At 42.8% G+C, this 72,089-nt stretch overlaps 1 long non-coding RNA gene and 2 pseudogenes across 2 annotated transcripts; 2 read left to right on the top strand and 1 right to left on the bottom strand.

Annotated features, from left to right (window-relative positions):
* The first annotated feature begins 23,429 nt into the window (after positions 1-23,429).
* On the top strand, positions 23,430-24,235 carry LOC146396295 (coiled-coil-helix-coiled-coil-helix domain-containing protein 2 pseudogene; annotated as a pseudogene). Its single transcript, XR_014828485.1, has one exon. The product of XR_014828485.1 is annotated as a coiled-coil-helix-coiled-coil-helix domain-containing protein 2 pseudogene (transcript).
* Positions 24,236-30,452: 6,217 nt separating this feature from the next.
* Positions 30,453-44,928, bottom strand: LOC146396294 (F-box/WD repeat-containing protein 12-like; annotated as a pseudogene).
* Positions 44,929-45,416: 488 nt separating this feature from the next.
* On the top strand, positions 45,417-50,691 carry LOC146396293 (uncharacterized). The gene is made up of 3 exons (XR_014826471.1): positions 45,417-45,471; positions 46,315-46,445; positions 47,613-50,691. It is a non-coding gene; the product is annotated as an uncharacterized LOC146396293 (long non-coding RNA).
* The last annotated feature ends 21,398 nt before the right edge of the window (positions 50,692-72,089 follow it).

Genomic DNA, 72,089 nt, shown 5'->3' with positions numbered 1-72,089 from the left:
CTCGGATCCCACGTTGCTGTGGCTCTGGCGTAGGCCAGTGGCTACAGCTCCGATTTAACCCCTAGCCTGCGAACCTCCATATGCCGCGGGAGTGGCCCAAGAAATAGCAACAACAACAACAACAACAAAAGACAAAAAAAAAAAAAATTAACTCAATCCATTAGCTCTCTTTTTTCAGTTTTTTTAAAGTTTAAGGCATAGAGCTTAATGATTTCACTTACATACAATCATAAAATGATCCTCACAATAAATTTAGTGAACATCTATCACTCATATAGATACAAAATTAAAGAAATAGAAAAAAAAATCACTCATAAATTGTTGAGTGCCTCTTCAGGCAATCTATGAATTGGTTTTCAGAGTCAGAGCACCAAGGTTTGACTTGATGTTTCCTTTCACTTCTTTATCCATCAACCCAAGTTTTTGTCCCTCAACACACTATGCTTCCTATCTGGTTCTTAACTTACTTCAACAGAGGCTAGACTTTCTGAACAAAATTCACAATTTATCATCTGATAAACACTTCTGTAGTAATGGTGCCATGGAACAAAGTATTTGAAATTAGGATCGTCTCAGCAGATCCAATATGTTCATAGCTGTAGGTATATAATTCCTAATGAAGAAGTCCTTGTGCTCCAACCAATATCCAGCAGCACCAGCCTAATATTCCTTTGTTCTGGAGAGCTCCAGTGTATCAAAAACGTGGTTGTGCAGCCCACAAGTCCAAGACCAGAAATTATTATTGTTAAATATTTAACTTTTTCCCTGTAAATAATTTAATATTTTAAACTAATAATACCTTCTCATGGATCACAATCCAATTGTGCAAAATGGAATATGCAGTGTTGAGTCATGCGCCTCCCACCTCTTTCCCCTGTCCACCCATTCCTCTTTCCCACAGGGAACTAGTGTTTATTTAAATCCTTCCATAGATGTGTTATGCAAAGAATTTAGAATGCAATATATTTGCATTTTTTAAAATGCAGGGTTTTCTCTGATTAAAACTTAATATATTTTCAATACATTTGCAGATGTTTACAATGACTCTCTTCTTACATTAACGAGATTCCTTTCTAGATGGGAGTAGACTTCCAGAACAAGAATTTCTACACCCCTTAAAATCAAAAGTTTTGGAAAGAATAAGATGGTCCGGTGTATTTAATTAAAATAGTAAGTACCCAAATGAATTAGAACTTCAGGTAAACAATATGTTGTGTTTTAGTATAATCATTTCCCATTCAATATTTTGGACATAGTTTTACTGAACATTTTTTCATTTTTATCTGAAAATTATTATTAAACTTAGATCTCATATTTTATCTGGCAATTCTTCGAAAAAATGTATAGCACAGTAAACTAAATTGTTAATTACTCATTGTAAGAATCCTTAACTGGATTAAAGATTCTTGAATGTGCCACTTGGCTCCAATAGAAGACACCCTAGTTGCATACACACACACACACACACACACACACACACACACATACACACACACCCCTTCAGCCTCTTTTGATGATATGGGATTTGGAAGAGCTATCATTCAGCACTGGGTTTATGTGTCAAAATGAAAGAGTATTTGTGTTTCATAGAAGAAGATTGCTAGGAAATTGGTCAAGGGAGATGAGAGGTGAAGACTTCAGAGGATTGCAAGCAAATCTCTTGAATTTCAAGCTTTACTGTCTGCTAAATGTTTCTTGCTCCTTGCAAAAAAAAAAAAGTTGCATGCAAAATGGTGGCTATTGAAGAAAGGCATTGAATTTTGAAGCCAGGCCCAGGTTCTTTCCTCTTCTTTCTAACAGTTGTGTAGGAAAGGCATTTCTAAACTCCTGACCAATTTACTTGTGATTTCTAAGGGTTTTTTTTTTTCTAACTCTAAATTTGAAAATGGTATATATTTGGTACTTTCAGAGAGTGTTTTCTTGGCCACTTGAAGGGAGTGACTTACACAGTGTTCATCCATTTTAATATTTCCAAGGCATTTAGTGGTCTGCAGTACGGAACTGTCTTCTTACAGGTACTTTCTCTCTCTCTCTCTCCCTATCTATCTCTCTTTCTCTCCCTCTCTCTCTCTCTCTCTCTCTCTTCTTTTAGGGCTGCAACCTCAGCATATGGAAGTTCCCAGGCTAAGGGTTGAATCATTGGCGCTGCAGATGCTGGCCCATGCCACAGGCACAGCAAAACAATGCTGGATCTAAGCCACATCTGCAATCTACACCATAGCTTGGGGCAACACTGGATCCTTAACCCACTGAGAGAGGCCAGGGATTGAACCCAAGTCTTCGTGGATACTAGTCAGGTTCGTAACTTCTGAGCCACAATGAGAACTGCAACACTTCTCTCTTTCATTCTCTTTGGTAACTATTCTGTGTACTCTACCTTGACCTTAGCTGAGAAGATGAGGTGAGAGCAATTCAAGGCAAATCATGGTGAACTTTAAAAAAAAAAAAAACTAAGTGTTGAGAAAATACACAGTTTGGAGACAATTCTCATGACTTGAGCATTTATCATGGAAAACTTTAAATTATTAACCAATAGCTTCATATTAGGGGAATAGTGTGGCAAGATAATGTACCCTGGCACTCCAGAAAGGCAGGTTTCCTTGTTGCTTCCTCCTCTTGTCTAGTCAGTCAGTAGTTAATAAACGATTCTCACTCATGGCTCTGACACAGAATTTCAATGAGTCTTCTCTGGATTACTGACATAAAAACCTGCAAAAACTTGTGAAAAATTATCCAGTTCCAATTTTATAATCACTTTTGTGCTATATCAAAATCCTAGACCACAGATATAATCAAATTAGTCCAAATGTAACTTGGGGAGACAGACAACAGAAGAGCATAGATAAAACTCCTTTGGACAATGATCTCTGACTATACTTGCTAGAAACTGGGGGTGTGGTATTGAATGCTGAGAAAAAAAAATCTCTGTATATGGATCACAGACCTCTGAAAACACATGATATTCTACACAAGCATGGAATATTAGCGGTATGGTGAGATACCATGTTTGTGTCTTGTAGAATGTTCAGTCTCTGAGCTTAGAGGCTTTGGTGGTGTTAGATGTCAGGGATCTTCAGAGGTATTCTGTGGGGCAGAAACGGTACTAATCTTGCACTGACCAGTAAAAGAATCTGATGATTGAAATTTCTTTGGAAAGTATAACAAACTCAAGTCAGTACGTTGATTGCAATACTATTTTTTTTTCCAACTGAAATTGTGTAATATACTGCTGACAAGTAGGAGGAGAGAACAAAATTTGGGAACGCTATGTCAACTGGAATTGACCCAAACTGTCAAAACTTGGTCAAAGTTACAACAAAAACCCTGCAGAGGCAACATCTATGAATCCACATCTATTGAAGAACCCCCACGTATTTAAAAAAACTCACTAAGTAAAAACATTATGGCAGAATCAATTCATTTGGAAAAATTCTAGGAATGGAGGAGCCAAGAGGCAGTAGCTCTTAGAGTGTTTCTCAGGTCTAAAATTCTTCACTAGAATTTTTCTTAATGGAACTATCAGGCTTGCTAGGAAAAAGAATCTACTATTTCTGGGGAGAAAAAAACTAAGGAAACCCAAGAAACTGCAGCCCAAAGGGCGTGAAAGCACTTGCCCCAGTTTGAAGATACTGTGCTTAGGCTGGTGCTCTCCAAAACTCTTTCACAAGGGTCATATCTAAATGAATGGATTTCACGTTTGCAATTTTAAAATCCCAGGGACTCATCTCACAACCCCTAGTTTTAAGAAGAGAGGACCACAAAAGTTCTGAGAAGATCTTGCCATAAAATCTTCCCAGGGGATCCCAATCCTCCGTTGCTTTCCTCTTTCATAGCAACCTCCAAGGACAGCTCTGCAAGGCCCCACCCCTGCACGCATGCGCACACCCACTAGGGGCGGGCCTCCCCGCATGCGCACTACTGTCCTCCAGCTGCTCAGAGCATCTGTTGAGGCCTGACCACTTGGGAAGCCAGTAACACACGTGCCAGCGTGGAGGGTGGGGTTCCAACGGTCATCCCGGCTGGGGGCGGGCCAATCATGGCAGCTTTTAGAATCAATTATTTGAAAGCAGAAGTAAGGAAAACGGACTTTTCACCTCTTGGGTGTCCTGCTGTGCACTCTGTGGGTTATTTGTGGCCTTGTCCAAGTGAGTTCACCACCGCCCTGTGCCCCTCCCCCACCGCCACCAACTGGAGCTCGGTGTCCTTGCAGTGTTTACACCAGGGTTGTTGACACCACTGTGGAGCAGGTTGCATGAAGGCTTCAGTGATTTCCGGGCCTACCATGAGGCAGGTGAATAAAATGTGTGAACAATTAAACGGGTGCCTGTCTAGTGTTTGCATTCTAAAGCGTACGAAGGCTAGAAGGAAGGTTTTCCAGTTTGAGAATGCTCATCCAGTTCACAAGAAATAGCTCAGGACACTGGAAATTGAGTGGAAAATGAATAAAGATCTATTGTACATCCTCATAGTTTCACCAGTGTCTTCCATTTTAACATAAAAATGTCAATCAACACATGTTCAAACTGCATATTATTGTCAGTGATGGGGGCAACTTTGCTGAATCTAACAATAAGCATTGATTTGTAGTCTAATACTCTCAAGAAATGACAGAATTGGAGTTTCCTCCTGGCTCAGCTTGTTAAGGGTCCATGGTTGTCACTACTGTAGCTTTGGTTACAATTGTGACAGGCTGTTCATTCTCTGGCCATAGACATGCTTTGGACTGGCCATGCCACGAAAAAACAAAAACAAAAAGAGATATCCTAGCATAGATTGGCAAGTGATGCAAGAGTTCAATAAAAATCAAGAAATGCATTAGGTAAGAATCAACTGGGTAGGAAACAGAAATAAGATGGCTGGAGTTCCCGTCGCGGTGCAGTGGTTAACGAATCCGACTAGGAACCATGAGGTTGCGGGTTAGGACCCTGCCCTTGCTCAGTGGGATAATGATCCGGCGTTGGGTGAGCTGTGGTGTAGGTTGCAGATACGGCTCGGATCCTGCGTTGCTGTGGCTCTGGCGTAGGCCGGTGGCTACAGCTCCGATTTGACCCCTAGCCTGGGAACCTCCATATGCCGCGGGAGCGGCCCAAGAAATAGCAAAAACACAAAAAAAAAAAAAAAAAAAATGAAATAAGATGGCTGAATAGAAGGACTGGAGATCAATTTCTCTCCTAAAAACAACAAAATTTACAACCAAATGCTGAGCAATTTTCAACCAAATGGACCAGAAACTTTCAAAAAGATATCCTATTCCAGAAGACAAAGAGGAGGACACATCAAGAGGTGGTGGGTTGATTACAGGATATATGCAACCCCATACCTCCCGGTGGCAAGATCCACAGACAGGAAAGTAACTGGTTCACAGAGACTCACCTACAAGAGTGAGAGTTCTGAGCCCCACATTAAACTCCCATGCCTGGGGATCTGGCAATGGGAGAAAGAGCCCCTGGAGCATCTGGCATTGAAGGCCAGGGGGCTTGTGCACAGGAGCTCCACGGGACTGGGGAAAATGGAGACCCCATTCTTAAAAGGCACACCCAGACTTTCTCATGCACTGGGTCCCAGGGCAAAGCAAAGTCTCTATAGTAATCTGGGTCAAACATGACTGCAGTACTTGGAGGACTTCCTGGGAAAACAGGGTTGAAGGTGGTTCATTGTGGGGGAAGGACATTGGAAGCAAAGCTCTCAGGAATGTTCATCAGCAGCTGCGTTTCTCTGCAAGTGGCCATTTTGAGAAAATCTGGCCCCACACATCAGTGCTGAGAAGCCCCAGGCCAAACAACATAGTTTTGGAAGTCCTAGCCACAGCAATCAGGGAAAAAAATAAAAATAAAAGGAATCCAAATTGGAAAGGAAGAAGTAAAATTATCGCTATTTGCAGATGACATGATACTATACCTAGAGAATCCTAAAGACTCTACCAGAAAACTGTTGGAGCTCATCCATGAATTTGGCAAAGTCGCAGCATACAAAATTAATACACAGAAATTGATGGCATTGCTATACACTAACAATGAAAGAGCAGAAAGAGAAATTAGGGAAACAATCCCATTTACCATCACAGCCAAAAGAATAAAATACCTAGGAGTAAACCTACCTAAAGAGAGAAAAGACCTGTCCTCTGAAAACTATAAGACACTGATGAAAGAAATCAAAGATGACACAAATAGATGGAAAGACATATCATGTTCTTGGATTGGAAGAGTCAATATTATCAAAATGAGGGCATTCCCGACATAGCTCAGTGGTTAATGAATCCAACTAGGAACCATGAGGTTGCAAGTTTGATACCTGGCCTTGCTCAGTGGGTTAAAGATCCGGCATTGCTGTAAGCTGTGGCATAGGTCCCAGATGCTTGGATTCCATGTTGCTGTGGCTCTAGCATAGGCCAGCAGCTGTAGCTCTGATTAGACCCCTAGTGTGGAAACCTCCATATGCTCTGGGTGTAGCCCTAGAAAATATTTTTTAAAAATTATCAAAATGACTATACTACCCAAAGCAATCTACAGATTCAATGCAATCCCTATCAAATTACCAAGGACATTTTTCACAGAACTCAAACAAAATATTTTAAAGTTTGTTTGGAAACACAAAAGACCCAGAATAGCCAAAGATATCCTGAAAAAGAAAAATGGAGCTGGAGGAATCAGGCTCCCAGACTTCAGACTCTACTACAAAGCAACAATCATCAAAAACATATGGTACTGGCACAAAGACAGAAATAGATCAGTGGAACAAGGATACAAAGCCCAGAATTCAACCCATGCACCTACAGCCAACTAATCAATGACAAAGGAGGCAAGAATACCCAATGGAAAAAAGACAGCCTGTTCAATAAGTGGTGCTGGGAAAACTGGACAGCCACATGGAAAAGAATGAAATTAGAACACTCCCTAACACCATACACAAAAATAAACTCCCAATGGATTCAAGACCTAGAGAGAAGACCAGACACCATAAAACTAGGCCAAAGACTCTCTGACATAAACAAGAGCAACATCTTCTCAGATCCACCTCTTAGAGCAATGACAGTAAAAGCAAAAAGAAACAAATGGGACTAAATGAAATTTAGAATTTTCTACACAGCGAGGGAAACCCTAAACAAAACTTAAAGACAACCCACACAATGGGAGAAAATCTTGGGAAATGACTCGACTGACAAGGGCTTCATCTCCAAAATGTATAAACACTTTCTGCAGCTCCATACCAAAACAAACAAACAAACAAACAAACAAACAACCCCATCAAAAAATGGGCAGAAGATCTAAACAGACAGTTCTCCAAAGAAGACATACAGATGGCCATGGTATTTAGTTCCTTTTAACGGCTGAGTAATATTCCATTGTGTATATGTACCATTTCTTCTTGATCCACTCCTCTATCGATGGACATTTAGGTTGTTTCCGTGTCTTGGCTATTGAAAAGAGTGCTGCGATGAACATTGGTGTACATGTGTCTTTGCGAGTCATGGTTTTCTCTAGATAGATGCCCAGGAGTGGGATTGCTAGACCAAATGGTAATTCTATTTTTAATTTTCTGAGGAATCTCCAACCTGTTTTCCACAGTGGTTGCACCAATTTACAATCCCACCAACAGTGTACTAGGGTTCCTTTTTCTCCACACCCTCTCCAGCACTTATTGTTTGTAGACTTTTTGATGATGGCCATTCTGGCTGGTGTAAGGTGATACCTCATAGAGGTTTTGATTTCCATTTCTCTAATGATGAGTGATGTTGAACATCTTTTCATCACTGTGCCACAATGGGAACTCTGGGAATTGTGTATTAGTGAATGTGTTTCTTATGGTGGTTTTTCAGGAATTTTGTGGTTTGGGGTGTGTGAGGGTAGGTCTATGACTATTTTATGGGACTGGTGATATGCTGTATATGTGCAGATGAATGGATTGTGTGGGTTGTGTGGTGTGAGGTTATTATGAATTTGTATTTTGGAAGATGACTCGAGTTATTTCATTGTAATTATTTAGGAATGTGGGATTATGTATATATAGGCAACGTGAAGCTTTATGTGCATTTGAGGGTACATGGTGGTATGTTTCCATATATGTAGTGTGCTGGGTAATTGTGGGTATATTTGGGGCTTGTGGTGAGAAACATGTTTGTTGAGTTTCTGTGTGTATTCAAGGAGCATAGCAGATTGGATGAATATTTTCTATGGTATCTATTTGCATTTTTCATTAGGAGGTTATTTTTGTACCTGCAAATTTTTTTTGCATTAATGTAGTAATGGAGTTATGTGTACGCAGAAGAGTGGCAGAATTGTATTTGTACTGGAGGTATGTGGTATGGTTCTATGTGAATATTTAGGGGTGTGGAGGTTTGAGATGTGTCCTTTGGGACTTTCAAGGGGTTTTATGTGTATTCATATATGATACGTTGGAGAATTGTCCTTGTGTCCAGGTGTATGTACTGGTTTATGGGTATGTCCGTCAGTGCATGTATGAATTCATGGGGTTTGGGGCTGTTGGAAACGTTCACAGTGGTTTCCCAGGATGCTGGGATTTTCATGTTTGGAAATATTTGGGGCTTGTAGTGGTAATGTTGTATTCTGGAAATGCAAGGATGATGAATAGTGTTTGGGGGTCTGTATATATTTAAAGATTAGGAATATTCATGTGTGTGTGTATGGCCATGAGAGAGTAGTGGTCATGAAAGTATAGTAGCTACAGTTAAAGGATGTTGCTTTTCCCCCACTTAGTGCAATGATTATTGGACTTTTAGCTTTCATTCTATTAGTGTGGTGTATTGTATCTATTTATTTGCATATAGTGAACCACCTTGCATCCCAGGGGTAAATCCCGTGTGATCATGGTGTATGATCCTTTTTTTTTTGTGCTTTTTATGGCCACACCCATGACATATGGAGATACCCAGGCTAATCAGAGCTAGAGCTGACAGCCACAGCCACAGCAATGCCAGATCCAAGCCATGTCTGTGACCTACACCACAGCTCATGACAATGATGGATCCTTAAACCAATGAGCGAGGCCAGGGATCAAACTTGCAACCTCATGGCTTCTAGTTGGATTTGTTTCCACTGAGCCATGATGGGAACTCCCAGTGTATGTTCCTTTTAATATGCTGTTGAATTTCTTTTTCCTCTTGTTCTGGTCTCTAATTTACCTAATTCTGCTCTGATTTTTGTTAGTACCTTCCCTCTGCTAACTTTGGATGTAGTTTGTTCTTTTTAAAAAAAATATTTTTCAGAGTTCCTATTGTGGCTCAGTGGTAATGAACCTGAGTAGTATCCATGAGGATGCCAGTTCAATCCCTGGCCTTGCTCAGTAGGCTAAGTATCTGGTGTTGCCATGAGCTGTGGTGTAGGTCACAGATGCAGCTCGGATCCTGCATTGCTGTGGCTGTGGTGTATGCTGGCAGCCACAGCTCCAGTTTGACCCCTAGCCTGGGAACTTTCATATGCCACAGATGTGGCCCTAAAAAGACCAAACAAACTCTCCACAAACTGAGTATAGAAGTAATAAAGACGGTATATGAAAAGCCCTCAGCTAACATCCTCAATGGTGAAAGTTTACAGTTCTTCCTCTAAGATTGGAAACAGGACAAGGATGCTCACTCCTATCATTCCTATTTAACATAGTACTAGAAATCCTCGCCAAAGCAATTAAGCATAAAAAAAGAAATAAAAACATCTGCATTAGAAAGGAAGTTAAGATTGTCTCTGTTTGCACATGATATGACCTTGTAGATAGAAAATCCTAAGGTCTCCAACAAGTAAACTTGTTAAAACTAATCAACATGAAGTTGCAGGATACAAAATCAATATACAGAACTTAGCTTTTTTTCTATATGCAAACAAAGCAAATATCTGAAAAAGATACAAAGAATATAGTCCTCTTTGCAACAACATCAAAAACAGTGAAATACTTTGGAATAAATTTAACCAAGGGGGTGAAATTTCTATGTAATGAAAATTATATATCATTGATGAAAGAAATGGAAAATGACACAAAAAATGGAAATATATCCCATATTCATGGTTAGAAAGAATAAAATTGTTAAGTTTTTCTATACCACCCAAAGCCATTTATAGATTCAACACCACTCATCTCAAGATTCCAATGACACTTTTCACATAAATTCAAAATTTATCACAAAAGTTTAGTAACCAAATCAATATGGTACTGGCATAAAAACATACTTATACCAGTGGAACAAAATAGCTAAACGCACCCATATGTAGTCAATTAATTTATGATAAATGAGCTAAAAACATACAGTCTCTTCAATAAATGGTGTTGGGTGACCAGATGGCCTTGTGCAAATAAAGTGAAACTAGACTCCTATCTTACACCATACATAAATTTAACTCAAAATGTATTAAAGACTTGAAGTAAGACCTGAAACAACAATATAGGTGGTAAGCTCCTTGCCATTGGTCTTGGCACACCAAAAGCAAAGGCAACAAAACTAAAAATAAATAAATGGGACTATATCGGACTCAACAGCTTTTGCACAGCCAAAGGAACGACTGACAAGATGAAAAGGCAGCCTACATAATGGGAGAAAATATTTGCAAACCATCTATCTGATGAGTTAATATTCAAAATAAATGGAACTCATACTACTCAATAGCAAAAAATAAGTAATCTGATTTAAAAGATGGAGGGAAGCCCTGAATAGACAGTTTTCCAATGCCAATAATCAATAGATACATGAACAGTTCTCAACACCAGTAATTAATTAGTAGGGGAATAGAAAACGCACACAAGAGGTCAACTTATACCTATTAGAATGGCAAGAATGTGTAAAAAGGGGAACCTCTGTGCACTTGGTGGGAATGTACAGTAAAACAACTATAGAAAACAGTATGGAGTTTCCTTTAAAAACTAAATATAGAACTATCACAATAATCCAGCAAACCCACTTCAGGATATTTATCAAAAGAAAAAAAAAAAACACTAATTCGGAAAGAGATGTGCACCCTTGGGTTCCCTGCAGCATTATTTACCATAGCCAAAATATAGATACAACCAAAGTGTCCATCAACAGATGACCGGATAGAGAAGATGTGATATATATAAACAATGGAATATTAGCCACAAAAAGGAAATCTTGACATTTGTGACAACATAGATGGACCTGGAGAGTATTATGTTAAGTGAAATAAGCCAGACAGAGGAAGACATACTGTGCAGTTACACTACCTGAAAAATAAATGAACAGACATAAACAGAGTTATAGATACAGAGTCCAAATAGGTGGTTACCAGAGGGAAGTGTGGAGGGGATGAGTGCAATAGGTGAATGAAACTAAGATGTACCCACTTTCAGTTACGAAATACATGAGTCATGGTGTTGAAATATACAGCATGGGAAATATTGTTACTATATTGTATTATCTTTGTATGGTGACAGATGGTAGCTAGTTTATCATGGTAATCATTTCTAATGTATAGAAATATTGAATCATGACATTATGCACCTGGAACTAACAGAGTGTTGTAGGACAATTATACTCCAATTAAAAATTTTTAATTAAAGAAATAAGTAACAAATGTTGGTGCTGATGTGGAGATAGGGAACACATGTGCACTGTTGGTAGGAATGTAAATTCATAAAACCACTATAGAAAACAGTATATAGGTTCCTCAAAAAACTAAAAATAGAACTACCATATGATCCAGCAATCCCACTTCAGGATATTTACCTGAAATAAATGAAGTCATTGCTTCAAAGAGACATCTGCACCCCCATGTTCATTGCAGCATTATTCACAATTGCCAGAACATGGAAACAGGTGTCCATCAACAATGGATGAAGAAAATGTGATACATGTGTATATATATATATATATATATACATGTCTAATCTTAAAGGCATTATGCTAAGTGTGAAATACAAATACCAGGTAATGTCACTTATATGTGGAGTCTAAAAACAAGACAAAACAACACATACACACACAAACTGAGTTCATAGATACAGAGAACATACTGGTGGTTGGCAGAGGCAAGGGGCTGGGGTGGAGAAATTTGTAAAATGTATCAAACAGTATAAACTTCAAGTTATTAAATAAGTGATGAGTATGTAATAAGCCTAGTGACTACAGTTACTAATACTGTATTGCATATTTGAAAATTGATAAGAGAGTAGATCTTGCCCTTATTAGAGTTCCTGTCATGGTGCTGTGGAAACGAATCCAACCAGGATCCATGAGGTTGCAGGTTTGATCCCTAGCCTCACTCAGTGGGTTAAGGATCCAGCATTGCCATGAGCTCACAGATGTGGTTCAGATCTGGCTCTCCTGTGTCTGTGGAATAAGCCAGCAGCTGTAGCTCCAATTAGACCCCTAGTCTGGGAACCTCCATATGCTGGGGGTGTGGCCCTAAAAAGAAAAAGAAGTCCTTAAAAATATTGTAGCTATGTATGGGGATGGATATTAACTAGACTTATTGTGGTTATCATTTCACAATATATACAAATGTAGAATCATATTTTAATCTGAAAATAATATAAGGTTATAGGTCAATTATACCTCAATTTAAAAAGGAAAGTTAGGAGTTCCCATTGTGAATCAGTGGTAACAAACCTGACTAGTATCCATGAGTATGTGTGTTGGATCCCTGACCTCGCTGAGTGGATTAAAGGATCTGGCATTGCTGTCAGCTGTGGTATATGTCACAGATGCAGCTCAGATCCCATGTTGCTGTGGCTGTGATACAGATTGGCAGCTGCAGCTCTGAGTCAGCCCCTAGCCTGGGAACCTCCATATGCCATGGGTGCAGCCCTAAAAAATAAATAAACAAACAAACAAATAAATAAATAAAAAGAAAGATAATAAAATTCTCCTGGTAGGGGGGAAAAATGTGCTTTCCTGCTGTTAGGAATATTCTACATCGTTCAGCTATTCTGCTCCTGACTAAAGAGGTCTGGAAAAAATTATATGTGTGTTTGCTCATAATGAAGTTAAAAGGAAAAAAAATTATAGGCGTTCCCATTGTGGCACAGTGGAATTGAACCCGACTTATATTCATGAGGATGCAGCATACTGTGAGATCTGCTTAGATATGTACGTATTGCTGTGGCTAAGGCTATATACACATTTGGTTTGGTGGGCAGCTGTATATTCCCTCTTGGGACATGCTGGAGGCCACCAGTAAATTTCCTCCCAGGTTAACTTTGCTACCTGAATTTTCATTGTTGTTTCTATATTCTTTAAGGTGGGCTATGGAGGTCTTTACAACATTGAGATACAGCTTACATATAATAGTGTATTCATTTTGATATATGCATATATTGCAAAATGATAACCACAGTAAATTTAGTTAACATCCATCACCACACATAGCTATATTTTTTTTCTCTTTTCTTTTTTAGAGCTGCACCTGTGGCATATGGAAGTTCCCAGGCTAGGAGTTGAATCAGAGCTATAGTTGACAGCCTACGCCACAGCCACAGCAATACCAGACCTGAGCTGCATCTGCAACCTATGCCACAGATTGTGGCAATGCCAGATCCTCAACCCACTGAGCAAAGCCAGAGATTGAACCCGCATCCTCTCGGACACTAGGTCGGGTTCCTAACCCACTGAGCCATGACGGAAACTCCCAATTTTTTTCTTATGATGAGAACTTCTAAGATCTACCCTTTTTACCACTTTCAAATATACAATAGAATATTGTTAAGTCAACAGGATGTAAATTGCGTTCCTAGGACTTATGCATTTTTATAACTTTCCAGTTTGTACTTTTTGACGTGTTCACCCACTTCCTCCACCGTCCACCTCAGGCAACCACCAATCTGTCTTCTGTCATCTATGAGGTTTTTTTTGGGGGGGGGGTTGCTTTGGGTTTTTTTCCTGTTTGTTTTTCACTCCACATATAAGTGAGATTATATAGTATTTGTCTTTATCTGATTTGCCTCACTTACCATAATGCCCTTGAGGTCCATCTATGTTGTTGCAAATGGCAGAATTTCCTTCTTTTTTTTGGCCAAATAATATACCATTACACACACACACACACACACACACACACACACACACATATATAATATTCTACATATAGAGATATATACTCATAAATGATATATATATAATGTTCATATATATATATATATATATATATATATATATATATATTAACCAAATATATATCTCCTAGGTTGTAGGTCACAGACATGGTTGGAATCTGGCATTGCTGTGGCTATGGTGTAGGCCAGTGACTACAGCTCTGATTTGACACCTAGCCTGGTAACCTCTAAATGCCTCTGGCGCAGTCCCAAAAACACAAACACACACTTAATGTGTGTACATGTGTGTGTGTGTGTGTAACTTTGGTTGTTTTCATGTCTTGGCTACTGTGAATAATGCTGCAGTGAACACAGGGGTGCAGCTATCTCTTTGAGATAGTGGTTTCATTTCCTTCAGATAAACACCCTGAAATGGGATTGCTGGATCATATGGTGGCTTTTTTTGGTTATTGTAACTGAAAGAATTTTATAATATTTATAGTTGTACAATGATCATCACAACCCAGTTTTAAAGCATTTCCATCCCAAACCCCAGCCCATCCCTCCCCTCCCCCAACCTGTCTCCTTTAGAAGCCATAAGTTTTTCAAAGTCGGTGAGTCAGTATCTGTTCTGCTAAGAAGTTCACTGTAAGCTTTTTATAGATTCCACATAGAAGTAATAGCATATGATATTGGTATCCCACTGTCTGACTAACTTCAGTTAGCATGATAATTTCTAGGTCCATCCATGTTGCTGAAAATGCCATTATTTCATTCCTTTTTATGGCTGAGTAATATGTACCACATCTTTATCCACTCCTCTGTCGATGGACATTTCGGTTACTTCCATGTCTTAGCTTTTGTATATAGTATGCTGCAATGAACATTGGAGTATATATATCTTTTTTGTGTATGTTTTTTAGGACCCAGCTCATGGCAACACTGGATCCTTAAGCCACTGAGCAAGGCCAGGGATTGAACCTGCATCCTCATGGATGCTAGTCAGATTCATTTCTGCTGAGCTGTGAAGGGAACTCCACATGTATCTTTCTGAGTCATGGTTTTCTCTGGATAGATGCCCAGGAGTGGGATTGCTGGATCAAATGGTAATTCTATTTTTAGTTTTTTGAGGAATCTCCATACTGTTTTCCAGAGTGGTTGCACCAATTTACATTCCCACCAACAATCTAATAGGGTTCCTTCTCTCCACACCCTCTCCAGCATGTATTGTTTGTAGACTTTTTGATGATGGCCACTCTGGCTGGTGTGAGGTGGTACCTCTTAGTAGTTTTGATTTGCATTTCTCAAAGAATTAGTGATGTTGAACATCTTTTCATGTGTGTTATTGGCCATCTGTATGTCTTCTTTGGAGAATTGTCTGTTTAGACCTTCTGCCCATTTTTTGGTGTGCTTGTTCATATGGTAGTGCTATTTTTAATTGTTCAAGGAACTCTACTTTTTTTCCCATGGGGTCTGTACCAATTTACAATCCCATCAGCAGTGCAGAAGTTTTCCTTTTACTCCACATCCTCAACAACATTTTTTATTTCTTGTCTTCTTGATAACAGTCATTCTAACAGGTGAGAGGTCCTATCTCTTTGTGGTTTTTATTTGCATTTCCCTGATGATTAATCATGTTGAGCACTTTTTCCTCTGTTGACCAGTTGTATGAATTCTTTGGAAAACTGTCTATTCAGGTCCTTTGGCCATTTTAAAATCAGAGGGTTTTTTGTTTCTTTGGTTTTATTGTTTGTTTGTTTGTTTTTCTTAATTGGCTTTTTAGGGCCACACCCATGGCATATGGAGGTTCCCAGCCTAAGAGATGAATCAGTGCTGTAAATTGCCGGCCTACACCATAGCCACAGCTACGCCAGATCTGAGCCTCATCTGTGACCTACACCACAGGTCATGGCAATGCCAGATCCTTAACCCACTGATCCAGGCCAGGGATTGAACCCACATCCTCATGGGTACTAGTCAGGTTCTTTAACCACTGAGCACAATGGGAACTCCTAGTTTTTTTTTTTTTCTTGTTTCACATTACTTCCTAATGTTGCATGAATTCTTTATGTATTTGGAATATTAATCCCTTTTCTGATGTGGTTTGCAAATATTCTCCCATTCATTAGGTTGCCTTTTCATTTTGTTGATGGTTTCCTTCACTGCGCAAAAGCTTATAAGTTTGTTTTGGTGTTTTGTTTTTTTTTTATTTTCCCACTGTACAGCAAGGGGGTCAGGTTATCCTTATATGTATACATTACAATTACATTTTTCCCCCACACTTTGTTCTGTTGCAACATGAGTATCTAGACATAGTTCTCAATGCTGTTCAGCAGGATATCCTTGTAAATCTATTCTAAGTTGTGACAAACACATGAAAAAATGCTCAGCATCGCTGATTATAAGAGAAATGCAAATCAAAACTACCATGAGATATCACCTCACACCAGTCAGAATGGCCATCATTAATAAATCCACAAATAACAAGTGCTGGAGGGGGTGTGGAGAAAAGGGAACCCTCCTGCACTGCTGGTGGGAATGTAAACTGGTACAGCCACTATGGAGAACAGTCTGGAGATACCTTAGAAATCTATACATAGAACTTCCATATGACCCCACAATCCCACTCTTGGGCATCTATCCAGACAAAACTCTACTTAAAAGAGACACATGCACCCGCATGTTCATTGCAGCACTATTCACAATAGCCAGGACATGGAAACAACCCAGATGTCCATCAACAGATGTTTGGATTCGGAAGATGTGGTATATATACACAATGGAATACTACTCAGCCATAAAAAGAATGACATAATGCCATTTGCAGCAACATGGATGGAACTAGAGAATCTCATACTGAGTGAAATGTTTTGGTGTGTTTTAACTGGCACCAGCCCCATCCTCCACTCTCCAGATCCATGGTAGCTTTGAAAACTAACAACTCCCAATCACAGTGAAAACTAGCAGGCTGCCAGCTCCAGGAGGGGACAGAACGAGGGTTAGAGTTTTTCCTAAGCTCCATTACCAGAGAATTACCATTATTTGATCTGACTGATGATTCCTTGGAACCCCTACTTTAAGGCTATGTATTTGACCTTAGCGAGAGTTCAACCACTGTCAGAAGGCTTCTTTGAGAGCACTTGTCTCGAAAATTACAGGCAATTGTTTAAATTTACAGCTGCCTGAGGCAGGGAATACTAGTGGGGACAGACAATAGACCAGCCAAATAATATAAAAGAAAAAACTGGGGAATGAAATATTCACAGGGGCTTTGAAAAGTTCTTAGGAAGCTAAAAGTCCACCAATGCCTAAAAATGAAAAAAAGGAAAATAAAAATCTCTCCCGGTTTTCTCACATTGATTCTGTGTTTAGGCACTCCTTTATTGCCTAGCCAGGCAAGTTACAACTCTGCCTTCACCTTCACTTCCTGTTTGTGCAGACCTTAGAGATCAGCCAGAAAGGAAGGCTCAGACACTTCTCAGGTCCTTTCTGAGCATGCGTCATGCCTAGGCTATATGCATGTCTATACACATAAACGTACCACCATACACAAGTACATTTGAATGCCCTAATTTCTCAGAGAAACTCTTTCCCTAAGCTTTTGGCAGGTTTATTATTATCTCTCAACCATATCTTTTGCCCTAAGCTACAGTAGTTTGTTCATTTGTTGTACAATTTTTTGAGGAATGCTACCTGTGTAGGCAATTTTCTGGCCTGAGCAAATTCCAAATTATGTTAAACAGACAAGCACCTCCTATCAATCTTTCAGGTGATACCTAAGACAGGTCAAAGCAGACAAATGTAAGTCACCGTAAATAAGGTCTTCTCTACTCCCTTTAGCCAGGGACAAAGGTTGAAGGCTGCTTTCTTCAAGACTGCTACCAAGGCTGGGGAATGGTGCAGGTCAAGGACAAGTAACAATGTTGCAATGCTTTCCTACCAATTTAAAGTTGGCTTTTCTTGATTCATTATTCTCTTTGTTGCTGTAAACCTCCGTTTTCAACAGTTCTGACTATGGTGGTTCTTACATTTTTTGCTTTATTTTTTTCAGTGTTTCTATGGAGGGATAGGCCCCTGGAACTATCTAATCTGACATTTTTTACTGATGTCACCCCTTTAGTAAGGCAAGTCTATAACTAATGAATTATTTGTTTTTGTTTAGCTCAAAATAAGTTCATTTCCCCTTTGTCTTTGAAGGATAGTTTTATTGCAAATAGAACACTTCATTTGACTTTTATTTTTCTCTCAGAATTTGAATATATCCTCCTACCAAAACAGGAGGGGAGGGGAAGGCATGACCATTAAAAGAATGACAGCCATTGAGAAGAACAGTGGTTAGAACATTGACAAAAAGTAGTGAGAGCCTATTAGGCCAAAGATGGTAGAAGATTCAACTTCCAGTAGATCTTGAAACTCATTACATGCTCATTGTAACACATTAGCATGCTGAATGACATACTTACAGGTGCCATGGCAGTTCCAAGGCTGACCATTAGAGGCCAAAAAACTGGGCAGTGGCCCAATTCCTGGAAATGCCTACCCCTTCCCCAAAATAGTTGGAATAATCCTCCCACTTGTTAGCCCATATAATTATCCAGACCATAAAAACTAACAACCCCACATGTCAAGCCAGCTCTCCCTTTCTGAGAAAGTCCTCATTCTGTCTATGGAATATGTATCTTTCTAAATAAGTTCACTTTCTCTTTACTATGGCTTGCTCTTTTCTTTCCTGCACAAAGCCACGAGCCCTCACTTGGAAGCCTCTCCCAGAAATTTACCCAAGACCCAAGACATGACCATCCATTAACATGCCATTTTCTTGCAACACTACTGCCTCCATGGTTTCTGATGAGAAATCAGCTCTTAATATTATTTAGACAAAAAGACGGATCTTCATCAAAATTAAAAACTTTTGTGCAGCAAATGGCATAATCAAGAAAGTAAAAAGATAACCTACAGAATAGAAGAAAATATTTGCAAACCACATCCCTGAGAAGTGTTTGATATAGAGAATGTAGAAATAACTTGTATAATTCAACAACCAAAAGCAACTCTTATTTAAAAAACTGGCGAAAGACTTGAATAGACATTTCCCTAACATGATTACTCTTCAACACCTGTAGTCATTAGGAAGATGAAATGTGGTGAGTTTTTCTATTGGAGGAGAATGCAAACTGGTGATCTGTATCAGAGTCCTATGAACTGTTAACATTACATCACTTGCAATTTTCTGAAACCTTATCTTTTCTGCTGAGTTCCTTAAATTAATGTCAGGGTTTCAGAAATGCAGCATCTACCAATCCTCATGATTATTTCAAGTATGAAAGTAGAATTAAATAAATTATATTATATACTAGAATGTCAAAGCTCTGTGTTTATGGGGAAATCTGATTTCTTAAAGATTGACTTGAAGAAATATATCTATGAGCAATTTTTTAAGCTGTTAATGTGCAAAGATCGTTTGGTAGAATGTCATCATCCCTAAAACAGCCTGACGCCTCACAACAAACACCATCATTTTATTTTTATTTTTTAATTTATTTATTATTACTTTTTTTTCTTTTTAGGACCCAACCTGTGGCATATGGAATTTTCCAGGCTAGGGGTCGAATCAGAGCTGCAGCAGCCAGCCTACATCACAACTACAGCAATGCCACATCAGAGCCACACCTGTGACCTATGCCACAGCTTGAGGTAATGCTGGATCCTTAACCCACTGAGTGAGGCCAGGGACTCATGGACACTATGTTGGGTTCTTAACACACAGAGGCACAAGAGGAGCTCCCACTTTTACTTTAAAATGAAGTAAAATACTAATAATGGCTTGGAGTTCTTTGATATAAAACAAGAGAATCAACACAAACTTAGGTCACTGCTGAAAGTTGAAACCCATGGGTGCACACACTTGTATATCAATATAAAATATTTTTCATAATAGAAATTTTTCATAATAGAAGATAAGTTGGTGAAAATACATCTGCTGGAGGAACATCGATATTGACTATTTCCACAGAATTCTTATCAAAGCAAGGCTTCTTTGACACAGAGTTAACTTTTTGTTCTGGGAGGAAAGAATATCACAAAGATTACAAACATATATGATACTCTATGAATTATTAATAGTTCATGACTAAATAAATATTCATAATAAATTTCAGGAAGATATCATTAATAATAACAGATAATCAGCATCTAGTATGATGTTCATCATATGATACAGTTCCTTGCAAAAACTCTGTTGAAGTTTACTAGCCATTATAGTCAATCAGCCACAATGTGTGAACTTTGGCATTTATGAAAATATCCACAAGGTACCTATGTCTTCAGTCATTAAAATTCAGGTTATGTCCTAAGTGGGGGTGGCTGCCAGCATGTCCTGAGAGCAGAACTTCATCCCATGGAGCTAATGTGAGGCTTATCATCTTGGCTTCCATAAACCCAGTGCGCCTGCATCAGCCCTGAAATGCTGCCACCTTCCCTGGCACTCTCAGGTCAAGAAGAATAAAATCCTTGAGCTCAAATGGACTTCAGAGCTTATCTGACTCACCACCTCATTCAGGACACTAAATTGAAGGAGGCCAATATATTTTAGCAAGTAGAAATTCATCTCTTCCAATTTCCCCATGAGGCTAGCCATTGTAATTTTAAAAGTTGACAAATGTACTAATTTATTTATGGTATCATGTTACCTCAAAAGGAACCTGTCCTGGAGTTCCTGTCATGGCTCAGTAGTTAGTGAACCCCACTAGCATCCATGAGGATGTGGGTTCGATCCCTCACCTCACTCAGTGGGCTAAAGGATCCAGCATTGCCATGAGAGTGGTGTAGGTTGCAGACACATCTCAGATCCTGCATTGCTGTGGCTCTGGCATAGGCCGGTGTCTACAGTTCCAGTTGGACCCCTAGCCTGGGAACCTCCATATGCTGTGGGTGTGCCCCAAAAAGACAAAAGGACCAAAAAAAGGAATCTGTCCTTTTGTTTCTTCTGCAGCAGTAGACTCTCACTCTTCCACCTCTGTCCTGAAGTTCACATCTGTGAAACCATTCAGAGAAGAATTTCTAAAATTGAGAACATGTTAGCAAAATAAAATAAAAACATAAAAAAGAGGATATTGTAGTAATTCACTTCTCACTGTAGTAGTACTTCCAAACTGGAAATCAATTCTAAGAGTATTAATAGGGGAATCGTTAAAGTAATACAAGTCAGTCGTTTACTGGGCATTTCAATGAAGTGACATTTCTAGGAATTGGAGATGCAGTAATAAACTGTGGAGCTACATCACTCATCTCATGACCATTATAAGTAACATCAATTTAAGTGCAGCTTTACTGGTGTGAAATGTAGAAAAGTTGGCATTTAAAAAGCACAATGGGATTGGTGGCATCTCTGCAGGGCCAGGACAAAGGTTTGATCCCTGGCCTGGCATAGTGGGTTAAAGATCCAATGTTGCCATACCAGTAGCACAGGTCACAACTGTGGCTTGGATCTGATCCCTGGCCCAGAAACTCCATAAGCCTTCAGGGCATCCAAAAAAGAAATGAAACATGAAAAAATGAAAAGAAAGTATGTAGGAGTTCCTGCTGTGACAAGGTGGGTTTAGAATCTAACTAATCGAAGCAGAGGCACCAGTTCAATTCCTGGCCTGGTGCAGTGGGTTAAAGGATCTGGCTTGCTGCAAGGCATGGGGTTGCAGCTGTGGCTGGAATTCAGTCCCTGGCCTGGGAACTTCCATATGCCTTCGATGCAGCCATTTAAAAAAAAATTGTGTAACTTTGTGCCAACAGGAGTATCTGTTTCCATGCTCTGTTTCCAAATGCAAGGTTTAAATCTTGCTGCTGGAGTAGAAGGAATGAACGCCTTTATTATGATCTCTTATTCTTGTGGGAGAAGGCAGGTCTCTGCTTGACATTTTTTCCTCCACCCATCGTAGGATCAAAACTTAAGTTTCCTGTAGTTGTTGCTGTCAATGCTGGACAGAGTCATTTCAATAAAGTATAACCTTATTTTATCAAATGTTGATAAAATAACAGTAGTCCTGTGTAGAGATTGCCAGAATCCATTCTACAAGAATTCTGCTTCTTCTGGTCTACTCATGAATTTCTTCCCCTGCTCAAACTAGTAAAGAAATTCCTATGAAATTACCCCCAACACCAACAGAAGGAAAACTGGAAAATTCACAAATATGCACACAGTAACATGCTCTTAAACAACCAGTGGGCTAAAGTAAAGATCACAAGACAAATTAGAAGACACAAATGAAAGAAACATAAACATGCTTTACCGAAATTTTTGTGATGCAGTGAAATATGCTCAGAAGGAAATTTGTAGCTTTAAATGCCTATGTTCCTACATTAAAAAATGTCTCCAATTAGCCACTTAAATTGGCACCTTAATTAAAGCACTTGGAAAAACTCCAAACTAGCAGAAGGAAGGTAATAATGAAGATTAGAGTGGAGATAAAGAACAGAGAAACAAGAGGGAAAATAAATGAACCAAAGATATTTTCAAAGAGCAACAAAATTGACAAATCTTTGAGAAAAGACTCCGATTAAAATAAGAAACGAAAGTGAGGAAATTACTACAGACCTTAATACCAAAGATAGCATTGAACTATACTCTTAAAAATGGTTAAAATAATGAGGAATTCCCATCATGACTCAGTGGAAACGAATCTGACTAGAATCCATGAAGACACAGGTTTGATCCCTGGCCTCACTGAGTGGGTTAAGGATCCAGCATTGCCATGAGCTGTGGTGTTGTAGACAAGGCTCAAATCCTGACTTGCTATGGCTGTGGTGCAGGCTGGTAGCCATAGCTATAATTCGACCCCTAACTTGGGAACCTCCATGTTCCACAGGTGAGGCCCTAAAATGACTTAAAAAAGAAAAAAGAGAGAGTTAAAATGATGAATTTCATGTTATGTAAATGTACCTCAATGAAAAAGCTTACATTTGTGTGGATTCACACCTACAATCTGTCCTGTTCCTTTGATCTATGTGTTTGTGTGTGGTTAACCTCTTACTATTACCATACTGTCTTGATAACTGTGATTTTATAGTAAGTCTTAAAATCAGATTTTCTTCTTTTCAAAATTATTTTGGCTGTTCAAGTTCCTCTCACTTTCTATATAGAATTTAAAATTAAGTTGTCAATATATACAATGAGTGATCCTGGGGTTTTGACTGGAGTTGTGTTAAATCTATAGATCACTTTTTTTAAAATTAGCATCTTAACCATATTTAATTTTTCAATCCATGATCATAATATATCTCTCCATTTATTTAGATTTTTAGACGTCTTTTGATCTTCTTCATTCGCTTTTTTTTATTTTTAAGCATATAGCTCCTGAACACATTTTCAGGTTTATATCAAAGTATTTCCTTTTTCTTAAATAAAAGGTATTTTAAAAACAGATTTATGAGAAGCCGCCAGGGTCTTCTCTGAGTTTCTCTGTCTTCTAGGTTCGCGTTCGTTGCGCAGTTACGATGCCTCATGGAAGCCGAAGCCGCAGTTTCCACATGGCCCCTCCGGCTAGCCGGGCACCTCAGATGAGAGCTGCACCCAGGCCAGCGCTGGCAGCTCAGCCACCAGCAGCAGCTCCACCATCTGCTGTTGGCTCCCCTGCTGCTGCACCTCAGCAGCCAGGTCTCATGGCCCAGATGGCAACCACTGTAGCCGGCGTGGTTGTGGGTTCTGCCGTCGGCCACACGATAGGTCATGCGATCACTGGGGGCTTCGGTGGAGGAAGTAGTGCTGAGCCCTCAAGGCCTGACATCACTTACCAGGAGCCTCAGGGAGCCCAGCCAGCACAGCAGCAGCAGATTGGCCCATGCTTCTATGAGGTGAAACAGTTTTTGGAGTGTGCCCAGAACCAGGGTGACCTTAAGCTTTGTGAGGGTTTCAGCGAGGTGTTGAAACAATGCAGACTGGCAAATGGATTATCTTAATCAAGAAGCTCCATTGAAGACATGAAAAATCACCCCCCATGACCTGGTTGATTTAGCATAAAAATGTGATTGATCATGAAGATATAAAGTGTGAAATCAAGATTAAACCTCTCCTCTATCACTAATAGCTTTCGTGCTTCAGAATTGCAGTGGAGGAGGGTATTCTTCTGATGTGGAAGTTCATTGAGTATTGAGTTTGGGGCTGGGCAGATGTTTATGTGGCCTCTGAAACATGCTTTTCTGATGTTATTATTTGTGAATTAATTAGAATAAAGAGATTTTCTTTCAAAAAAAAAACAAAAAAAAACCAGATTTATACATTAATATTGTATAAATTGCATTTTAATTTCTGTATGTTGACCTTTTATTTTTCTTTTTCATTTCTGGCCACCCTGCAGCATATGAAGTTCCTGGGCCAGGGATCAGATCCAAGCCAGAGTTGTGACCTAAGTCACAGCAGCAGCAATTCCAGATCCTTCACCCACTGTGCTAAACGGGAGATTGAACCTCAACCCAGTTCTCCCAAGATGCTGCCGATCCCTGTTGTGCCACACCAGGAACTCCATATGTTGACCTTTTATTAGGCAACTATGCTAAATTCACTTGTTAAGTCTAGGAGCCTTTAAAAATAGACTCTAGAGACTTCTACTTTAATGATCATGTCATCCGTTCCAATCTATATGGTTTTTTCTCCCCTTGCTTTATCGTACTGGCTAGTCAGCTTATGATGTTAAAAATAATGTATCTTTGCTTTGTTCTTGATCCTGGGGTAAAATATGAAATCTTTCATACTAATCCTGATGTTAATTATAGATTTTTTTGTAGGTACCATTTATTAAGGAAGTTTCTTTCTATTCCTAATATACTAGAGGGGTTTTTTTGGGGGGTAGCACCCTGCAGCTTATGGAATTCCCGGGCCAGGGATCAGATCTGAGCCAAAGTTGCGACCTACACCAGAGCTGTGGTAATGCCAGCTTCTTTAACCCACTGTGCCAGACAAGGATCAAACCTGCATCCTGGCACTGCAGAGATGCTGCCAATCCCATTGTGCCAGAGGGAACGCCTACCAGAGTTTTTATGATGAATGGATTTGGAGTTTTTCAATTGATTTCAATTTTTTTTATATCAATTAATTTTGAATTTTTTTGTCCAGGGATCAGGATACTATAACTCACAGGCCAAATCCTGCTCATCAACTGTTTCTGTAGAGGCCATAAGCTAAAAAAATTTTAAAAAATGTTTTTACAAATTTTTAAAGGATTGTAAAAAGAAGAAGAATATAATACACTACAAAAACTGTATGACACCCAGTGGGCCCTAATTAAACTCAAAAGCTTCTGCACAGCAGAGGAAATCATTTAAAAAAAAAGACAACCTACAGAATGGGAGAAAATTTTTGCAAAGGACTCAACTGACAAAGGTTTAATCTCTAAAATATACAAACAACTCATACAATTCAATAGCAAAAAAACAAACAACCCAATTGAAAAATGGGAAGAAGGCCAAAAAGACATTTCTCCAAAGAAGGCATATAGATGGCCAGCAGGCACAAGAAAAAATGCTCAGCATCACTAATTATTAGAGAAATGCAAATCAAAACTACAATGAGATACCACCTCCCGCCAGTTAGAGTGGCCATCATTAACAATTCAACAAATAACTGCTGGAGAGGATGTGGAGAAAAGGGAACCCTCCTACACTGTTGATGAGAATGTAAATAGGTAAAACCAGTATAAAAAACAATAAGGTAATATCTCAGAAAACTAAATATGGAACTACCATATGACCTACTCCTGAGCATATATCCAGACAAAAAAAAATTCATTGAAAAAGATACATGCACCTGTATGCTCATGGCAGCACTATTCACAATAGCCAAGACATGGAAACAATCTAATTGCCCATCTGAATGGGTGTTTAGGAAGATGTGGTGCATATATACAATGGAATACTACTCAGCCATAAAAAGGACCAAATAATGCCATTTGCAACAACATGTATGTACCTAGAGACTCTTCTACTGAGTGAAGTAAGTCAGAAAGAGAAAGACAGACCCCATATGATATAACTTACATGTGGAGTCTAAAATATGGCACCAATTATCTATCTACAGAACAGAAAAGATCATGGACATGTAGGACAGAATAGTGTATGTAGTGGGGCTTGGGAGGGACTGGGATGAATTGGGAATCTCAGGTTAGTAGATGAAAACTCTTGCATTTGGAATGGATAAGCAAGGAGATCCTGCTGTATAGCACAGAGCACTATATATCTAATCACTTGGGATGGAACATGATGGAGGATAATGTGAGAAAAAGAAGGTATATATATGTGTGTGTGTGTGTGTGTGTGTGTGTGACTGGGTTACTTTGCTGTACAGCAGAAATTGACAGAACATTGTAAATCAATCATATTTTTTAAAAAGGTATAAGTTCTATCTCCAGATTCTTATGTTTTTAAATACGAGGATATATATGGCTATCTAGTTGTTCTAGCACTATTTGTTGAAGAGACCATCTTTTCTCCATTGTATTGCCTTTGTATTTCCTCAAGATCAGTTCACTATACTTATGTGAGTCTCTCTCTGGCTTCTTTATTCTGTTTCAATGATCTGTTTGACCGTTCTTTCACCAGTACCACATGGTCTTGATTACTATAGCTTTATCATAAGTCTTGAAGTCAGGCAGTGTCAGTCCTCCAACTTTACTTTCCTCCTTCAATACTGGCTATTCTGGGTCTTTTTCCATTCTGGATAAACTTTAGAATCACTTAGTTAATATCCACAAAATAAGGCCAGCATTTTCGAAGAGACTGCATTGAATCTATAAATCAAGTTTCAAAGGGCCAACATCTTGCCAATATTGAGTTTCCCATGCATGGACATGAAATATCTCTACATTTACCTAGTTCTTTATTTTTTTCATCAGAGTTTTATAGTTTTTCTTGTATCGATCTTGAATGAATTTTGTTAGATTTATACCTAAGTATTTGATTTCTTGAGGCTAATGTAAATGGCAATGTGTTTTAAATTTCAAATTCTACTTGTTTATTGCTACTACAAAGAAAGTGTTAGTTTTAGCACATTAAACTTGTATCCTGTGATCTTGCTATAAGAACTTATTAGTCCCAGAACTTTTTTTGTTAATTCTTTTGTATTTTCTATATAGACAATCATGTCATCAATGAACAGACAGTTTTACTTCTTCTTGTCCATCCTATATAGCTTTTATTTCCTTTTTGATATTACTGAATTATCTAGAACTTCTGGTATAATTTTGAAAAGGAGTGGAGAGAGAGGACATCTGCCTTATTCCTGCTCTGAGTAGAAAAGCTTCAGGCAACTGACCATTAAGTATGAGTTAGCTGTTGATTTTGTGTAGATGTTCTTTATCAAGTTGTGAAATTCCCTCTATTTCTAGTTTGCTAAGAGGTATTTGGAGAGTTAATCAAAGATATAAGGATGTATGAGAATTTCCATGCGGAGTTATTTATCATAGAAAAAAAAAGAAACAAATGTTCAAAAATATAGTTGATACATTAAGCAGGAAATTGCCCAGTTTTTAAATATTATGTTTCCAAACATTACTGTATGATGTGGCACAAAACCCTGCTTCATAATATTAGGTGCCAAATAGTAGAATATGACCTGCATATACAATATTAAACTAATTTTATTATGTTTATCAACTTTAAAAAAAAAGAGTGTTGGATTTTATCAGATACTTTTCTGTATCCGTTGATATGATCATGCGATTTTTCTTTTTTTTTTCTTTTAAGGCCACACCTGTGGCATATAGAAGTTCCCAGGCTAGGGGTTGAATTAAGCTGCAGCTGAGGGCCTCTGCCACAGCTACAGCCACAGCAATGCTAGATCCTTAACCTATTGAGCAAAACCAGGGGTTGAATTCACATTCTCACAGACACTATGTTGCATTCTTAACCCGAGCCAAATGGGAACTCCTAAATTTTCTTCTTTAGCATGTTAATGTGATGGATTACATTAAATGAATTTCCAAATGTTAAAGTGACCTTGCAGACTTGGCATAAATCACACATGGTTATCATGTATAATTCTCTTCATACATTTTCAGTTTCGATTTGCTAATATTTTGTTGAAGATTTCTGCATTTGTGTTCATGAGAGATATTGGTCCGTAGTTTTCCTTTAAGACTATCTGGTTTTGGTTTTAAGGTAATGTTGGCCTTGGATAATGAGTTAGGAGATGTCCCCTCTGCTTCTGTCTTCTTGAAGAGATTGTATAGAATTGGCATAATTTCTTCCTTAAATGTTTGAATTTACCAGTGAACCTATGTGGGCTTGCTGTTTTCTGTTTTGAAAGGTTATTAATTATTGATTCAATTTCTTTAATAGATAAAGGCCTATTCAGTCTTTTTCTTCTTGGAAGAGTTTTGGCAGATGTATCTTTCAAGGAATTACTCCATTTAATCCAGATTAATAGATGTGTGGACATAGGTTTGTTCATAGCATTCTTTAATTATCCTTTTAAAATCCATGGGATCTATATTAATGTCCCTCTTTCATTTTAGATCTTAGTAATTTGTATTTTCTCTTTTTTTCTTAGTTAGCCTGGCTAGAGGCTTATCAATGCTATTGATCATTTCAAAGAATTCGTTTTTTTTTTAAACTGAAGCATAATCGACCTACAATATTATTTTAGTTCCAGGTACACAACATAGTGATTCAATATTTCTATACATTACAAGATGATTACTATGATAAGTCTAGTTACAATATGACACCATACAAATTACAATATTACTGACTATATTGCACATGCTGTACATTTCATCCTCATCACTCATTTATATTGTAACTAGAAGTTAAACCTCTTAATCCTCCTAACCTGTTTCACTCAATCCACCACCTTATTTAGGAGTGTTTTTATGTTGTTCATATTTTCATTTGCTTTGTTTTTTAGATTCCACATATAAGCAAAATCATACATCATTTTTCTTTCTCTGACTTATTTCATTTAGCATAATATCCTCTAGGTTCATCCATGATGTCACATCCAAATCACAAGAGATTGCATTCTTTCTTTATGGCCGAGTAATTTTCCACTCTATATATGTAGGTGTATATACACACTACTGCTTAACTCCACTGCAGCATATTTATCCATTTTACTACTTAAGAATACTTGAGTTGTTTCCAATTCGGGACTACTATGCATGCTTCTATGAATAATCTTGTTCATATTGTCATGATTCTCACATACAAGAGCTTCTCAAAGATTCCTAGGAGTGGTGATACAAATATATCCAATATTACCATTTTATAACTAATTGTTTTCCAAATGCCAGATTAATATGCATTACCTCCAGTGCTGAATGAGTTCTTGTTGCAATATGCCTCACCAACACTCATAACTCTAAAGGTTTTCAATGTTCACCAAACTGAGTGTATAGAGAGGTAAAATACAATTTCTTGAATATTAATGATTTTAAGTAAATTTTCATTTTGGCCATTTTTATTTCTGGTATTATGAAGCACCACCTATTTTCTATTCTTTGTATGACTTTTTCTTATTGAATTAAAGAGATTTAAAATGATATGTTTAGGGATTTCCCATTCTGGTGCAACAGAAATGAATCTGACTAGGAACCATGAGGTTGCAGGTTCGATCCCTGGCCTCTCTCAGTGGGTTAAGGATCCGGCGTTGCTGTGAGCTGTGGTGTAGGTTGCAGGTGCGGCTCAGATCCCACGTTGCTATGGCTCTGGTGTAGGCCAGCGGCTACAGCTCCAATTAGACCCCTAGCCTGGGAACCTCCATATGCCACAGGTGTGGCCCTAGAAATGGCAAAAAGACCAAAAAATTTACTTTGAGTCATTGTATTTTTTTCATTTAATACTGTGAGATGTTTGTCACAGGAGGTTGAACTTGTCCCATACATACCTTGTGACAACTCATGGCTATGAGGTCAGTGATCTCACCACAGGTCACCCAGGTGGAGTATAAAATCTGGAAGCCCTTTCCTTACTTTGCAGGACTTATTCTGATAAGAAAAAAACATAAGTCATCACAAATTTCTAATTTTAAACCTCAACACAAAACTGCATTCTAACTTTTACAATCTCATCCCCACTGAGTCCCACTGCCACCTGGGTTTGGTAAATGGCTCTGGGATTGGGTGGGTTACAGAGAGAGGTAACAGCTGGGCGGTAGGGCTCATGGAGGCCCACCCCGGGTTTCACTGTGCATCCCTGTGGGACTTTGGGCAAAACAGCCTCTGCTTCATTTGAGAAATGTGGGTGATGCTAACTGCAGGTGGTGTTTTTGTACAGTCAAGGTGATAACACAGAGCATGGGATCTCTCTTTTTAAACAGAGGAAAGAGAATCTGAGCAGTGATTTGCCTCAGGTCCCCAGATAGTGAGGGGCAGGCTGGGCTAAGACCCCAAGTCCCATTTACATCCTTTCCAATGATATCCTTTAAAGTGTCCTGCTGGGAGGCCAGCAGGCCATTTTTTCAGGTAACAGTTTAAAAATCAGAGCATTTACCTGGCCCATCTGTGGGACCCACCAAGTCAATGACAGCAGCTCTTGAGGATGGGAAAGTTCTTTTCCTTGTTCCACACATACGCTCTCAAGGAGAGGTCAAAGGAACAGGTGATGACTTGACTCTGGTCCTTGAAATGAAAAACCAAGTGAGGCAGGGACGTGGGCTCCAAAGCTCAGAACCTTGACACAGGCAGGTGGGCGGGCGCCACGCTCACCACCCCCATGGATGTGATGGACCTCTGGTGGTCCTGAAAGGCTACCAGCTGCAGGCCCTGGATGGTGAAGAGCACCAGCTCTGACCTGGATACCAGTAGGATCACCTGAGAGCCGTGGCCCTTCATGATGTGAGGAGGCATCATGGTCTCTGGCAGGAGGAAACGCGATCTGTTGTCCTTTTTGAAATAAAGACACACAGACTGTCATTTCTTAGTAGCAGCTGCGGGTCTAGAACAGACATGCCTCACCTAAGATGGTGGAAAAAGCAATGGCTTTGTGGTCACAGCTGTGTTCAGTCCTGACCCATGCATTTGTTCCCCTAAGTCCCCCAGGCACCGGCTCTGAGATACTGACTGCGATGCCTCACAGGGGCTGGGAAGGCCCAAGATGACATGACAGTGGAAATGACCCAAGGATGAGGCTTCTGCTCTGCCTTCTCCCCTTCCCCATCTAAGACAGGATGATGTAAGAAATGGCCACATGAGAACTACGACTTTTATGACATCTGCCAAAAACTTGGTGAAGATACTTTTATACTGTATAGTGTTACTTGTTAAAAATTTTTTTTTATTTGATCATTTCCTTATGGAATTTAGCACCAGGAAAATAAAATTACCTCTTCTGAAGAATTCATGTGTTTTCTCACATCAGACAAAGGATTACATTACACATCCTGTATCCCTTTTTTCCTTGGCTGCCAGGAAGCTCAGAGTAAAATTTATGGTCAAATGATGACAGGAAAACAAATGAACATAATACAAAAGAAAAAATGCTAAGGACCACAGGGAAAGCCTATCAGAGGGATGCAGGGTTTGGGAAATAGAGGAGACAAAAAAGGAGATGGATGTGGGTCTTATTTTCCTACTGGATGAGGAGTTCATTAGGGAAGAGAGAGTTGTGGCTTTTATTCACCTTTGTGTGCACTCAGTGCTGAGAACAGTGACTCTGACCTAGTTGTGAAAGAGAGGGATGAATGCAGCAGGGAGACCAGTCAGGAGAGGGGAGAGAGTGGACCGTAGGTGACGTCTGAGGCCCAGGGCCAGGCACAGGGTCCACTACACAGCACACGCCCAACTGCTCAGCTGTTACATAAATCCCAACAAGAAAACCTTTGTTGGAGTTCCCGTCGTGGCGCAGTGGTTAACGAATCCGACTAGGAACCATGAGGTTGCGGGTTCGGTCCCTGCCCTTGCTCAGTGGGTTAACGATCCGGCGTTGCTGTGAGCTGTGGTGTAGGTTGCAGACGTGGCTCAGATCCCACGTTGCTGTGGCTCTGGCGTAGGCCAGTGGCTACAGCTCCGATTGGACCCCTAGCCTGGGAACCTCCATATGCCGTGGGAGAGGCCCAAAGAAATAGCAAAAAGAAAAAAAAAAAAGAAAACCTTTGTTGGCTCACTATGATTCACTGAGAGGAAAGAAAAGTGCCCCAAAGGAAACATGAGCAATCTGTGCTTGAAGCATCATAAGGCATGGAGGTGACAGCCCTAATACGGGGATCCTTACCCACAGTCCACTTGATCCCTGGACTTCTTGGCCCCTAGCTTATAGGTGGTGACAACAAACTGCATGCCATTGTCATTTCTGTGCATCACCATTAGCCAGGCTGCCTTGTCAGGGGCCCAACAGGCCCTGGACATCTGCCAGATGGGAGGCAGAAGGCTCATCCTCTGATGGACACAGCAAAGAGTGAGTGTGGAACACCTGGGGAGAGACTGCCACATGTCAACACCGTCTCACGTCTCCTCACCGGTGAGGGAGGGGACTTCTCCAACCTGGGAGCACTATGAAAACCGCTCCCACAGACCCAACCACCATGACCTTACTTGGGTCTTACAGGAGTGGCCTGTGCCACCTGTGGACCCTCCTTTCGTGACCACACCAACCACAAAGTGAGGTTAATCCAGCCCTAGTGTGGCCCTGCTGGGAACATGGTGGCACACTGGTCCCAGGGAGGGCGATGTGATGGGTGAATCAAATAAATGGATTTTCTGTTTTTGAGCAGCTGCATGTCACCATCTTGCTTTTGCCTCCAATGTCTTCCTCGGTAATTCCTCTCCTATCTCCTTGCAGGCTGCTTCCAAACACCCGCTTCTCGGTGCTGCCCATGGATCCTGTGCCCTCTCTCTGCTGGCTGCCCTCTTCAACCACCAGCCTCCCCTGGCTACAGGCTCCAGCACCGCCAGTCTGTCCTGCTCTGCCACTGCTCTCTCTTGCTGTCCTTCCTTGGCCACCAGCCCAAGTACATCTTAGAGATCTTCTCCAGCTGCCTGCTTTTCACCCTAGTCTAATTTTCAAATACAACCCCTGGCACTCAGAACGAACATCTCTGAGCCCATGAATCGCTGGCAGATGCAGCCCCTCACATGGGCCAGCTACGTGCAGGCCTCCAGGTAATGGATGCTGTCCCTGCACTGTCAGCATCTCCTCCATGCCCGGCCTGGACCCTCTCTTCCTCACTCTTGCTGAAGACAGTTCTCAGGCCACCAAATACCTCATGAGCCTTTCCACCAAGAAGTCTCTAAGGCCCCAAACCCCTTCAATATTGAACTCTGCCCTCTCTAGCCAGGGAGCTGACCCCTTCCAACCTGTGGGCAACAGGGCAGCATGGAAACAGCAGAGGCTCCAGGGAGAAGCCAGCATTGTGTTAAGTCAGCTGGTGGCCCGTGAAGGCCACCACTGCTCTCAGCCACCACCGTCACTCATCGTCATCATCCCCATGGGCTAAGGGGCTTGGTGTTACACAAAAAGCTGCCCCCCAGATGCACCCCACAAGCTTAGGGCACAGGACCTGCCACCTTGCGTGCACAAAGCCAAGTCCCGTGGGCAAGGAACACAGCCCCACTACTGACCTTTGGGCCCAAGTCTGAATGTGGGGTTGACGCAAACACCCACGGCCAGTCAGGAGAGCAAAGGAGACTGGCAGGGCTGTTGGGAAACATGCTCACCCTGGAGAGCAGCTGCAGCTGGGGCACCGTCAGCATGTAGAGTGCCCCCTCGGCACAGGTGGCCTGCAAGCCAGGGGACAAAAACTGAATAAAGAGCTAAAGTGAATCAGAGAGAAAGTGTCCAAGAATATAAGCGAGGAAGATCAAATAAACGCATAAATGAAGCTCCTAGAGAGGAGAAGTTAAATAATTAACAGCCTGGCATTTACAGTCCATGTACAATGAAACTTTCTGGAGGTAAAAGAAAACCTGAATCATGTACTGAAAGGGTATATAAACTCCTGGGAAAGTTGAGCTATGACGATACCTACAAACATCTATATTCAAGAGAATGGATCAAAGCAGAAAGGTGGGAGTTCCCATTGTGGCTCAGCAGGTTAAGAACCTGACTAGTATCCATGAGGAGGTGGGTTCCATCCCTGGCCTTGGTTAAGGATCCAGTGGTGCACTAAGCTTGTGGTGTAGTTCACAGATGCGGCTTGGGGCCCGAGTTGCTATGGCTGTGGCGTATGCCGGCAGCTGCAGCTCCAATTCGACCCCTGGCCTGGGAACTTCCATATGGCATGGAAGGAAAAAAAAAAGGGCAAAGCGGAAAGGTGGTGGAATATGAGAGGAAAGGTGCCAGGCACACGCCAAGCCTTAGAAAACAGGAGTAGTGATCCTGATTAGCAGAAGAGATACAGGATTCAGGCCCCAAGTAGGAAATGAAACAAAAGTGAAGACCCTTTGCCATGCTAAAAGCTGTAATTCACAATGAAGTAATAATACTTAGACATACCTAGGAATCAAACACCCCAATCACATTTACAGAGCAGATACAAGAAAGAGTGGAATGAAATTCACTGATAATTAATAAATTATGTGTTTAAATATATTATTAAAATAATAATAATAATATGGTGGAGTTCCCATCATGGCTCAGTGGTTAACGAATCTGACTAGCATCCATGAGGACACAGGTTTGAACTCTGGCCTTGCTCAGTAGGTGAAGGATCCAGTGTTGCCATGAGCTGTGGTGTAGGTTGCAGTCGTGGCTTGGATCCCACATTGCTATGGCTGTGGTGTATGCCAGCAGCTACAGCTCTGATTAGGCCCCTAGCCTGGGAATCTCCATATGGCATGGGTGTGGCCCTAAAAAGCAAAAAAGAGTATGTATATATATATATATATATATATATATATATATATATATATATATAAATATAAAGAATAATATAATTCTCAGCCTAAGACAAGCCAAGTAGATAAAAAGTAAATAAATATGACATAAACAACATAATTAAGAATGACTAGGAGTTTCTATTGTGGCTCAGAGGGTTAAGAACCCAACTAGTATTCATTGCAGGTTTGATCCCTGGCCTTGCTCAGTGGGTTAAGGATCTGGCATTGCCACAAGCTTTGGTGTAGTTTACAGATGCAGCTTGGATCTGGCATTGCTGTGGCTGTGGTGTAGGCTGGAAGCTGCAGCTCTGATTTGACCCATAGCCCAGGAACTTCCATATGCTGCAAGTACAATCTTAATAAAGCAAAAAAAAAAAGAATGACTACCTTTGGACCTCTGCACCCTAATAATGGAGAGCACAGTCCTCACAAGCACACACAGTTAGAAAAACTGAATAAAGGTTGGCACAAGATGAAGAATATGGGAGTTCCCCTTGTGGCTCAGCAGTAATGAAACCAATTAGTATCCATGAGGACATGGGATCGATCCCTGGCCTCGCTCAGTGGGTTAAGGATCTGGCATTGCCATGAGCTGTGATACAGGCCGCAAATGTGGCTCAGATCTGCTCTTACTGTGGCCGTGGTGCATGCGGGCAGCTAGAGCTCTGATTCAACCCCTAGCCTGGGAACTTCCATATGCCATAGGTGGGGCCCTAAAGAGAAAAAAAAGAAAGAATGTGACTGGTTGCTGCAGAGGTGCAGGTGTGATTCCTGCACAGTGGGTTAAAGGATCAGGCATTGCCACAGCTGCAGCTTATATTCAACACTTGGCCCAGGAGCTTACATATGCTGGGCATGCAGCCATAAAAAGAAATAATTTTTTTTAAACTTTATGTATGGTGAAGTAATAAAAACAATATCCTCTGGTCACAATGATATAAAACTAGTAATCAATAGCAATATTTAACAGACAAGACATTAGTATAATCACAAAAAAAAATGGGAGAAAGTTCGTATACACAAAAAGAAATAACACGGGGGAAAATTTTTTAAGCAGAGGGAATTTAAAGAAAAATTATCAAGAGAATATTCTACAGAATTGTGTGCATAGAAAATTGAAAACCTAGATACACTGGGTAGTTTCCTAGGAAAATACAACATATCAAAATGATCTTAGGAGACAGAAAAGCCTGAGCAAACCAATTTCTATAGAAGACAAAGAAAATTACCCCACAAAAAAGTATCCAGCACCAGATGATGAAAACCTACAGAAATGCGGACATTTATGCCATGTTCACTGCTTCTTAAGATATTGGTTGTCCTGAAATCAATCAATAGATTCAAAGTAATCAAAATCCCAGGAAGCAGTTTTGTAGAAATTGACAAGCTGTCTTGAAAAATTTTAGGGAAATGGATATATTTTCAAAAAAAATGCTGGAGGTCACAATTTAACTATACTTTGCAGGAAACAAGACCCTGTGCGACCGTCATAAGGCCAGACATACAGATAAGTGGAAAGTGACCCACACATTCAACATATAATACATGTGACACAGACAGCTGATATTTTCATAAATGAAGGTGACGATGTAATTCGATGAGGAAAGGATGGTCTTTCCCACAAATTCTGGATATCCATTTGTAAATAAAAAGGACCCCTGGAGTTCCCTTGTGGCTCAGTGGTCATGAACCCGACTAGTATGCATGAGGATGTGGATTCAAACCCTGGCCCTGCTCAGTGGATTAAGGATCTGGCACTGCTGGGCGCTATGGTGTAGGTTGCAGATGTAGCACGGATCTGGTGTTGCTGTGGTTGAGGCATAGGGTGGCAGCTGCAGCTCTGATTCTATCCCTAGCCTGGGAATGTCCATATGCAAGGGTACAGAACTAAAAAAAAAAGCAGAAAGAAAGAAACTTGACACTGACCTTGCTCACAAATATAATTCAACTTGAAATAAGCCACTGACATACACAGAGAACATCTTCGAAATAATGCCTGGGACAGGGGAAAACTCACAAAGCTGAGCCAAGGAGTCAAGGTGCTGCGTACGCATTTGGAGGCCTTTTCAGGTTGTTAGCAGTTCAGGACACTGTGGGTGCAGAACTGAGGTTGCCTGGCCAGCTGGGGCCAGGGCCAGTTCTTGCTCCCAGGCCCACCCACAGCATGGTGGCCAGCACCTGGTTCACACAAGGCCCCCAGACCTTTGAGTCTCCGACTTCGTCTTCTGCTACCAGCCAGAATAAACCCTGTGCCCTTAAAGCACTCATGGAGTTAGAGCCCACCCAGGTCATCTCTCTTTAGCTGGGTAACAGAAATTTCTCATGATGCTATAAGCTTTGACCACTTCTCCTGAAATTCCACACGTTTACTCAATATATTTTTCGGCCGTATATTGAGGTGCATCCTAAAGTAGCATGGCTGTATCTTCCTGGGAGGTTGACTTAATTATTATCTGGAGATGACCCCTAATATCCAGGAAAGACTAGGACCTTCCAGCCCTCCCATCTAGCATTACTAGCTGGGTCAGCTTGCTTCTGGTTCTCATCCCCAGGGCACACCATTTTCCCATCCTTCTATTTATTTATTTATTTATTTATTTTGCTTTAGGTTTTATTTTTCTGTTGTAGTTGATTTACATTGTTCTGTTGATTTATGCTGTAAAGTGACTCGGTCATACACACACACACACAAATTCTTTTTTTCACATTGTCAGCTTCCATCACAAGTGAGTGTCTAGATGCAGTTCACTGTGCTATACACCAGAATCTCACTGCTTATCCACCCCAAATGCAATAGTTCATTTTCCCATCCTTTCAATTCCACCCTTCCTAAGTGTTCTGTTTTAGATGAGTCTTATATTAGTTTCCTAGGGCTGCAGTAATAAAATCAGTGGCTTAAAAAACCAAAAATTTAGGAGTTCCCACTGTGGCACAGCAGGAATGAACCCAACGAGTAACCATGAGCACATAGGTTCGATCTCTGGCCTCAGCAGGTTAAGGATCTGGTGTTGCTGTGAGCTATGGTGTAGATCGCAGATGCAGCTTGGATCCCGGGTTGCTGTGGTTGTGGTGTAGGCGGGCAGCTACAGCTCTGATTTGACCCCTAGCCTGGAAACTTCCACATGCTGCCAGTGTGGCCCTAAAAATAAAGCAAAACAAACCAAAAAAGTCAGCAAAAGTTTATTCTCTCACAGTTCTAGAAGCCAGAAGCCTCAAATCAATAGCCAGCAGGGCCATCCTTCCTCTAATGGCTCTAGGGCTATCCTTGGCTTGTAACAGCAGATCCAGGGTTGTTTCTGTCTGCGCCTGGCTTCTCTGAGTGTGTATCTCTGTGTCCTCTCCTCTTCTTACAAAGATACCACCCATGAGATTAAGGGCCCAAACGAAATCCAAGATGATTTCCTCTTGAGATCATTAAGTACAAAGAAAAGGTACCATTTCCAAATAAGGCCACATTCTGAGGCTCTGGCTCAGGCTCAGCACAGCCACAGAAGCCTCTCTGCTATGACAGAAATGACCTCTTCAGGATGCAGGCAAGCCTGGCCATCTGGGGCACATTCTCCCAGAAGGAAGTAGCTTCCTGCCACCCTCAGACCCTTGCCACAGGCAATGACACTAGAGAAGGCCACCCTATGAGTACATGGAGAAAGAGAATTCTCACACTGTACAGCACTGCCAGCATCCTATGCCATGGGCACTTCTAGAGCACTGCGCTTCCCAGATCCCACACAAAGGACACAACCAGCACTCCACACAAATGGCTTACCTTCAGGTTGTCCTCTTTGCCTTCCATCTCCGCCAACTCCTAGCCCTGGAGGTGCATGTCCACACTCCTGGGCCATTGCCAGTGGTATGGCCATGCGGCCAGCAAGTGCAGAAACAAAACTCACCCAAGGTTTCCCCTCTGGGATGAAGACCTCAGGACCTCTTGCCTCCCAGACACCCCAAACAGAAACAACCGTAACATCTGTCTCTGCACATTCCAGGCACCCTAAACTCCTGACTGACAGGGATTAAGACACTCACTTCACTTTACTGTTTCTTATTTATCTATGTTGTTTTTTAGGGCCACACCCACAGCATGTGGAGGTTTCCAGGCTGGGGGTCTAATCAGACCTACAGCTGCCAGTCGACACCATAGCCACAGCAACATGGGATCCGAGCCATGTCTGCAAACTACACCACAGCTCATGGCAATGCCAGGTCATTAACCCACTGAGTGGGTCCAGGGATCAAATCCACAACCCCATGGTTCTTAGTCAGATTCCTTTCCACTGTGCCATGATGGGAACTCATTTCACTTTAAAAACACACAACCCTGAGCTCTTGAGCAAGTCACTGAAGGGAACCTGCCCCCATCTGCTAGCTTAGATGCCAGGCCTCACAGAGCACCATGTGGCTTACCAACACAAGTTCAGGTTCAGGGAAATGAAACATGAGGCTTTCAGTCATCAAATATCAGAAGTGAGTCATAATAAAGGGTTGGAGTCCACTTTCAATATTTGACAGTGATAGCTTTTAAGGCCCATCCCTCTCTCTTCCCCAGGGGCAAGCTGATAAGGGGAACCTGCAGAGAATTCAAACCAGGAAATCCTGGCCCAGGAGTGAGAACACTCCCTCAAGCCCCACTCCCCAAACCTCTGGGAAAACCAGAACCTGGAACTCCTCCCTGCTCCCTCAGCCATTCCCAGAGCTGCCTCCTGGAAGCCCACCCTGCTCTCTAAAGAACAGATTAACCTTTCACACCCCGTGGTCATGTGTGGCATCATCAGGCTTGATAACCAAGGCAAATTTCGGGTCTGGGTGGATCCTGCCCCACCACAAGACACATTCATCTTCCTCTCAGGATTCAGAAGCTATATGCTATATACTGTTCTTCTGGGAGTTAGACGAGAGATTACTGTGTGTAGCCTGCCTTATAAAGGATACTGCTAATTGTTCATTTAATCTTCTCGGATAATTCAAGGAACTTGGACTTTTCAGTTCCTCATAACCTTCTCCAAACCTAAATGCTAAAGTCACGTAGTTTACGTCTGCATATAGTTAACAGTCCACAAGGCATTGTTGGTGCTATTTTATACAGTGGATATTAATTTAGATTTCCTCATGTTTCCTTCATCATGGCCGTTGCTCATCAATCCTTCCTGCTTCTCTGAAATTTAATCTGTGATCCTTTTCCCTCTGCCTGAAGAAGTCTCATTAGTATTACACTGAAGGTAGTTTTATTTCCTCTGGCTACTGTTAGGTAGAGTTTTCTTAGGTTTCCATTGTCACAGGTCACTCTGATAGGTCTAGCTGCAGATTTATTTTTATTTCCCCTGCTGGGGGTTTGCAGGGCCTTCTTGATTCCATGGATTAACATCTTTGGTCACTTCAGAAAAACATCTACCATCATCTCTTCAAATGTTTATGTCCCCCTGCCTCACCTGCTCCTAAGACATCAAATAAATAAATACTAAAATTTTGCATGGATCCTTGATGGCCTTGTCACTGAAGTGTGGTCTGTAACCTGATAGCATCAATATTCTGAAGAAGCTTCTAAAAAACTCAGAATCTCGGATGTCCCCAGGGACCCAGTGGATCAGAACCTTCACTCAAACAAGATCCACAGGTGATTCACACCCCATTCAAGTCTCAGAAGCACTGGTCTCTGTCTCTCAGCCTCTCTTTCAACTAACCACTCCTGATACTTTTATCTTCCAGTTCTTTAATTGTTAAATTCTTAACTCCTTAAGTGATACAGAGAATGCACATGGAAAACCACACAGAACTTAAACACAAGAGCTCAGTAAGTGATCACAAAGTAAATATTCATGTCACCACCCAAGTTTAGACGCAGAACACACCTGGTGGCCCACGAGCTCCCCTGACCCTCCCCAGGCTGTTTGTGAGTCAACTGTCCCCTGTGCTGCTAAATCATCCACTGAGGCCTAACCTTTGTTATTTGGTTTGAGAATTTCTTTCTACTTGGTTCTTTTCCAAATCTGTTATACCATTTCTCATGGCTTTAAATTCTCTTGAAATGTATCTCCCTGAGCATCAGAACCACCACAGGTGTGCTGTTGTCTGTGTCTATTAACTGCAGTATCTGAAGCCCCTGGGGCTCTACTGACATTGCTGTTGATGCTATAGGTTCTAGTTCACATTCTTATCTCATGTGCCTATTTACCTTTAAGTGTGTGTGGAAAAGAGAAGCCTGGGGTGATGTTATCCTCTTCCAGAAAGGATTTCCATTTACTCCCTCCTGGTAACTGGGCAGCTGCAGCCAACACAGGGACTGTTCCCTTTCAGACATGACAACCCTCCCAAAGTAAGATGATTCACAGGGCCCCAACCCTTGTCTATTTGTCTGTCAAAGCTCTGCTCTGCCTCTTAGCCTTGGAGTGAACACCTCCAGGGCAAAAGCAGCCCCCGTGTCAGGTTCAGCACTTGGAATCTTGGCTTAGAAACTTCACTCTTTTTGGCTCTTTGACTTGATGTATATTCTAATTTTTCTAACTGTCCTTCACCAACAAGTAAGTGTGATTCGTGTGGTCTGCCATTCCCAGGGGAGAACCACAGCACTTCCTCTTCATCTAGACCATGTATTCCCCAGTTGCTTTTTATTTACACTTATTATTCCAAAGTCTCCTTTAAACAACTACAGAATTGTTTATAACAAATCTGTCATCAGGGGAGTTCCCGTCGTGGCGCAGTGGTTAATGAATCCGACTAGGAACCATGAGGTTGCGGGTTCGATCCCTGCCCTTGCTCAGTGGGTTAACGATCCAGTGTTGCCGTGAGCTGTGGTGTAGGTCACAGACGCGGCTCAGATCCCGAGTTGCTGTGGCTCTGGCATAGGCTGGCGGCTACAGCTCCGATTAGACCCCTAGCCTGGGAACCTAGCATATACCACAGGAGCGGCCCAAGAAATGGCAAAAAGACAAAAAAAAAAAAAAAAAGAAAGAAAGAAAGAAAGAAAATCTGTCATCAGCTCCTGCTTTTTTTGTTTATGAGCTTAGGTCCTTTACAGAGTTAGTTCTGTTCACATAGGAAACTGTCCTTGGATGCCTGCCCATCCTGATGTCTGGGAGGCCAGCTTGCCCACACTTTCAAAGACCTCTTCCCTCTAAGAGGATTATGCTGCCCCAGGTGAGGGCTACTCCTTGATCTGCTAGCACACACTCACTTTCACTCTTTCTCAGGAGTCAAATGCTCCCTCCCAGTGATTAAGAATCATCTCTCAACCAAATGTCCTCGCAACAGGCCTTCATCACCTCAGGCAAACGCCTGCATCCTGTCCAACATGCTTCAGTTTTCCTTTAAGTTGGGCCCTCACACTGGAGTTCCTGTCATGGCACAGCGGAAACGAATCTGACTAGGAACCTTGAGGTTGCAGGTTCGACCCCTGGCCTTGCTCAGTGGGTTAAGGATCTGGCATTGCCATGAGCTGTGGTGTAGGTCCCAGACACAGCTAGGATCTAAAGTTGCTGTGGCTGTGGCATAGGCCAGCAGCTGTAGCTCCAATTCAACCCCTAGCCTGGAGAAGCTCCACATGCTGTGGGTGTGGCCCTAAAAAGAAAGAAAAAAAAAAAGGAACAGCTGTTACATTGGGCCCTCACTGAGACTTGAAAAAGGGGAGCATGCAGTAGTGAGAAGGAACTGCGAGAGGAGGAAAGACTCTGAGGGAGACCAGGAAACAGAAAAGCTGGGGTGTGCAGACAAAATGTGCAGGTAGGAGTTCCCACCATGGCTGAATGGTAACGAACCTGACTAGTGTCCATGAGGACACAGCTTTCATCCTTGGCCTTGCTTAATGGGACAAAGAGTCCAGCGTTGCTGTGAACTGCGGTGTAGGTCACAGATGTGGCTAGGATCCTGTGTTGCTGTGGCTTTGTGTAGGCCAGGAGATGCAACTCTTGTTCTACCCATAGCCTGGGAACTTCCAAATGCTGCATATGTGGCCCTAAAAGCAAAAAAAAAAAAAAAAAAAAAAAAAGAAGCACAGGCAGCCCATAAGGCTGGACCTCACTGTGAGAGAGCAAGAGGCTGCAGAAACTGGGCAAGGAGCAGGCCGCCAGCATGCTAGAGTTGAAGGGGGACGAGGAGTCTGCCCTCTTGTGGCAGGCAAGAAGCTAGGGGGACAGAACAAAACAGGGTGATCACTTGGTCTGCCACATGGAAGGCCTGGCTTGAGATGCCACCCAACACGGCAGGTCTGATGCAAGTGTCCACAGACCCTGGGAAAGAGCAGAGGCTCCTGAGAGTGGGGTCACTCCTCAGCAGGAGGGGGCCCTCTGGAATGTCACAGGCCTCCAATGCAGACGAGGAGCTAGGCAGGCAGAAGGAGGCCTGCTCACACCTGTTCTCTGCTTTCCATACTTTGATCAGGCCCTGCTCATCCATGGTGACAACCAGCTGCAGTCACGGGTAGGTCACCAAATTCACCAGAGCCATGGGCTCTAAAGGGCTTGACCAGACCTCCATGCCCTGGGCAACAACACAATGAATGGAACAACTTAGGGAGGGCCCATTTATTTCCTAAATGCTATTTTCATTCGTTCACCCATCACCCACTGTGCACTGGGGACATACAGCCAAAAAGGGTCTGATCCTCATCCTTACAGGAAGCAGAGTACAGGAGCCAAGAGACACAGAGGTAATACTCCACCACAGAGGAGAAGGTGTGTCCTGTCTCACGGAGGAGAGCAGAGTCTGAGCATGGGTGGGGAGACACCTGGGGGCTGGCCCCCCATCACCAGGAGCACTGAGGGTGGGGTGGGGTGTGATGCTGGTGCAGTCTGTCTGAAGCACTTCAGTGGTTACCTACAGCTCAACTGAGGAAGGCTGGACAGGGAAGCAGGTCCCAATACCATCCCCTGATTGGGACCCAGGCAGGACCCAATACCATCCCCTGATTGGGACCCAAACTATGCTTAGGACCTGAGTCATGCTCAGGGCTTGGGCTGCACACAGAGAACTTCCACGTGGAGCATCTCGTTCAGTCTTTGGGGACCCCAGTTTTACAAAGAAGCTAATTTGGGCTTGTGGATGTCAACAGTTTCTGTTGCACGTCTGCAGCTGCCCTGCTCAGAACACCCTCTTTCCCAGGGCTGTGCCCAGCAGCGCCACCATGGGCCAGGCTTGGCCAAGGCCTGTGCCCTGTCATGGCCATTGGCAGAGATGGAAACAACTGATTCCATGGTCTCCCCCAGGATTCTGAAAGCTGGAATGGCACAATAAAAAGCACGGGTGCCAGCAGGCCCATGGCACAGGGCATCCAAGAATCAATACTGTAATTGCTACTTCAGTGTTTCCCAGCACTTTCTCTCCCACCTGGGGTAATTACGGTTCTTTTTCTATCTTGTGCTATTGTGCCAGCATGATCTTTGTCCAATCATGACATCCCAGTGTTCTTCCACTAGTTTCCTTCTTCCCCTTCACATCAATATTCAACAGTTGATTCCTGCTGGTTAAACAGCAAGACCATCACTGGGAGGAGCTCAGCACTGGTGACCAGCTCATGTCTCAGAGAACAGAGATTATTCAGAAAGAATAGAGGTCCTGTCATGGCTCAGTGGAAACAAATCTGACTAGGAACCATGAGGATGTGGGTTTCATCCCTGGCCTCGCTCAGTGGGTTAAGGATCCAGTACTGCTGTAAGCTGTGGTGTAGGTTGCAGATGAGGCTTGGACCCCACATTTCTATGGCTATGGCTGTGGTGGAGGGGCAGCTGCAGCTCTCATTCTACCCCTAGCCTGGGAACTTCCATATGCTGCAGGTGCAGCCCTAAAAAGACAAAAAGAATAAAAAGCAACCGACAGAACAACACTATATGATACTGAAAACTAAATATAGCAAGACTGGCATTCCAGAATTCTCAAGCACATCAATGCACAGTTAGCCTAAAAATAAAAACATCACACAAAGACTCCCTCCATGTTTGGAAGAGCTTTCATGTGAACAGTTGTTTTCCATCATCAATGACTAAAACTAAATATACCTCCTAGTTGTCAGTCAGTAGCCAGAAGATCTGATACATATATCTTGGGACAAAAGAAAAGATGTCACGTTCCAAAGGAGGAACAAAGAGAAAACATTAACAATTTAATGATTAAAATATTTTCCAATTTTTAAGTTTAATTGTTTGAATTTCTGGACTTCCGTCATGGCGCAATGGAAACAACTAGGAACCATGAGCTTGCAGGTTTGATCAGTGGGTTAAGGATCCAGCATTGCCATGAGCTGTGGTGTCGGTCACAGATGTGGCTCAGATCCCATGCTGCCATGGCTGTGGTGTAGGCTAGCAGCTACAGCTCCAATTCAACCCCTAGCCTGGAGAAGCTCCACATGCTGTGGGTGTGGCCCTAAAAAGGCAAAAAAAAAAAAAAAAGGCCCTGTTTGGTGGGGGGGGGGAACCCCCTCGGTAGGCCACGCGGGGAGGCAGGGCCTCGGCAGGCCGTGACGTGGGGGGGCGGGGCCTCGGCAGGCAGCGCGCGGGGAGGCGGGGCTTCGGCAGGCCGCGCGCTGACAGGGGGACCCTCGGTAGACCCGTGCCAGGGAGGCGGGGCCTTGGCAGTCCTTGTACGGGGGGGCGGGGTCTCTGCAGGACGTGTCCCGGGGGCGGGGCCTCGGCCGGCTGTGTGACTGGGGGGCGCGGCTTCTGCGGTACGCGCGCGGAAGAGGGGGGGGCCTCGGCAAGCCACGTGCCAGGTGGGCAAGGCTTCTGCAAGCCGCGCAAGGGGAGGCAGGGTATGGCAGGCCCTCCGCCGGGGGTGCGGGGCCTCCGCAGGCTATGTGACTTGGGGGAGCGGATTCTGCCGGCCGCGCGGGGAGGCGGGGCCTAGGCAGGCCAAGTACTGGGGGGGCGGGGCTTCGGCAAGCCGCGCGCGGGGAGGCGGGGCCTCAGCAGGCCAAGTGCCCAGTGGGCAAGGCTTCTGCAGGCCCTGCGCGCGGTGGGGCTGGACCTCGGCAGGCCGCGTGCCAGGTAGGAGAAGCCGCCGCAGGCCCTGTTCCGGGGGGGGCGGGGCCTCGGCAGGGCGCGCGCGGGGGGGCGGGGCCTCTGTAGGCGATGCGACTGGGGGGCGAGGCTTCTGCAGGCTGAGCGGGGGAGGCGGGGCCTTGGCAGACCGTTTCCTGGGGGGCGGGGCCTCGGCAGGCCGCGCGCGGGGAGGCGGGGCTTCGGCTGGTCGCGCGCTGACAGGTGGGGCCTCACCAGGCCGCGTGCCAGGGAGGCGGGGCCTCGGCAGGCCGCGCGCGGGGAGGCGGGGCCTCGACAGGCCATGTGCCGGGTGGGCGGGGCCTCGGCAGGCCCTCTGCCGGGGGGCGTGGCCTAGGCAGGCTATGTGACTGGGGGTCGAGGCTTCTGCAGGCCGAGCTGGGGAAGCAGGGCCTAGGCAGGCCATTTCCTGGGGGGGCGGGGCCTCGGCAGGCCGTTTCCTGGGGGGGCGGGGCCTCGGCAGGCCATGGGAGGCGGGGGCAAACGGCTCACACCCAATCCCAGGCACAGCCTAGTTCACAGTCCGCTGCCATCTTGAATCGCGGTGTTGCTCTTAGTTTCCTCAGGAGCCGTTTTTAACGGCTGGCGCAGCTGCTTCCCTAACTGGGGTCTGCAGTGCAGGCGTGGTGTCTCTGCACTGCGCCCTGCAAGCAACTGAAACCTGGCCAAGCACAAAGGAAAAGAAAAGGTAGACTTTGCTTTATTTCCCAGACTGTACTTTGATGAGCAGGGAATTGTTAATGGGCTTTGTAGGTGACAGTTGAACTGCTGAGGAGAAGAAGGAGGCCTGGGGGGGTAGCAGAGGAGTCCAGGGCGCCGGAAGAGCCAGTGGGGAGCAGGTGGTGGTGCTGAGGGAGTGAGGGGGCGGTGGGGACGACGGAGATGAGATGTGAGGGTGGTGGTGAGATGGGGAGGATGGCGATGAGATGGGAGGGTGGTGGTGAAGTGGGAGGTCGGTAATGAGGTGGGAATAAGGCGGGGTGGATGGTGATGAGGTGAGAGGACAGCTAGAGGAAGTGGAGAAGGGGCTGACTGCAGGGCCAGCAGTGAGAGGGCTGTCACACAGCACAGGAATCTTGACAGGCATCCAGCTTGAGAGGAAAGCCTTCAGGAAGGAGGGGCGTTGGGTGTCATTCAGATGGGCCCAGTTATGGTAGATTGAGGACGTTATCAGCACTACTAAATATCAAATAGACAACCTACCAGCATCTTTTACGAACCTGTAATGGAAACGAATCTGGAAAAGACTAGATATACACATGCAGGGGTATAATGGAATCACTTTTCTGCACACCTGACACACAACATTGGAAATCAACTCTACTTCAATAAAAAAGTTATTCAGGAGGGGACAGGAGCAGAGTAATAATTAGATTATTGTGGTGACAGTCGCCAACTTCCAGCCCCCTTTGGTGCTGGGCTCCTCCTTCGTCCTCTCACAGGTGCGAATGCCTCTGACCCTCTGCCCAGACGTGACTCTTGCTAGAATGTCCATGTTAGAGGGGCTGTGACTCTTTAAAAGGAATTTTTCCCAGGTGGGGTCCCCAGGGTCCCAGGCCTGGCTTGCCAAGAGTGGTCATGAGGGGCCAACTCTCACAAAAGCCCTGGGACTGAGAAGGCCTGCATCAGCTTCCACTTGGAGCCATGGAGGTGGCCAGTTACAAATGCCTTTTTAATGTTGCTCCCAACACTCTGTAACATATCAGGCCATTGCTTCAGGTAATTTCATCGTGAGGCCACTTTCCATTTTATTTCATATTTTCCTGAAGGGGTATTGTCCTTGTCAAGCAGACAGGAGCTGATGAGGTGAGGGATCGTAAATATGTGTCATAACTTTGTAAAATTTCTTACCCAGCTCCCTCCCATCATCAACTCAAGACCTAAGATACCTGAAAAGCATCTCTTCTCTTCTCCTTTTTCTTCCTCTGGCTGGTCCTGACCAGAGGGCCCTAGTGAGAGCGGCTCCTGATAATGTCAGGATCTTCTTCGGAACCTGCAGCATAATTCATTTTCTCCGGAATGGATGTGGAGCCTCCCAGTGCTTCCAAATTGGGCTGCACCAACTCTGAGACTTCTGTGTTCCATTTTCTCAACGCTCCAATGAATTGTCAAGACAAAGCTTTGTGTCAAGATAGAGAAGCATCTTTTCCCAGGCCTGCATTTCTGGCTGGGAAACAGGAGCCCAAATCCTAAATGTGTCTATTTGGTCAGCTTACAGTCCAAACAGCGATTTTGGAAATGCAGAGTTTGCAGAGCCTGATGCCTCTCCTGCAGTTTAAATCTGCACAGTTGTCACCAGTTACAGACTATGGCAGATGGCTTGCAGTGTGTAGAGGAGGACGATGGACAAGGAATCAAAGAGAGAAAAGAGCAGCACATGTCCTGGTTCAGCTCCTCCAAGTTGCCATTAAAAGTGCATAATTTCACCAGACTCTAGCCTCAAAAATCCGTGGTCAATTAAAAGCTGTCTCCGGTCAATGGGTTGTGACACAGAGTTTCTATGTTCTAGGGACACCTTCTACCCTTTAGACAGACTGCCTTTCGCCCTGAAAAATGGCATCCAAAGCCCCACTGTCAGCTAACAAGTGTGTAACTTGCATTGGGGGCACCTTCAGGTTTCATGGCATTTCCTGTCTCTTCACCATGTATAGGCTATGCGTTAAAACTTCCAAAATCCCCTTTTCTATTCTCAAGGGTTCCCACACCCCAGATGATGATGGAATCCGCAATTATAACAAGCAACTTCCAAACAAAATTGAGGGCCCTGCTTTCCTTACAACCATTGCTCTTTTCCCTATAATTCTTCAAACTGGCCCAAGACATTTTAAGGCTGCTGTCTTTGGCTTCTGTGAAGAAAAGAGTGTCTCCTGGTTTCTTCATCTGCTGAAGATGGACTTAGTCCCTTCTCATTTCTTAACCTAAGCTGTGAACTTTTGCTAATGATGGTTTGTAGTCTGAGCTCTCTGGGGTCCAGAGAGAGCTCTGCAGGTGCCTGTCAAATGCTCCACCTGAGAAAGACCAAGCGAAGCTAAGTCAAGCACCATGGCTTGACACAGCTTTCCAAGTTCTGCAGCAGAACAGCAACCCCCCACCCCCACCAGGAACAGAACCTCCCATCAACAGCTTCCTCTCTCCCCCTGGGTTTCTCCCAGTAATTTTTTGAAGATTGCCCGGGGCTGCCAGCTTCATCTGCCTTTTCACTTGGCTCGTTCCTCCTCTCCCAGCTATTTGCTAAAATACAGGGTTTCCTCCCCCTCTTGTTAGAACAAAACTTGCTAGGAAGTTGACCCTAATCTTTGAGGCTTCCTTGTGTTGTCCCAAAGCCTGTCAGGTAATTTGTAAGTTTGTTAGTTTAAGTGGCAGAGCTAAAGGCTTTTCTCTAACCAGCTAACTGGTTTCCCCTCTGCCTCTGAGCAAGCTTCATACTAGAGTCAGAGATGTCCAGGCACAGCCTTCTGAGTACACTATCCTCTTGACTTTGAAATCTTCACTGGGCTTTGCCTGCATCTATGCTGGACGATGAGCCTCGGCAACACATGAGGACTTCCATGCCTCACTGGTCAGCACCACTGTGCTGCTGGGCTGGAGCCTCCATCCTCCATTCCTATATCCATGCCTACTTTTCAGGCTCACTGGTGAAGAAATAGGATGAGGAAGCAGGAAAGGATCAGAGGCAAGGAGCATGGTCTCACTGACAGTCCATAAGCCTGAATATCTGAGTTTCAGCTCCATTTATGCAGGTTTCACAGCTGAGAAACTGAGCCCACCCAATCCTCATTCTGTCTTCACACCACAAGGCTGGCATGGGCAGAGTGCCATCAGGAGAGAACACAGCTCCCACCATGGAGAACCCCTCTAAACTTGCTTGCACCAAAGTCTAGTTCCAACAGCATGTGGCCCGTGGAAAATGCAGCTGCGGTCAGTAACAGGTTCTCAGACAGCCTTGCCCTTGCATCCTAGCTCCTGGCACATGCTCCTTCCTGGTTCGCCTACCATGAAGCATGTGACCCCTCTGATGAAACACATATGTGATGACTGACATCCTGGGTCTCTGCCCATGGCAAGTAGGCCCCTGCAGTCACTGGACCACAGTTCTCCCCCACCAAAGGACCCTGCAGGCCATGGAGCACCATGGCTTACAGCAGGGTTTAGGCCCCCATCACTAATGTCATCCCACTAAGTATGTGCCAAGAAGACTCTTGTTAAGCCTAGAACCTAATTTGATATGTGGAAGATCCATCTTCACATAAGACCTCAGACTGGTGACAGTTTGGTTTACAGAGAGAGGGTCACAGTCCCAGAGGAGAGATCTACCCAGCAAGGGTGCTCAATGAGGAAGACAGAGCTTTATCCCCTTATTCCTGCAGCATCCACCCTTGACCTTCATGGTTCACTTTGGTCTCAGGCTTTCTCCCAGTGTTGAAGTGAGGGTGTGGGTGTTGTCCTGTACCTCTCCTAGGTCTTAATTATACAGCCAGCACTCAGCCTCCTCCCACACTCTGGCCCCTCAATCAGCCCTGGACACTTAATGTGGTTATGACAGACATGCAGCTGCTGCGACAGCCCCTGCCAAGTGACAAGACCAGCCTTCCCAGTGAGTCCACTCAGGACCTGAGGCATTGCTCAGCTGGCTTGCTGCCTCCAGCAGCACTCAGTCAGGTGATGGTCCTTCCTCACCCAGCAGAGCCAGGCTCTCCTGGACTGTTAACATGGAATTTGGAGGGAATCTTGTGCCTCAAAGAGCATCACTCTTCTGGGGAGAGAAGAGGAATGCATGTGACAATATTAAAGCCAAGGCTGTGTGGTGAAAGTTTAATAGAACAAATATATGGCTGGCTGGCTGAAGAATGATAAAATCACTCTGATGATGAGGACTTTACTGCACTGGTTTCCAGACCCTTGTTTGCTAAATAAATTTATTTACTTGGACTCCAAGCTACTGGGTGACCTTGGTCCAATGACTCCACTTCCTCCAGCCACTGTTTCTTTATTGTAAACTGAGAGGATGGGGCTCTGTGAGTGATTCTCAGAGTATCCTCGTACTGGGGGAGGAAGTCTCATATTTTTGGAGCATAAATACTCTCTACCAGTTACTGGGCATGTTTTCAGGGGGTGCAGAGTTGACCCTAGTCTTGTTGCTCTTGTGCTGGTGGAAGGAAGCCATTGTTGCTGCCTTCCAGGACATTGTTGTCCGATGGGGAATGTGTGATGGGCTCTTTCTAAATCCCCTGACCAACCCCTCCCCCTGGTCAAATAAATTCCAAAACTATTTTAAGAAACCTCTGAAAGACTGACATGAAAGTATTTGTACTGTAGATGTCCCCCAGATGATTCACTTATTGGTTGATGAATTTTAGAATGTGTGATTAGATTTAGTCTAAGATCATAAGTCCTTTCTTATGAAATGTACATGCAGCTAGCACCCATGTCTGCATTATTCTCTGGGACTTGAGGAAGAATCTTGTTTGAAAGTCACTGCTATCAGGAAGCAAAGTGTTTGGGGTGTGTGCAGCCTGAGCTTGGCCAAGAGTTGAGTCCCTCTGGTTCATGCAGCTCTACCAGATAACCTGCTGTCACATAACCTACTGCGATGTTTCATCCATGTAGAGTATGTTAGCAGCTGTCTGGTGGGGCCTAGAGCAGCTCACTGCAGAAAGGAGTGAGGAGAGAGGGGTGGCTGAAGTGGGTATGGGGTCCAGAACAGGGCTCTGTGAGGGGAACCCAGGAAAGGTGTCTGTGTCAAGACTGATCACCCCACAGCACCATTGGATTGATTGAGGGAGGGAGAGTGTGATATGAAAAATAGCAAACCCAAGGAGTTCTTGTGGCACAGTGGAAACAAATCAGACTGGTATCCACGAGGATGCAGGGTTGATCCCTGGCCTCACTAAATGGGTCAGAGATCCGGCATTGCCGTGAGCTCTGGTGCAAGTCATAGACATGGCTTGGATACCTCATTGCTGTGGCTGTGATCAGCAGCTGTAGCTCTGATTAGACCCATAGCCTGGGAACTCCCCTATGCTGTAGGTGCGGCCCTAAGAAGCAAAAGACAGAAAAATAGCAAACTCGGGATATGCAATACACACATATATATTTTAGATTTCTTACATGTATAGCCATGACACTGACAGTTGATAAAATGGGTTCATTGATAAAACCGTAGGTATTGGCAAGATTCTTATGTTTCTTAAAGAGAGATTAATACATATAAAAGATTAGAACTGTTAAGGAATGAATGCCTTAGGAATAACAATTAATTGTCTAGTTGTGAAAACAGCCTCTCTGCCTAGATTCTGTAGGCATGAGTACAATGAAATGTCAGGTTTTCTGGGGTTTTTTTTGGCTGTACCTGCAGCAAAGAGAAACAGGCTAGGGACTGAATCCCACCTAAGCTGGAACTGTGGAAATGCCACATCCTTAACCTGCTGCACCCCCGTGGGAACTCCACAAGATGTCATTTCTTACAAATTTTCTAAAATTTAATCTTTTCCCTACTTCAAACGACTCACCTCTTTTGGTTGAAATTAGTAAGTTTTGTTATAAAATTGAATAGCAAGAGGACGCTGGCTACATACACGTTCCAAGTGGCTTGTCTCCCTTCTAGAAACCGCCAACCTGCCTGCTGCCATCCTGCCTCCCCAACCAGAGCAGATTCTTATTATCCAACTCCAAGCAGCTGTCCTCCCCAGGGCAGCCTCCGGTTTCTGTATGACCTTAGGCTCCCCAAGTGAGATGTCCCTAGGGTGCAGTGCTCTCGCCTTCCTCTCCTTCCATCCAACTCCATGTCCACAGTGAAGGGTCCCAACGGAAACCCAGGCATTTGAGGGAGGCCCTTTCTCTTGGAAAACAGCCCCTGTCTAGAGGCTTACCGCCTTCTGAAGCCATTCCCACAGGCATGGGCCTGGACCACCACGGGCTGGTGGCCTCAACGTGGACAGTCAAGAGCAGGACCCAGCTAGGGACCTGCCCCAACAGATGCTCAGGACGCAAGTAAATGAGCCCAAGTTTGAATCTCAACAGTAGAATGTGGGCCTCCAGTCATTCTGCAGTGGGGGAGGGGCCGAGGGCAGGTGAGCCTGGGTGGGGGTGGGGTGCCATTCCATGCTGGCCTCTGCAGGGAGGCAAGAACCAGACGTTTCTTCCACCTTATGCAGGGGCCAGACATTTGTCGAGTGCCTCGTCAGGCAATGTATGTGTTGGTTTTCAGAGTCACAGCACCAAGGTTTGTCTTGATGTTCCCTTTCCCTTCGTTATTCATCAACTTGTTTGTTGTCTTTCAACCTGCTCAGCTTCCCTCCTGGCTCTTGGCTTCCTTCCCCAGAGGCCAGACTTTCTGAACAAAATTCACCATTTATCATCTAATAACCACTTGAGTTTTCATGGCCACCTGGAACCCAATGTTTATGGTTTGGCTTCTCTCACCAGACCCACCATTTGTGATTGGTGTGTGTCCATCTTTCCTAAGGAAGCCGTCCTTGTGTGCCAACCAGCATCCAGCAGGACCCACCTTCCTCATGTTCCCTTGTGCTGGAAAGGCCCAGCCTATCCAAAAAGCCACTGCACAGCCCACGTGTCCAAGGCCAGAGATCAGTCTGACATCTTTCCCGTATGATGACATTGCCGGTAAGTCTTGGAGCTTTTACCTTTTAAATGTTTGAATGTAACATTTTCCACAACTCCTCCCTTCTCAGGGATCACAATCCACTTGTGCCAGATAGAATATGCAGTGTTGAGTCCTCCTCCCCCCTCTTTCCCCTGTCCACTCAGTCCTCGTTCCCACTGGAATCAGTGTTACCTGTTTCATTCACATGTTTTCAGAGATCTTTTGGGCAAGGAACATTGAATGCAATCCATTTGCCTTTTCAAAAATTATTTCTTTGTCTCTGAAAATTAAAATGTGCACAGGGATGTAAAATGTTGGAGGATAATGTGAGAAAGCGATTATATATGTATAATATATGTGTATATATATATGTGTGTGTGTCTGTATGACAGGGTCCTTTTGCTGTAAAGTTGAAATAGACAAAGCATTGTAAATCAACTGCAATGGAAAACTTAACAATTATAAGGTAAGAGTTCATCTTGAAAAACAGTAAAAAGGAAAAATAGAAAATTAAATCTTGTCTCCGTATATCTGAGTATATTATTTTTGTCGCCTTCATACTGCCATTGTGGCTCCTCTGTTACTGGACTAACCTTTATTATGGGAGTTTCTACATTCTCTTGAAATTCAAGGAACTGAAAGAACAGAGTGTTCAAAGCCAGGCAATATCAAAAGTAAATATCAGCTCCATTTGAATTTTTCATTTCCTATACACAGTGCCTGCCTTTAGCCTTAACTCTGTCCTATGCAACATTTTGGACATATCTTTACTGAAAGTTCTTTCCCTATTTATCTGAAATTTACCTTTCCCTCAGCATCAGCATTTATCTGGCAAGACTAGCCAAAAAGGGTAACATATTAGGCGCTTAGTAGTGAGCAGTTCTAGAGAGGGTGAGAACTTGGACTAGAAACTGAAATGTGCATTTTGGTCCAACCCAAAATAAAATGGCAAAGGGACCCCAAATCTGCAGGATGAAATGTCAATGGAAGAGGCAGGATATAGGATTGAGTGTTTGTGCTTCGTGGGGTTAAGGACAGAAATAAGGGACAAGAAGACAAGTTAATATACTAAATATCCCAGAGATCTGGTTTGTTTTTTTTTTTTTTTTTTAGTCTTTTTTTTATTTTCCTTTTTAGGGCCAGACCTGCAACATATGTGAGTTCCAGAATAGGAGTCAAATCGGACCTACGGCTGCAGGCCTTTGGACACCCACAGCAATGTGGGATGCAAGCTGTGTCTGTGACCTACAGCATAGCTCAAGGCAACACCAGATCCTTATTTCACTGAGGGAGGCCAGGGATCAAACCCACATCCTCGTGGATACTTGCCAGGTTCGTTTCTGCTGAGCCACATTGGAAACTTCTTGTATGTCTAGGATTTAAAAAATCAACTACCCATGAAATGCATGTGCACCTTGAGAGAGTGCCAATATTTTATCCACCATTGTCCACTCTCCTTTTGGACAAAGCCAATCCCATCTAAGACCTGGCCTGCAAGCCCTGCCTATAAGCTTGTGAATTTCCTGTCTGCATCCCATAACCTTCCACTTTAGAATCTAGGCTCATCATTACCTATGGTCCCATCTGCATCCCTTAGAAAACAAAACAGAGACACAAATGAGAAACAGTTCTCTGACTCTTATTTTCATGTTGGGAATTAATGTCACCTTATCACTCTCCTAATGACATGAATGAGTATTCATGTTTTGTGTGGTGAGAAGAGAGGACAATTAGGAAACTTGCCAAGGGAGATAAGGGGTGGAAACCTAATAGGACTGCAACCAAATCTCTTGGGAGGTGAAATTCATTCTCTGCTGTAGCACCACTACAATTCCTACTGATGGTAGGGTGTCGGGGAAGGCAAGAGAGGTTTATAAGGAGTGTCCCACATTGAGAAAAAGACTTGGGAAGATGCTTCAGAAGCTTCTTACCCCTTGCAAAGAAAAATGGACTCAAAAGAGAGTGAGAAGCTGAGGTGAGAGGATTTCAAGCAATATCATGGTGAGCTTTCTATCAAGTATCTCTTGATGGGGGATTGAAAAAATAAACAATTTGGAAATATTTCTCTGTATTTGAGCTCTTATAATGAAAATTTTAAATGTTTTTCAACCAATAACTTCATATGAGAGGATTGGTGAGGCAGGCATTGTACCCAGGCTCTCAAGAAGGGCAGGCTCCTTGTTGTCTCCTCCCCTTTTTCAGCCATTCAACTGATTATTTATAAGATCCTCACTCATAGCTCTGATATAGTATTTGAATGCATCTTCTCAGGGACCCTGATAGAAAATCACATTGTGGAAAAGTGACATTCCCAATTCTGCAATCAATTTTTGTTTACTACCTCAAAACCCTACATCCTAGAGGCAGAGATAATCAAATTAGCTGAAATGTAATTAGGGAAAACCAGTCATGGATGTGGGTGTCTCAATGTCTTTTGGACCCTTATCTCTGATTATTCCTGCAGAGAGCTTCAGGACAGGCACTGACAGCTGAGGAGAAACATCTCTGGAAATGGATCACAAGCATCAGAAGACAGGTAATCTCCCACTTGCTGATGGAAATTTAAAGGCACTGAGAGATTCCAGGTTTGTGTCTTGTGGACATTTCAAGTCTGTGCCCTTGGGAGCTCTGGGTGTTGTTAGATGTAAGGGCTCATGAGAGGTATCCTGTTGATGAAGAAATGCTCCAACGTTGCAGCTAACCGGAGAACAGTCCTGATGGTTCACATTTCTTTGCAAAGTATGACAATGTCAGGTCAGTAAGTTGAATCTGCTGCTATTTATTTGTTGGTTGATTGCCAACGGAAATTCTGTGATGTAGTCAAAGAAGTAGGGAGGGAGAGTACAATTGTTCCCAAAGTACCTGCTGTGCTATAATTGGCCAAGATTGTCAAGTTTACTTCACAAGGATAACCAAAACCTTACAAAGGAAACACCTATGAATCAACCTTTATTGAAAAACTTCCATGCATTAACTACATTGAGAGCAAAACATTCGAGTAGAACAAATGCATTTGGAAAAGCTCTAGGCATGGAAACAGGAGAAATTTCTCTCAGAGTGTTTTCCATGTCTACAATTCATTGCTAGAAATTCTTTTTAATGGAACCCTAAGGCTTGCTAGGTAAAAGGACCTAATATTTCTAGAAAAAACAGTAAGCAAAACTAAGGAACTGCAGCCCAAAGGGCATGAATGCCCTTGGCCCAAATTGAGGATACCGTGCTTAGGCTGGAGCTCTCCAAACTCTTTCATGGGGATCATATCTAAATGGACAGTTTTCAAGTTTGCAATTTGAATGTGGGAGATCATCTCACAGGAGAGAGGTTGAAGAGGAGAAGGTCAGAAAGATCGCAATGAGAAGACATATCAAAAAAACTCCCCAGAAGATGCCAATTCTCCATTATATTCCTCTCTTGAAAGAATTCCTGGGCTAGGTATTCACACATCCCACACCAGCAAGCATGCACACGTCCACTAGTGTCTAGGGCTGTCAGGTGCAGGGACTACCCTCCACCAACCGCTCCTAGCATCTGTTGAAGTGGGTCTGCTTGGGAAGCCAGTAGCGCATGCATGAAGGCAGAGGGTGGTTTCCCAACGGGTGGCCCGCCTGGGGGTGGGGCCAGTCATGGCGGCCTTTCTGCTTAATTCTGTGAAGGCCCTGGTAAGGCATATGGGGACTTTTCACGTGTTGGGTGTGAGCCCTCAGCACTCTTTTTCACTCTGTAGGATATCTGGGCCCTCCTCTGTGTGGGTTCATGCCAGCATGGAGTTAAGGTCCGGAGCAGTGTTTCACCACAGTTTATTGGCAGCACTGTGGGTCGGGCTGCATGAAGACTTGAGTGATTGCAGGGCCTCCAGAGGCAGGTGCATAAAGTTTGTGGGCCATTCAAATGTGTGCCATTCCAGCATGCAGTTCTCAAGAGTAGGAAAGCTAGACAGAAACATTTCCAATTTGAAAACCCTCATGCACTTCCCAGGAAGTAGTGCAGGTCACTGGAAAATCAGTGAAGAGCCAAGGTACATGATCATAGTTTCATTGGTGTCTCCTTCAGAACATAAAAATTACTGTCAATGCTCATATTCAAAAGGCATGCTTGGGTCCATGGTGGGGACAACTTTCCTGAATGTAGTGCTCACCATCTCTTTGTAGTCTGATGTAAATCATGAATGATGCACAAGCCTAGATGGGGTTCATACATATTTAATAGGTTGTTGGGAGTCTGGTGGGTGGTCAGATATCTGGGTTGGTTAGGTCTATGGATATGTGTGTATAAGGGGAGTTCATGCCTGTGTTTTGGTGAACGTTTTTAAGGGTGAGTGTTATATTTGAAGGGTTTTGAGATGTAACAGAGGCACACTCAAGGAGTTGGTGTTTAGGTGTTTGTAAGTTGGTGTTCAGGGGAATATTTGGCATGTGGTGTTTTCACCCATGAGTTTTGGGATTGTGTGTCTAATGGTGGACTTGGATTATCTGCCTATGCATAAGGGCCATGTTTGGTCATTACGGGGGTCTGTTTGTTTGGGTGTACAATCCATTTATGTTGTATATGTGGGGAATGTAGTGAAACTCTGTGGCTGGGACTTCAACCCAGCCAAAATTGAGAGTGGGACTTGAATCAACCTGCACGGTAGCTTAGCACTTGAACCCAGATCCCAAGTTAGGAGTGGACTGGAACACAATGATTAATTTTTTTCCTTTTTTTTGATATTATCTGCCACATGTGGAGGTTCCCAGGCCCAGGACTGAATGCCACAGCAGCGATCTGGATGGCTGCAGTGACAAAGTTGGATCCTTAACCTTCTGTGCCACAAAAGAATGACTCAAACTCCTCAAAACCACTGTCTTCTAAGGAAAGACCTCTCTCCCAGTGTCAGGACTCATGAAGCTCAGGCTTTTCTGACTCATTGCAGAATGAATTCAGCTTGAGACAAAGCAGCAGGCAATGAGCGAGTTTTTTAGCATAAGACACTTGTGAGAGAGAGAGAAGCAGGCTGGCAAGGGAGCAGAGCAGCCCCAAGAACCAAGAGAGCTCCATTTCTGTAATCCAAGGAAAAGAGGAGAAGGGAGAAGTCTGCCTTCTTCCTCATTTTGGGGCAGATGGCAAGGCTTACATCTTTTGTCCCTCACTTTGCCCCTACATGGCTTAACCAGGTCAGTCAACAATGCTATTGAAGTCCTGTGTGTATTACCAGGAGTGTGGTAACATGTACAATATGGCAATTCATCTCAGGTTTCCAGCTAATGTCCCCATTTACCTAGTTTTGTCCCCTGTCATCTATATTTCTGTCTTGGGTATGTGAAAAAATGCTGCTTTTCAAGGACTACTAACTCCATGACTTCATGCAACAGGATTTACTCTTCCTATCTGTTGTCCTATGTTTTAAGTATGGGGGTTTGTGGCTTCAGCATGTCTGACACTTACAGGCCCCTGGTCTTCCTTCAAGTTAGTGTAGATCATAGCTGGGTTCCATTCCTTGAGTGCTCCTCGGCTTACACCAGTTCCCCAAACTCTGTTAAACCTTGTCTTTCACCCCCAGTGGGACTTTTCATGTATTTTAAGTGTCCGAATCTATCCTTATCTTTAGGATGATTATTTGTGTATTTGTAGCATGTTGTATGCTTCTTGGCTTTTCTGTGTAGCAGTTTTTCAGGAGCTGTGTGTGTGTCTTTTGATGTGTTTAGGGCAAGTCTGAAACTTTTATGAGACTGGTGAATATTCCATAGGTGGCTGTCCTGTGTTTCTGTGCTTCTGTATTTGCATGAAGGCTGGGGGGGGTGTGATTTTATGTATATGCTGAGCATGTATTATATGTGTATTTGGAACCAAATGCATAGGGGTTATACGTTGCCATATTTGTAGTGTCCTGGGTAATTGTGGGTATATTTGGGGCTTGCGGAGAGGAGTTGTGTGTATGAGTTTGTGTGTGTATTCAAGGGGCATGGTCATTTGGTAGAATATTTGCTGGGGCTATGCACTTGTATTTTTCAGTAGGGACATTTTAGGCCTAAATATTTGGGGAAGTGCACATGTGTGTTTCTTTGTTATTTATTATTTATTTATTCATTTTTTTTCCACTGTACAGCATGGTGACCAAGTTACACATACATGTACGCACAGGTTTTCATCACGTTGTTGTGTGGCAATGTAAGTATCTAGACAGAATTCTTAATGCCACACAGCAGGATCTCATTGTACATCCATTCCAAGATCAATAGTTTGCACCTGTTAACCCCAAGCTCCCAATCCCTCCCACTCCCTCCCTCTCTCCCCGGGCAGCCACAAGTCCATTCTCCAAGTCTATTATTTTCTCTTCTGTGGAAATGTTCATTTGTGCTGTATATTAGATTCTAGTTATAAGTGATGTCCTATGGTCTTTGTTTTTCTCTTTCTGACTTATTTCCCTGAGGATGAGAGTCTCTAGTTCCATTCATGGTGACACAAATGGCCTCATGTCCTTTTTTATGGTTGAGTAGGATTCCATTGTGTATGTATACCACATCTTCCCAATCCAATCATCTGTTGATGGACATTTGGGTTGGTTCCCATGTCTTGGCTATTGTGTAATGACCATGCGGGCGCATGTGCCTTTTTCAAGGAAAGTTTTGTCCAGATGTATCCCAAGAGTGGGATTGCGGGGTTATAGGGTAGTTCTAGGTATAGATGTCTAAGGTACCTCCATGTGGTTCTCCATAGTGGCTGTACCAGCTTACATTCCCACCAACAGGGCAGGAGGGTTCCCTTTTCTCCACACCCCCTCCAGCACTTGCGATTTGTGGACTGATGAATGATGGCCATTGTGACTGGTGTGAGGTGGTATCTCATGGTCGTTTTGGTTTGCACTTCTCTAATAATCAGGGATGTTGAGCATTGCTTCAGGTGCTTGTTGGCCATCTGTGTATCTTCCTTGGAGAAATGTCTCTTCAGGTCTTTTGCCCATTTGTCCATTGGGTGGTTGGCTTTTCTGCTGTGGAGTTGCATATGTTGCTTGTATATCCTAGAGATGAAGCCCTTGTCCATGGCATTGTTTGAAACTATTTTCTCCCATTGTGAAAGTTGTCTTTGTGTTTTCTTGCTGGTTTCCTTTGCTGTGCAAAAACTTGTGAGTTTGACTAGGTCCCGTTGGTTTATTTTTGCTCTTCTTTATGTTGCCTTGGGAGAAGGACCTGTGAACATATTCATGAGGTGGATGTCAGAGAATGCTTTGCCTATGTGCTCTTCCAGGAGTTCATATGTGTGTTTCTAATGGAGAGATGAGGTTCTGTGTTTATTCAGGGGAGTTGGAGACTTGCATTGATGTGTAGGAGAAATATGGGCTATGGTTATGTGTTAGTAGATGCAGGTGTGTGAGCTGGCTCCTCTTATCATTTGATAGATGGAAGTCACTTCATATGTGGTTTTCTGGAGATATGTCCATGGGTCTTACTTGCATATCCATGTTTGTAGGTCTATCACCAGGTGCATGACTGCGCAAGTCTTGTTCGCATGGCTTGGAGTTGTTAGGAGTGTGCAAAGTATGTGCCTTTGGAGAATGCTAAGGTGTTATGTGTTTGTTGCTAATGTGTTTGTTAATAGGTACTAAGAGATGGTCTGTCTGTGTCTATCCAGGGGAGGGTAAAAACATGCATACATTTGACACACATACACTTAGAGTGCCCTTTGGTGTCTATGTTGGGGGAGGAGGAGGGTGGTTGTATTTTGAAGAGGTGGCATCACGCCTAGTGTTTGGGGCATCTGTATGTCCAAGGGTTGGGAATATCTGTATGTGTGTGTCCATAGGTGTTTGACATTTGTATATGTATCTTAGTCAGTGTAGGCTAATTGTGGCTGTGTGTGTATTTGAGTTCCTGGAGCTTATGTGGTATGTATTCTGAGAGGTGTGAGAAGGCTGTGTGTTTGGAAACCAAGAAACGGTGTAGGCAGTGTGTGTGTTCAGGAGTCCTGGATTGGCTGTGTTTTAGGGCTATGGCATGGCATACGGGCTATGCATGAGACAATTGAGGACTTGCTGGTTTTCGTGAGCCTGTACATGTAGGTATTCCACATGGACAACTGGTTGGTAGGTAGGTTGCACCTGTTTTATTCAGGCCCATGTTTTGGATGTGTATAGAGTTGGAGTGTTACCAGCTAGAGTTCTTGGCCTTCCTTAATCAAGAGCAGTTGATAAGATGCTGGAGGAGAAACTCAGTGAAGGCTTTATTCAGGACACCTGCTTCAGCATAGAGGCACTGAAGCAATCACCAGGTTCCCTCGTTCACCTTCTCACTGAGTAGTGGTGAGCTAGTTCCTTCTATGGGGTGAGGATAGGGGCATGTCCAGGGATTGGGCCGGGGGGTGGCTGAGGGGGCTTGCCCACCCCACCCCTTTAGTGTGGTGCATGTAGGGGGCATGGATAGTCCTCTGCTTTTGCTCTCTGTTCTTCAGAAGTGGCAGTTGTATTTTTCTCATGATTTGTCCGCAATGTGCAAGCAGAGTTCTTTCTCATTGTTTATACTTTTGCTGTATTTTGTTCCCCAGGAGATGTTTCTCCAGGTGCATTCCCTGCAGCCACTGCAGCCACCACAGCCAAGGGTGCCAGGTCCCAACCTGTCTCAGTAGGAGAGGCAGTGGAAAATTCCAGGTGAGTAGGAATTTGTCTGTAAAACTTTAGAATTTGTGTCTATTGAGATATGTAAACTTAGGCGGTCAGTTTGTATGGTGATTCACACTGAGGATTAAAAGGTACATGTGTGCTCAGAAGATACACACACACACACACACACACACATACGTATGTGTGATGTCCTTTGGTTACATCCCCTGGTGGGTGTTGAGGGTCCTCCTCAGAGTGTAAGTGGATTGTGTGCACATGCATATATGAAAGGGCACTGGAACTGGTTCAGAGTAGCTTGGGATAATCGGCTCTGTGTTCGGTTACCTCAGCTTTGTAATTTGAGTTTGCTCATGTTTGGAATATTCATACCATGCAGATATCACATCTGAAATGTCACCTGAGTTTCTTGAAGAGCTTCAAAAATGCATTTAGAGCATATCACTCATCTGTGTGTTATGACTTAATTATGTGGCAAGCCAGAATATTCAGGCATCATTGGTGTGTGTGTATATCACATTATATTTGAATTGTGAGTGGGGCATCCTGGGCGGTGTGCCATTTTATGTGTGCCTTGGCCCTTCATTCTGAATCACAGCATTGCTCCTCTCAGGTTGATTCAATCTTTAGGGTCAAGAATTCCTCCCTCCAAATGCTGGTGAATTCCAGTGGAAATCATGTGGATGGATTTAGGGTATCTGTACCTTAGGCAGGGACACACCTTCAGCATTTGTATGGTCCTAGAATCTGGGGCCCTAGAAGGGTGAGGCTGATTGCAGATCACTCTCTAGCACAGAACCTTCTCAGGTGTGTGGTTGGCCGACAAGCAGCAGTCAGGAAGTCGTGGGGATTCATGGATAAGAGGTAAGGTGGGCAAGTGTTCTCCCAGGAAAACCCCCTGAGAATCAGTTGGGCAAGCACAGGTATTCCTGGCTCTTCTGTGGCACAGCTGGTAGGCAAGGACACCGTGCACATGGGGTCCAGATGGTTCAAGTCTCTAGAGCCATGTGTCCCTGTGCCCAGTTGCCCCAGTGTGGTGGGAACTACTGTTGGTCAGGCTGGTAAGCTGTATGAGCAATTCTCCACCACCATATCTCTGTGGAAACCTAAGTCCTCAGGGATAGGCAGGACCTCTAGGGTCAGTGAGCTGACAAGGACAAAGGTGGGGAGGCCTTGTCTCTAAGGGAGGCTTGGGGAGTGAGGCCTGGAGAGCCTGGGGAGTCCTTCTCTGAGGAGATATGGCTCTGATATTCGCAAACCTTTAGACATGGTCCCTGTTCTTTTCTGAAGGTTCAGGATGCTTCTAACAATGGGTAGGTCATCTCAGGTCCTTGGTTCTCAGATGACCTGACCCTAGTTTTCTTTATTCCACATCCAGCCATCAACCCAACAGGGAGCCATATGCTCACCATGTCCACCAGCTGACCCTACAGCCTCCTGCTTCCCTTCCCAAAATAGACCCCTCTATTTTGACTCAGCCCCTGGATTCCATACAGTGAACTGTTAGTGACCTCTAGGATGATATTCAAGAGCCTCAACCTGAACGGGCTTGCAAAATAGTAACTTTTTATAAGCCATTCCTAACATCTTCCCTGCTCACACTGATAGGTGGACAATTCCATCATAGTCACAAAGAAGGGTGAATCTGTGGCAGCCTTTGGAGCCTGTGGAATCTCGTTTTGTAGCATTTGGGGTTCCATACATTTAAAAGGTCACTCAGCCTGCTTCAGCTTCCCTTTTAGCAGATTGATAAATAAAAGACAGAAAATAATGGTCTCCGGAGGAGACAGTTTGGGGGGTGGGGGGAATGCTTGGGCTTTTGATGGAAATCCTGTGAAATTGGATTATTATGGTCATTGTGCAATTACAGATGAGTAATAAATAATAATAGTAAAATAAAATAAAATAAAATAAAATAAAATAAAATAAAATAAAATAAAATAGAATAAAATAAAATAAAATAAAATAAAATAAAATAAAATAAATCATGGACGGTAATGTACAGCATGGTGACTGCAGTTATTACCGCGTTGTGTGTTGGAGAGTAGCTGAGAGAATGGATCTTAAGAGTCCTTGGATGCCCTAGTGGAGAGTGGGTTAAGGATCCAGTGGTATCATTGCTGTGGCTCAGGTCACTGCTGTGGCGCAGGTTCAATCCCTGGCTCAGAAACTTCTGCATGTCACAGGCACAGCCAAAAGGAAAAAAAAAGTTCTTATCACAGAAAGAAAATGTGTAACTCTTTGTGGTAATGGATATTAACTAGGTTTACTGTGATCATTTTACACTGACAGTTTTAGCCACTACTCTTCCTATTCGGATGGCTTTTATTTCTTTTGTTTGTGTGTTTAATGTGGATAGAACTTCTAGTAATATGTTGAATACCTTTGGTGCTGAGAGTGGGCATCCGTGTCTTGCTCCATATTTTCATGGGAAGGCTTTCAGCCTTTCTCCATTGAGTATTATATTTTCTGCGGGTTTGTCATAAATGGCTTTATTTATGTTAAGGATTGTTCCCTCTTAGACCCACTTTATTAAGAGTTTTGATCATGAATATATGTTGGACTTTGTCAAATGCTTTTTCTGCATCTTTTGAGATGATCATGTGGTTTCTGACTGTTTTGTTAATGTGGTGCATGGCATTGTTTGATTTGAGTGTGTTGAACCATCCTTGTGAACCTGGGGTGAATCCCACCTGGTAACGGAAAGTTTTTCAAAGTCATTTTCTGTTCTACACAGAAGTTGTATCCATATTTTTTTAGATCCCACATATAAGTGATAGCATATGATATTGGTGTCTCACTGTCTTACTATCTTCACTTAGCATGATACTGTCTATATCCATCCATGTTGCTGCAACAACAATGCAAGTGCCATTACTTCTTTCGTTTTAATGGCTAATATCCCATGGTGTTTATGTACCACCTCTTCTTTATCCATTTTTCTGTTGATGGACATTTAGGTTGCTTCCAGATCTTGGCTATTGTAAAGTGCTTCAGTGGACACTTGGGTGCCTAGGTCTTTTCAAGTCATGGATTTCTCTGGATAGATGCCCAGGAGTGGGATTTCTGGATCATATGATAATTCTGTTTTTAGTTTTTTTGAGACATGATCATAGTGTTTTCCACAGTGGCTGTATCAATTTTCATTCCCACCAACACTGTTAAGAGGGTCCCCATTTCTCCACATCCTCTACAGCACTTATTTATTGCAGACTTTTTGATGATGGCCATCCTGGTGGGTATGAGGGAGTACCTCATTGTATCTTGATTTGTATTTTTCTTAATAAGTAGTGATGTTAAACATCTTTTCTTGTGCTTTATGACCATCTGTCTGTCTCCTTTGGAGAATTGTCTAAGTCTTCTGCCCATTTTTTTGGAGGTGATTATAAATTTTGGAGATGAATCCCTTGTCAGTTGCTTCATTTGCAAATATTTTCTCCCATTCCATGGGTTGTCTTTTTGTTTGTTTGTTTAGGGTCTCCTTTCCTGTGCAAAACCTTCTAAGTTTATGTATGTATGTATGTATGTATTCATTTGTTTGTTTTTTTATTATTTTTAATTCATTGATTTTAGATTATAATGTTTTTTTTTCCCATTATAGCTGTTTTTCAGGATTCTGTCAATTTTTTACTCTATGGCAAGGTGGCCCAGTCTCACTTACATATATATCTTTTTTCTCACATTATTCTCCGTCATAAGTGTCTAGACATAGTTCCCAGGGCTATATTGAATTTTATTACATTTATAGTTGTTCAGCAAACATAACAACCTGATTTTACAGCATTTCCATCCCAAACACCCAGCCCACCCCACCTACTCCCCAACTTGTCTCCTTTGGAAACCATTAGTTTTCCAAAGTCTGTTAGTCTATTTCTGCTCTGCAAAGATGTTCATTGTATCCCTTTTTTAGATTCCACCTATAAGTGATATCATATGATGTTTGTCTTTCACTGTCTAACTTCACTTAGGAGAATAATTTCTAGGTCCATCCATGCTGCTGTAAATGGCATTATTTCATTCTTTATGATTTATTTTATTTTATTTTTTTTGCATTTTAGGGCCAAACCTAGGGCATATGGAAGTTTCCATTTAGGGATTGAATCCCAGCTGCAGCTGCTGGTCTACACCACAGTCCAAGCAACATGGCATCAGCCACATCTATGACCTACACCACATTTGACAGCAATGCCAGCTCCCCGACTCATGGAAGAAGGCTTGGGTTCAAACCTGCATCCACATGGATACCAGCCAGATTCATGACCACTGGGCCACTGTGGGAACTCCCATCATTCATTTGTATGATTGGGTAATATTCCATTGTGTATATGGACCACATCTTCTTTATCTCCTCCACTGACGATGGACATTTAGGTTGTTTGCATGGCTTGGGTATTGTACCTAGTACTTCAATGAACATTGGAGTACAGGTATCTTTTCAAGTCATGTTTTCTCTGGAGAGATGCCCAGGAGTAGGATTGCTGGATCAAGGGTAATTCTATTTTAAGTGTTCTGAGGAATCTCCACACTCTTTTCCATAGTATTGCACCAATTTGCATTCCCACCAAAAGTATGATAAGGGTTCCATTTTCTCCACCCCTCTTCAGCATTTCCAGTTTGTAAACTTTTTAATGATGGCCATTCTGGGTGGTGTAAGGTAGTTCCTCCTAGTAGTTTTGATTTTAATTTCTCTAATAATTAGTGCTGTTGAACATCTTTTCATGTGTTTTTTGGCCATCTGTTATGTCTTCTTTGGGGAATTGTTGGTTTAAGTCTTCTGCCCATTCTTTGATGTGGTTATTTTCTTGTTTGTAATTGAGCTGTAAATTTTGGAGATGAACCCCTTGTCAGTCTCTTCATTTGCAAATATGTTCTCCCATTCTTTGGGTTGTCTTTTTGTTCTGTTTAGGGTTTCCTTTGCTGTGCAGAAAGTTTTAAATTTAATTAAGTCCCATTGATTTTTTTTGTTCTTATTGTTATTACTCTAGGAGGTGGATCTGAGAAGATATTGCTTTGGTTTATATCAGAGAGTGTTTGGCCTAGGTTTTCCTTCAAGAGTTTTCTGTTATCTGGTCTTCTATTTAGGTCTTTCATCCATTTTGCATTTATTGTTGTGTGTGGTGTTAGGAAGTGTTCTGATTTCATTCTTTTCCATGTGGCTGTCCAGGTTTCATGGCATCATTTATTGAAGGTACAGTCTTTTCTCTATTGTATGTTATCGCTTCTATTGCCATAGATTAGTTGACTGTAGGCATGTGGGTTTAATTCTGGGCTTTCTATCTTGTTCCACTGATGTACATTTCTGTCTTTGTGCCAGTACCATGTGGTTTTGATGCTTAGTAGAATAATCTGAAGTCAGGGAACTTGATTCTTCCAGCTCTGTTTTGCTTTCTCAGGATGTCTGGCTATTCTGAGCCTTTCATGCTTTCAAACAAACTTTTAGATATTTTCTTCTAGTTCTACAAAAACTGTCCTTGGTAGTTTGATAGGGATTGCATGGAATCTGCAGATTGCCTTGGGTAGTACAGTAATTTTGATAATATTGATTCTTCCAATCCAAAAAGATGGTATTTCCATCTGTTTGTGTGACCTTGGATGTCTTTCATCAGTGTCTTATAGTCTTCAGAGTACAGGTCTCTTGTCTCTTTAGGTAGGTTTATTCCTATGAATTTCATTCTCATTGATGTGACGGTTGATGGGATTGTTTCCTGAATTTCTCTTTCTGATCGTTCATTCTTAGTATATAGAAATGCCATGAATTTCTGTGTATTAATTTTGTATTCTGTGACTTTTCCAAATTCATCAATGAATGCTAACAGTTTTCAGGTAGCATCTTTAGGATTTTCTAGGTATAGTATCATGCCTCCACAAATAGAGTTGTACCTCTTCCTTTCCAATTTGGATTCCTTTTATTTCACTTTCTTCTCTGATTGCCATGCCCAAGACTTCCAAAACTATGTTGAATATTAGTGGTGAGAGCAGACATCCTTCACCACAGAGGGAATTCTTTCAGCTTTTTACCATGCACAATGATGTTAGCTGTGTGTTTGTCATATATGCCCTTTAGAATGTTGAGGTAGGTTCCTTCTGTACCCATGTCTGAAGGGATTTTATGGGTGTTGCATTTTGTGAAAGTCTTTCTCTGCACCTATGGAGAAGATGATATGGTTTTTATTCCTCAGTTTGTTAATGTGGTGTATCATACTGTTTGATTTGTGGATATTGAAGAATCCTTGCATTGCTGGGACAGATCCCACTTGATCATAATGTACAAACCTTTCAATGTACTGTTGGATTTGGTTTGCTAGTATTTTGGTGAGGATTTTTGCATCTAGATTCATTGGAGATATTGGCCAGTAGTTTTCTTTTTTTGTGGCATCTTTGTCTGGTTTTGATATCAGGGTGATGGTGGACTTCTAGAATGAGTTTGGAAGCGTTCCTTCCTCTGAAAGTTCTTGGAATAGTTTCAGAGGAATAGGTGTTATCTCTTCTCTAAATGTTTGAATCGAATTCCCTGTGAAGCCATCTGGTTCTAGACTTTTATTTTTTGGAATTTTTTAAATCACAGTTTCAATTTCTGTGCTTGTGATTGGTCCATTCGTCTTTTCTAGTTCATCTTGGTTTAGTCTTAGAAGATTGTAGTTTTCTAAGAATTTGTCCATTTCTTCTAGGATTTCCCTTTTATTGGTATAGATTTATTGGTATGTAGTAGTCTCGTAGGATCCTCTGTATTTCTGTGATGTCCTTTGTAACTTCTCCTTTTTCATCTCTAATTTTATGGATTTGAGTCCTCTTTTTTTTTGATAAGTCTGACTAAGGGTTTTTCAATTTTGTTGATCTTTTCAAAGAACCAGTTTTTATTTTTATTGCTCTTTTCTATGTTTTTCTTCCTTTCTATTTCATTCATTTCTGCTCTGATCTTTATTATTTCTTTCCTTCTTATATCTTTAGGTCTTGTCTGTTACACTCTCTCAGGCTGCTTTAGATGTGAAGTTAGGTTGTTTATTTGAGCTTTCTCTTGTTTCCTGAGGTATGCTTGTATTGCTATAAACTTCCCTCTTAGAACTGCGTTTGGTATAGTTTTCCTCTTTGATTTCTTCGATGATCCATTGGTTGTTTGGTAGCATGTTGTTTAGCCTTCATGTCTTTGTGTGTGTGTGGTTTTTGGCAATTTTTTTCTTGTTGATTTCAAGTTGAATAGCGTTGTGTTTGGAAAAAGATGCTGGATATGATCTCCATTTTCTTAAAGTTACCAAGGCTTGATTTGTGGCCCAGAATGTGATCATTCCTAGAGCAAATTCCATGTGCACTTGAGAAGAAGTGTATTCTGCTGCTTTTGGATGGAATGTCCTATAACTCTCTATTAATTCCATCTGGTCTAATGCTTCATTTAGGGCCTGAGTTTTCTTGTTGATTTTCTGTCTGGATGATCTGTCCATTGCAGTAAGTGGGGTGTTAAAGTCCCCTGCTCTATGGTGTTGTTGTTAATTTCTCCTTTTAAGGTTGTTAGCAGTTGCCTTATATATTGAAGTGATCCTGGTTGGGTGCATATACATGCACAATTGTTATATCTTCTTCCTGGATTGGTCCTTTGATCATTATGTAATGCCCATCTTTGTCTCTTATCATATTCTTTATTTTCAGGCCTATTTTGTCTGATATGAGTATCATTACTCCAGCGTTTTTGATTGCCATTTGCATGGAATATTTTCTTCCATCCTCTCATTTTCAATTTGTATGTGTCCCTAGAAAGTGAAGTGGGTCTCTTGAAGACAGCATATGTATGGGTCTTGTTTTTGTATCCATTCAGCCAGTCTAGATCTTTTGGTTGGGGCATTTAGTCCGTTTACATGTAAGCTATTTACTGATTTGTATGTTCTTATTGCCATTTCATTAACTGTTTTGGATTTGTTGCTGTTGCTCTTTTTTCTTCCCTTCTTCTCTTGTTCTCTCCTTTTGTGGATTGATGACTACCTTTAGCGTTGTATTTGAGTTGATTGCTCTTATTTGTGTGTGTATCTATTGTAGGTTTTTGGCCTGTAGTTACCCTGAAGCTTTGAGATAGGCGTCTCTCTCTCTCTGATTGTTTTAAGTTGTTGGTCTCTTAATTGGAAGTGCATCTCCAGTGTCCTGCATTTGTACCCTCCTCTTCTCCCAATTTCTGGTTTTGGTAGCATATTGAAGCGTGGATGATTTCCTACATTTACCGTGTCTATGCCTTTACTGTGTCTATGCCTTTACTGGTGATCCTTGTCATTTGTAGTGTTTTGGTTTCTAGTTGTGGCCTTTTCTTTGCCTCAGGAAGTTCTTTCAGTATTTGTTGTAAATCTGGGTTAGTGGTGCTGAAGGCTCTTAACTGTTGTTTGTCTGTAAAGCTTTTGCTTTCTCCTTCAAATCAGAATGAAAGCCTTGCTGGGTAGAGTAATCTTGGTTGGAGATTTTTCCTTTCATCTCATTAAGGATATCGTGCCAATCCCTTCTGGCCTTCAGAGCTTCTGCTGAAAAATCAGCTGAAAAGCTTTTCAGGATTCCCATGTATGTTATGTGTTTGTTTTCCCTAGATGCTTTCCATATGTTCTCTTTGTCTTTAATTTTGTCCAGTTTCATGAATATGTGTCTTGGGGTGTTCCTCCTTGGGTTTATTTCATATGGTACTCAGTGTGCTTCCTAGATTTCAGTGAGTGATTCCTTCCCCATGGTTGGGAAGTTTTGGCCTATTATCTCTTCAAATAGGTTCTCTGGCCTTTTCTCTCTCTCTTCTTCTTTTGGCACCCCTATAATGCCGATGTTGGTGCATGTAATGTTGTCCTAGAGGTCTCTTAGACTGTCTTCCAATCTATTCAATCTTTTTTCTTTTTCTGTTCCACATCAGTGATTTCCAATAGTGTGTCCTCCACCTCACTTGTTCATTCTTCTGCCTCATGTATTCTGTTGTTGGCTGCTTCTAATGAATTTTATATTTCAGGTATTGTATTTTTCATCTCTGCTTGCTTCAGTCTTAAATTTCGTATTTCTTTGCTCAGTGTTTCCTGTAAATTATCAGTCTTTGCCTCCCATCTGTTTCCAATGCCCTGCATCACATTCATGATCATCAGTCTAGTCTTTTTCCTGGAGGCTGATACTCTCCAGATCTCTTAGCTGTTTTTCTGGGGTTTTTCTCTCTCCTTCATCTGGGTTATGGTTCTCTGCCTTTACATTTTTATAGGTTTTTGGTGTGGTCTCCTTTTTCCAGAAAACAATGTGGTAGCCCCTCTTTCTTCTGAAGTCCGCACCCTTTGTGGCTGAAGTTGGTATGGGGGCTTGCTATAGGCTTCCTGATGGAAAGGACTGGTGCCTGCCCACTGGTAGGTGGAGCTGCTTCTTATCCCTCTGGAGGATGGGTCTTTGCTCTTGGTGAGATTAGAGGCAGTTGTGTGATTAGGGTGTCTTTAGGCAGCCTGTTTACTGATGGGTGGGGCTGTGATCTCACCTGGATTCGTGTTTGACCTGGGGCTTCTCAGCGCTGATAGGTGGGGCCGGATTTCCCCAAAATGGCCACCTCTAGAGGAACACATGCCAGTGAGCACTCCTGAGACTTTTGCTTCCAGTGTCCTTCCCCAGCAGTGATCCACAGTCACTCCCTGTTTTCCCAGGAGATCCTCCAAGAACTGCAGTCAGGCCTGCCCCAGATTCCCATGGAGTCTCTACTTTGTCTGGGACCCCGTGGATATGAAAGCCTGTGTGTACCTTTCAAGAATTGGGTTTCTGTCTCCCCCAGTCCCATGGAGCTTTAGCACAGAAGCCCTACTACCCTCAATGCCAGATGCTCTGGGGGCTCTTTTTCCCAATGCCATACCCCCAGGTATGGGGATCCAATGTGGGACTCAGAACTCTCACTCCTGTAGGTGGGTCTCTGTGACACAGTTCCTTTCCAGTCTGTGTGCTGCCCACATGATGCTCATGGGCTTGTGTATATCACATAATAGGCCTTCCTACCTTCTTGATGTGGTCTCCTCTTTGTTTCTTGGAGTAGGATATCTTTTTTGAAAGTTTCCAATCCATTTTGTTGAAGGTTGTTCAGCATTTGGTGGTAATTTTGTTGTTTTGAAGAGAGCAGGTGAACTCCATTCCTTCTGTCCTGCCATCTTAATCCAGTCCCCTTCTCC

This window comes from Sus scrofa, chromosome 14 (assembly GCF_054392235.1).
Source record: "Sus scrofa isolate SSC_HxYL_T2T_F1_AM1 chromosome 14, Sscrofa_HxYL_maternal_Yorkshire_Landrace_v2.0, whole genome shotgun sequence".
NCBI lineage: Eukaryota > Metazoa > Chordata > Mammalia > Artiodactyla > Suidae > Sus > Sus scrofa.
Note: the sequence above shows the minus strand (reverse complement) of the source record. Positions and strands in the feature narration are given on the sequence as shown.